The sequence below is a fragment of the Anopheles bellator genome, chromosome 1 (genome assembly GCF_943735745.2).
Source record: "Anopheles bellator chromosome 1, idAnoBellAS_SP24_06.2, whole genome shotgun sequence".
Lineage (NCBI taxonomy): Eukaryota > Metazoa > Arthropoda > Insecta > Diptera > Culicidae > Anopheles > Anopheles bellator.
The window spans coordinates 21,240,481-21,301,428 of NC_071285.1; the positions used below are offsets into that span (position 1 = coordinate 21,240,481).

Consider the following 60,948-nt stretch of genomic DNA (forward strand, 5'->3'; position numbering starts at 1 on the left):
TGGTGGCGCGGAGCTCTGCGGTTTCGAATTCGTTCCATGTTTTGTAAAATGTGCTTCAGCGTGCGCCAATGGAGAACCAGACAGTGAGCAAACACGCCCTGAGCCCCACGGGGCTGTGATACCTGCAGTAATGAAAGGTAGTGGAGAAACTACCTTGCGAAACTTTTCTTAGGCTTAGACTAATCAAAAATCTCTCTAGTCAGTAAGAAACGAAGCGGAAGAAACTGAAAATAGGATGTTTCAACTGCTCTTCCTACAAACCTCGTGTATATGGCCAGAAATCGGAGCTAGCGTCAACCAAATATTCTTTCGTTCTAGACCATGCGCTTAGCAGAGTTGGCACCGATGTTCGGGGATAAGGTTTTAGACAGTTTGTAGTAAGAATTGAACGTTTTCTCTCGTATCGTTTGATGGCTAGTTATTTGTTTTCGGTTTGTTATTCAAAGGTTTTGGCCGACGTTCGGCCAACGAAGAGAAATAACTTTAAGAAATGGAAATAAACGTGTGAAGAACGTGTTCGCCTTTATGAAGAGAGTCACGTATTGGTCTGCTTTACAGTTCGGTGATGACACTTTGTACTCGTTTTTTAATTTTAGTAATCAAACAATGGTGGTGGATATCGTTTTGGAACCTTCGACAATCAACTCAAGTTTAATTTCTTTCGAAATCTGAAGCATGTCGAATAAGTGGTCTGTTTACGTGTGCCATAAAGTGACAAAAATGTACTAGTAACAGAGATTTACGATGGAAACTATTCAAACGTATTTGTTTGAATTCCAACGGATTTGAACGGTAATTGTTGAACGTTGTGTAATTGTACACATTTAATTAAACTACGCTTGCTGGACAGAACTAGATTAAACGTCGATACATCTCAATGTTTCAAATGAAGTCAAGGGGCGGTACGCGCCCAGGCGTAGGTCGCATCTGGCCATATGGGAGCCATTCTAGGACCGCAACCAACACGAAATCACTTCAAACCGATTATAGGCACCGATCAACAAAGAAAAGAGTATGTCTCTACTGCAACGCGGTCTGACGTCACCACAATCCGTGTTGAATGGAGCAGCGGGCGCTAGGATAATGCAATTTGGGGACAATCAATTTGCGTCGATTGGTCCTTATCAGTCCCGTAGCAGACCGAGGCACTAACCGAGGCGAATGAATGCCGTCGTCGTGCGCTTCCATCCTCAATTTCGATTCCTGCCAATGTTTCGAGTTTCTCACCCACGTGGCCACCATCTTGGGTACGTAACCTTTTTTATCGCACATTTGCCATTGATGGTTTCCCAGTTTCGATTCACTGTGCGTTACAGCAGCGAGCACAAATTTTATCAATGAAACACCACGCGGGAGTCCCGACGTCCAGAGAGGACCAGATCTGCCGTGCTGCGGGTATTCTACGCCGTTAACCAGCTTACCACGGTCACAATTGCAGCTGGTGAAGTGTGAAATTGAAGTTTAAATGTAATTTTTCAAACAACGCCACTTACGGCGAATGCGGTCGTCCGCAAGAGCCGGAGGATCCGGCAGGAAGCTGCAACTATAAAATGGATGTCGTTTGCAGTGATAGGTACAGTATCACCGGAGCAGTGTCCTCGTCTGGTTACTTGCCAACCCACTGACTTGTTTCCAGCTAGTGTTGTAGTTCTGTCCTAAATTCAGTAAAGTGAAGTCGTGACCGAAGTACCGACACTTGACCGACAATGGGCACCAGCTACATGGGAATGGCAGCCAAACGCGGTACCATATTTATGGTGGTGTGCATCGGACTAGTAGCGACCGTTCGCAGTGTGGCGATGGCCAACGAGCGAGTTGGTCCGGTGGATGATAAGTGTATCGATGGGGTGTCCGAGAGACGCCATTACTCAGATCGTCGTATCGATCGCTTGGACCAGGATCAGGAGCAACGGCTGCTGCTGTTCAATCGGGAGGCAAACCTCAAACCCAGGTACGATCGTTCGGACGAGCGGCATGATGTGGAACGTCGCGAGGAACGCCGTGAAGTTCGTGACAACCGAATGCTGGTCCGGGATCGTGCTGATCGCCGTGAAGAAGAACGGCTTGATACCCGACGGGAGGATCGTATGGAGCGCCTGGACGAGCACGACAGGGTTCGTGCGGATCGCCGTGACGAACGGGAACGGCGGGAAGAGGCCCGTCGTGTTGTGGATACCGATCGGCGTGCGCGAAGAAGCGGCCTGGAACGCACGGATCGTGCATCCGTCGGACGTCGTGAAGACCAGCGACACGACGATCGTCGTGTTGATTTGGAACAGGAACGCCTTGATAAACGACGCGTAGACCGCCAAGAACGGGAACGTCGAGAGTCGGAACAGGAAGGCCGTCGGGAGGAATCCCGCCGCTCCGATAATCGACGAAATGAAAGAGCTGCTCGCCGTGAAGAGCGCCGTGAAGTGGAACGTCTGAATAGGAGTGAGGATCGTCATGAAGAGTATGAACGGCGTGAAAATGAGCATCAGGATAGGAGTGAAAATCGTCGTGAGGCGTCCGACCGCCGTGAGGATCGTCGTGAAGCGGATAGTCGTCGGGAACGAGAGGATCGCAGAGAGCAGGAAAGGCGTGAACGCGTTGTCCCCACCGAAGGACGTCGGGAGCGATTCGAAAGAGTAAACACCTGGCACGCCCGAGACGCCAAATACGAGGATAAACTGATGGTTGTCCAGCAGGAGAACGCGTTTTTCTACCAACTGCTGCAAACTGCGGCCGTGGTCGGTCTTCTCGGTTACTGGCTACTGAAAGGTGGGCAACAGGGTGACCAGATGGAGCCAAAGAAACCGTCCAAGATGTCTCAGGCTATCAACAAGCTACTGTTCCAAGTACCTGTCGTGGGCGAGAAGGAGTAAGCAGTCCCAACAGCTCGATGTGACCGGTAGATCGATATTCATGGTTGAAGTAAAACACGCGATAGTCGCATAATATTACTCTTTCCTTCCCTTTAGCCAGTCCCCTATAGCCAGTGCTTTGACCAGTTCCGTTGGGCCTTTGCAGTGATACGGCCACTAAATACCATAATAATCCGTTAATAAAGGGCAGCGGTATGCAAAACTACACAGCTTAACGAAAGTACAAACCACATCACTCTTTATCCTGTAGATTGTCCATGTAGGTCGTCTACAGCAGGCCCTGCAACCACTATTCCCAAGCCACTAAGTAATGCACTAGTTGAGACATAACCTATAACCTAACAGTAAGATTCTGTAAGACAGTACATGTGGCTGAGCGTCAAGAAAATGCGTGTGATAATAACCAGCTAGGTGATCGGCCAACGGCATACGGCATCAACCTCTCTTGAGGTTCCGAGCTACGATCAGAATGTTTAGAACTAGGAAGAGGTTAAGAATTTGTTGAACCACGAGGAATACTATAGGGACCTAAACCCAATACTGTCCTCTTATCGCTTTCAGTAGTCACTCCTTCTAGCAAGCTGACAGGTTAGGGACAGGAAGTTTATGCTGACGAATAATAATGCTCCTCCCATTAGCTCCCACTATGGGGAACTGGGACGCTTTGTCGATAGCTTTACGCAATGTCCACAAACCCGCTGGGTGCTGCTACAGGACAACATATATCTATATCGAGCACTGCTATTGCAACAATGGATGGTCCAAACCACTAGATATGCACAACACAACACGGAGGACGACGATCATCAGCAAGGAAGGACAAACTGAAGTGGAAGCAGGAGCATTACACACTCTTGATCTCTTGAAACTCCTTGAAATGCTACCAATCGCTTCTAGATCTGTCACTCCACATAATTTGCATACTGTAAAGCATTTGTAGAAGAAAATAAAACTATCCATTAAATGCAGAATCAGATCTATCGTTTCTTTTGTCCTTTGAAAAAGTAATTGTTTCTGAGAAAAATAAAAATAAATCGAATTTGTTTCCGCCCGGGTTCGAACCGGGGACCTTCTGCGTGTGAAGCAGACGTGATAACCACTACACTACGGAAACTTAATAATGAAGTCCTTCTAAAAGCTTTATTAGAATTTGACCAACATACTTAATTATATAATTTTAGTTTAGTAATCGAGATATGAGAATGAAATGAGGCACGCCGAGAACAGCTACTTTCAAATAATTAGCCAATTAACAACGAATCGCTATAATTTTCTTTATTTAATCGCCAAAGAACAAAAATACAATCAATTTACATTCCACAAATCGGCGTAACGGTTTATTTTCAACAATACTATTAGAACATGGTTTCCATTACAATCTAGCGTTGTTTGTTGGTTTATTCGTATCAAATTGTGTTATGTTTATTTGCAAGTACACTTTAGGAAGGAAACCTTCCTGCGTTTGCTGCCCCAAACCCCCATTTCAATACACCAATGAAAAGGGCCCCACCAGCAGAAGGCCATTTTGAATATACATGGAGGAGTGCCTTTGTTTTCAATATTGATTAGTTTATTATCCTGCTGGTGCACCAAGCGCCTCTCGTCATTGTTTGATTGTTTCCGGTTGCCGGTTGAGGCAACTTTTCTCCGCTCTTTCAGCCATAGCGAGTAATACCTTTATTCATTTGCCTGCCCTAGTTATGCTTTGACAACTTAGTACAATTATTAAGGAATTTGTAAAAGTTACCTGTTTTAACGTTTAGCTCAATCACCCTAATCTTTCCAAGAGCCTCAATCTTATGAGGCACTTTCCTTTTTTCTCTCTATCTCTTTTTCTCGACCAAAGCAATGTTTCGCTTTATTATTTAATTACATTTGAACACACTAGCACAATAACTTATCAATGAAATCGCTGGATGTCCTTCGTAGGGAGGCACGCGTGTTTGTGTCGTTTGTTTGCGTACTGGGAAACATGTCGTCTGCTGTCGATGGACGGATGTGCATCTTCAACTTCCGCAAGCGTCTTACGGCTGTGCGTCGCCACCGATGTGCGCGTGCTGCTGAGGCACAAAGTTCAGCACCTCCTCGAAGACAAGTTCTGTAGGAAATAAACACAATTAGCAACGGACCGGTATATTTGGATGTCGCAGAAGCATACCCTTCCACCGTTCGACGGGGAGGTCCATATCTTCGAAGCTTTGATCGTACAGCGACGATGTCGGCTCATCCGATGGGTCCGCGTACTTTTCTAGATACCTAAAACACGCCGATGCATACGGTGGGTAATTGGCAAGTAATGCGTTTCTGGTGTCAACTCAAAATACTTACTGATGGGCCAACGCTTGTTCGGCCGTTATCCGTTTGTCGGCATCGAGCTCCAACATTTTCTCCAGCAAATCGATGGCAAGAGAATTCGCTCCGCGGAACACATCAGTGAAGTTGCGCTTCTCTGTACGCGGTAGCGAACGAATGTAATGGCGGGCCTGAAAGAAAGAACATTGATTTGATGTTACTCGCCATCGAATGTATCGTCACAAGTTATGCTAATTATTATTTTGCTCATAAACTCTGCACCGCGATTCGCCTATATCCGTTGCACTACCTCTTCACTCGTGATCTTTTGCATTAGCTCATCGTTGGGTGTACCGCAGAAAAACATAACGCGGGTTAGGTGGTCAATATCTGAGGCCAGCCAATTCCAGGTTGCCGTGTCGTCGTCATTGTCGTTAGCGGCGTCAATAGTTTCCGCCAGCATTTATAGAATAATTGTGTGCCATCACAGATGATGCACGTTAAGCAAGGAGTGTTTGATTGAACAAAGATTTTAAAGTTAAGGTTTCCAACTTCAAATAGTCTTATGCTTACTACTTCGCATGCATGTAAGTTGAACAGTAAATTAGTAAAGAACGAGTTAGCAAAAAGTAGTAAGGCCCAATGATTGTAAAAATGTTTACTGGCTGCTATTACTACCTTTCATCATTGTTAATCTGTTTTTCTTCAGTTAAGATCGCCCTTTTGTAACACTCAGATGTTACAGATGAATGCAACATTAACCTATGTTACAAAACGCTAGGGAAAGAACAAGACCCGTTCAACCAGTATTGTCACAGCAGCCCCCCTTCTTGCCTGCCGAAATAGCTCAGTTGGGAGAGCGTTAGACTGAAGATCTAAAGGTCCCCGGTTCAATCCCGGGTTTCGGCAACGAAAACAATGATTTTTGCTTTTTTTCCTATCCAGATTCTACGTGTTTTCTAGTTTCAGTCCTGTTTTTAAATCGTTAAACTGTAACTTTTTGTAAACCTTGGGCACAACATTATTCAAAAAACAATTACTTTTTTAATTACTAAGGAGCAATAAACATTTTTAATAGCGACGATGTTTGGGGAAATTCGTATACCTTTTCATTAGGCCTACAAGAAAGCAGACAGCTTAGATTACCTACGTTGTAATTTCTTTCATTGAACGTCTGCTTGTTATTAGTCTCGATTGTTAACCTTCTTTTTGTTGGAGCCTCTTGTCAAAACAAGGGTGTCTTGTAAAATAAACTTATCCTTCCGTCAAAAATATGATATTTTTGTAAAAACAGTGGTCGGTTTGTTAAAACTTTGATTCTTTGATCGTAAATGCTAGTGTGAAAGCGATTGGGGCAATAATTGTCAACTCTTCGGGGTTTTGATAAAAGTACAAACTTCAAGCAAATACAAACCAAAGAAACAAGAAAACCAATGTGTTATCAAGCCGAACTGTGACTGCAGGATGTGTATGGCTGTAAACAGCTATCATTCATCCGCCGAAATAGCTCAGTTGGGAGAGCGTTAGACTGAAGATCTAAAGGTCCCCGGTTCAATCCCGGGTTTCGGCACACGACTAAGGAACTTCTTTTTTTTCCACGAGAGAGCGCCTCATTTGCCTTTTTTACACAATCGTAATCACTATGTGAATTGTGCTACATTTTATTTTAAAGTACATTTGTACATTTTAGATCAAATCACTGCTGAGAATGTTTACAAAAACGTGCAACAATACGTCAAACAATGTTTACTGATGTTATATCCATTTTTCATCTACTAGAGAGGACGGACAAAGCTGAATGTATTCAATACTACACCATCTACAAATGTACTATTAAATTATAGGAGAATGATGATAAATGTTCATATAGGCATCGATTAGTTCACAACGTGTAGCGCTGTGTCCGATTTCAAGTAGTCGACCGTCTGTAGTATTTAGCGTTATGTTATCAGTAAAGAGCTGCTATTTCCAGATGGAACCTAATTTCGAATGACAATAACAGTGTTGCTTGCCCAACCGTGTGCTATCCTTTATCTAAACAAGTAGCTGCTAACATGTGGTGTGCAGCATGCCATGAATTCACATGTAACACACGCCCCATCCCCACCCGCCGAAATAGCTCAGTTGGGAGAGCGTTAGACTGAAGATCTAAAGGTCCCCGGTTCAATCCCGGGTTTCGGCATAATTAAAACTTCTTTTTGGTATTTTGCGTTGTGGTTACAATCGATAAAATCTTATTATTGTGTTGCGATGGTTGATGGATGGAATGTATTTGAGGAAATCACCCCAAAACGCAGAATTAGACATGCGGATATGTGCAATAGCACTTGTTCATGCACTTCTATCTCAAACACGGAGGTATTAGCAGCCCTTATGAACAGATTGAACGACTGGCTGAGAGAAAAGCATCACCAGTCATTTCCCCAAACAGTATGCTCCACTGCGTAAATATAGCCACATGTCCATCCTACATTACCCGTCCCAAGATATGACGGATAATGTCTTAATCAAGAGCAAACGGCTTCTATGGGCATCAGGGGTCCCCCTAGACAGCCTCATGGTCAATGAAAACTGGTGCCGAAGGTGCCGGAATGGAATGATGATATGAGAACCCCCGTTCCGTGGTCCGTACAAAACCATGTATCTCCCAGCGCCGTTCGAGTAAAAGCAATCAAACGACATCAATCCAATAGAGAGCCTCTTTCGATTGCGGCAGCATACACGATGTCCGAAGAAAGAGAGCGTGATTGGGTGCTGAGGAAAAACCCACCAGACATTTTCGTAATTTTTCCATCCTTACGCACACGCCAGAGGATCGCCGGGAACGCTATTAAAACACCGGTCGTCGGATGACGATTATAGTAAAAACCGTTTACCGGTGGCGGCTCTGCCGGCCGGTCGGTGTGGAATGCCAAACCCGTCTCATTGAAATGTGTCTGGCCATAAAGTAGCAGGTTGCCACAAACTGGTAGAAATGAACTGGTAGCAACAGCGGCAACAATTCCAACAGCGAGAGCTGGCAGAAACATACATGCTGGAATCTGCAGAATGTAGTTCGAATTGGATATCAAGCCGTGATCGTCCTCTGTCTCATCGTCATCGTTGAGTCAATCGAACAGCGCGCGGAACACGCGCGACGGCGAACGAGAAATGTCACAATGGCACACTTGAGTAAATGCACTCGACGAGCGGGGAGGGTACATTTAACGCCCGGGGAATATTGTTGGAGCGATAGGTGATTGGCAAGATGGCCACTTATTGGAAACTGTCACATGGCATTCAAGCTTCCTCGTAATTCTGCCCAAGACAGTTAGGAACACATGTTTAGGAACAGGAAAAAGTCAAACTAATCTACTTTCGAACCGTGCCTCAGCCGCATTGTAATTTCAATGAAAAGTGCGTCTACGATGAAGACTTCCTCTTCTGTTGTACGCAAACATAATATCAGCGACTTTCCTTCACTTATCAGCAAACCGTCCTACAAAACCATGCTACCAACCAGACGCTACTGTTAGTCTGGCTAAGGGGGTTACTGTAAATGCTGGCTGTGGAAAATAAGATCTGCTCATTTGCCTGCCCCCTCGAGAGGGTGACAGATCGGCACGACCCTTCGAACTCCTCGCTGAGTCACGGAGTGGACTTGCTAATCACAAGCCTGCCACCCGACAAGCACACCAAAGTGGTGATCTGCTGCTCTCGTGACGATCATATGATGGATGCATTGCAAAAAAGCGGGCTAATCATCGTAAGTCCACCGGTCGTACTTGGTCCACTTGAGGAGGGCCCGCGAGTAATGATGTAAGTGCAGTAAGCTCAAAATGCAGACTCGTAATTGTGCAAAAAGAGGTACGTTACTTTCGATAATTATCTCTCTTTACCGAGCACCACACTCTTCGGCACGAGGGCCAAATTGAATCTTGGCGAAGGTTTTCCGAGCCACCAACATTGCTGTGACTGGAGATTGAAACGTTGGTTTCGGTGCTTTGCAGTCGCAGCCTTAGCCTAATCTTAGGTGTAAGAAACTAAACGATCAACAAACAGTTTGATAAGGGAACGCACCTACACAACGTTAGTTAGTTGATAACGGATAACCCGATATGAGAAACAAAAAAACCACAAACATACACTCTAGGGTGGGCTACTCACACTTTCCGAGGAGATTTTCGCCATAAACTCATCGTTCGGTGTGCCGAGTATCTCCATGATAAGGTTTAGCTGATGGATGTCTGTAAAAATGTGGTGGTGGGTTGGTTTGTTGCGTTGCGAAATGGTAGCGGAGCCCCGCAGTAGAATCGATTGTTTGCGAGTGAAAGAAAATTACGAAAAACCGAGAACGGAACGCGATGGGTTGTGGTGGGTTAAGTTAGCAAGATGTTAGTGAAGGGACCTCCCCCCTCCCGAAGGTGTTGGGCGCGATAATAATGGCACCTACATAAGCAACCACCGGGCCCCGCGATCGGACAAACGATATCTAAAAAGCAGTATTACGGTGTGGCACGGAAAGGGTCCGGGAAATCGTTGTTATGCCCTCACCGAAAGCAAACGAAAATGGAAGCAGCACACAGACCCACAAGGTGCGCGATAGTGAGCGTGGTACGGGGATAGATTGACCCCGCGTTCGGTCCCACCACCCTCCCCCCCAGGGGTGTATTGTTTTGCCCGAAAAGGATACGGTCCGTGCCGGGGAACAGAGTCCGGCTGGTCAGCAGCTCCGCCATGATGCAGCCGACCGACCAGATGTCCACCGTCTGGTTGTAGTGCATCCAGTTGAGCATAATTTCCGGTGCCCGGTACCAGCGGGTCGCAACGTAGCCGGTCATTTCGTTCTCGGTGGGGCGCGCCAGCCCAAAGTCCAGTATCTTCAGCTCGCAGTCCTCGTTGACGGCAATGTTGGACGGTTTCAAGTCCTAAAAGAGAGTGAGACAGTCAATGAATGAATGAATGAATGAATGAACGAGACCAAAAAACCTCGTGACTTCGCTACACTGAAATCGATTTTTTAATTTCGCCCACGGAAACAGAAATCTCCGTCGACCCCTTTACAGTGCGTGACAAAAGTAGGGCATCCTGTCTCCTTGTAACCGAAGCAATCGAAGCTACCGCAAGGAGGATGATTGAACCGAATCGTAAGTGAGAAAGAATCACTCAATGGTTAATACATTTCAAAGTTTCACAAACAATACGTCTAGAGAGCATAACGAAATCCAAAACTTTATGCTTTCTTTGTGAGGGCCGAACTGTAGTTTTCTGCTGTCGAGAAACCGCTTCTTGTCACTCTGTGGGCCATAACACAGAGCGACACAGGGCGGTGTTGTGGCCATAAACTACTCCATTTTGGGGCGCCGTCATTCGACACGCCACCCGATGATTAATGGCGCGCCATAAACCTTTGATGGCCCGGGGTGGAGGGCAGGGCACCTACCCTGTGTATGATACCGGCACTGTGGATGTACTTCAGGCCGCGCAGTATCTGGTAGACGAGGAACTGGACGTGCTCGTCCGAGAGGCGCTGGGTGCGGATGATGTTGTTTAGGTCGGCCCCCATCAGGTGTGTGACCAGGTAAACCTGCTGGAAGGACTCGAGCGTGTTGCCGCCGGGATGGAACACATCCAGCAGCCCGATGATGTTTTCGTGGTTCATGTGCTTCAGCATACGCAGCTCGCGGTAGGTTCGCTTGGCGTGGACCGCCGACTGGAACGGGCGGGCCAGTTTCTTGATGGCCACCTTCACGTTGTGCTCCGTGTCCATGGCCGAGCTGAAACGAACGGACCGATTGACGAATTAGTAGTGACAGCAGGTGTAACTATCGACCGTGCATCATGGCGGCGCTTGTGGAGGAAAACCATGCGAATAGATATTTCTTTTACCTCCTAACACCTAACCACTCAGCGTCGACCCATGCATTGCTAAGGATCTTGAAACAAGTGGTTTTTTCAATAAATTACAGAATTATAACAGAATGGAAACGAACTTTTTATCTGGTAGAGTGCGCGCTGTCTCATTGATGTGCTTAAGAGCAAGGTCTGAAAAATTGTACCACAGACCGGAATTTTTACAGTTCTACCAGGACAATACGACAAAAATTAAATGAATGAATGCTGCTTACATTTCAGGAACAAAGTGCAACCATTAGAGCTGGCAGGAAGAGATAAGATAAAAAGGCGACACTAATGATACGCACAGACACAGTCTAATTGCCCACCGAACGGACGGTGCTTCGTTAAAAGTAATTGCATCCATCCGACGGTAACCATTTGTTTTCTTAAACGACTAAATTTGCACCCAAGAGACCACACCACCGTAACCGAGACCGTAACGATCCGCGCGAAGACACATTTATCTGACGCTCATCGCGCCCGTGGCCGCGACCCGGCCTGGCATCGGTTACCGAGATCGCGGTGCTTCCGGGAAAGCGTGTCCGGCCACCGAAGGGCGGCAGCACAAGGTAGTCCCTTTCCTGCGGACGGTTTAAGAACTGCACACAATATTATTACCGGTAACCGGTGCGGCCCTGGTGGGCGCACGATATAAACAAAACGAGAAATCGCGGTCCGGTCGCGGTCGGAGAGAGATTTATTTTTAGTAACCCGAGCGCGAGCCCCGCGTGAAGATTCAGTTCGAGAAAGATAAAGTATGCTCCCCGATCGGGTCTCTCGGCGAGGTGGTCAGGGTCAGCTAGGGCGCCGGAACGTGACCATCGCAGGCAAAAACGTTTCTGCTTCGCTCGTCAAGTAAAACGAACCAGGAACGCGGTGGGCCAGCGGCTAATTATTCACACCTTGCCAAACCGCGTTCCTTCACAACAGTTGTTTATCAGAGGGATGCAGCACAAACAGAGGAAAACCAGATACTGTTTGCCTATTGACAATTGGAACAAAATGTGGTTCGAAACAATTTATTGCCTCCAATAGCGATGCAGGTGGGTTAGAATGAAAAAGTATCAGCAAACAGAAACATTAGGCAGAACCCATGCAAATGGTCTCGTGAATTCCTTAACTGATGGCGGAAAGGTTGTGTAACAAGTTTCCGTCTAGCTACCGATCGTGCTATTAGTACCGGGACAGCTTTAACCGACAACCCCTTGAAACCCACGACAAACCACAAATTCAAAGTCTTGGATTTGGGTTGGCGATTGGGACGAGCGGCGAACTCTGGCGTTTACATGAAGCTTTTGTCAATATGTCATCCGATAAGCCCTGCAGCGTATCTAAGAGTGATTTAAATCAATCAATCAAGCACAATGCACAATTCGCATAACATTGAGCGGTCACAAGAAAGATCTGATCCTGATTGTTGATCATTCGAAACTGTTAAAAGCTAGACGGGATGGTACACCGTAAACGCCACCGTGTTACAGTTTGTAACCATTTAGCAATTACGAGCTACGATGCACATCGGGGGTCCTGTCTTATCGGCGGGGCTATCAACTGACAAACATCATCATTCCCGGTCCCCGATGACATCGCTGTTTACCGTTTCCTGAACATGCAAATAAATTGCGATTAAATTATCAGCAGAGCACATCGGTGACCGCTTGGGGGGAGGATGCTTCCGCCGTACTTCAAATCTCGTTTAACACCTTCCGTGAATGGAGTAAAAGTACATTCGGAAACGGGCAAGCGGAGAGGCCTTACGTCCGGATGGCAACCGGTCGGTCGGTCGATCGGTCGGTGAATCGAATGGTAACACCATTTCATTTGGGCCAATTACTGGTTGCTTATCCTTTTGAATGTTTTCAAATTTTGTTCTGCATTGAAAGGGTCTTTTCGTATGATATGTTCCAGAGACAGAGGTGTTTTCTCCTACTGTTTGACATTCGAAATCTGTTTGATATTATTTCGAACTTCGACTATAGGCTATTTACAGTTACTTTCTACGAGCAAGGAGCAATTAGAATGCATTCAAATATGAGCCTTTGCCATGGAATTGTGGTCGAATCGAATCGATCGAATGACGGTCGAATAAGCTGCCGTATTTTTTTGAGAGGTTTTGTGAAATCCTTCAATAGGCTAGCAGGGTTCAATTCCTCTTCCACTTACATTGTGACAATAAAGTATCCGGAAATTTGTGATTTAAAAAAAGGCTTTATTAGATTTTCGATTATTTTGTGGCGTTGCTACACATGTCAGTGACTTATGGTGAAAAGTTCGGCCTAAACGAAACCCAAAAGTCGCGAAAATTGTTGAACAGACCACATGCATACGACGTTTAAGATCGTTGCTTGAGTGCGAATTTTTGTCCAAACATCTACAAACTAATGATGCCAAAGCCACCGTATTGCCCAAATCTGGCCCCCTGAGGCCTTTTCTTGTTTCTAAAATTCAAATTACCGCTTTGTGATCAATTAATTTAGGAGAAGACAAGACAAAACATAGAAGCCGATAAGACAAAACACGTTCAAGCAAAACAGCTGTAAAAAGTAAACTGAGCTTTAAAAATAGCTGAAATTTTCAACATAAGTGAGTGACATATGTAGCAACATTACGCAACAAAAAAATCAAAAATAAAAAAAGCATTTTTTTTAAATCACAAATTCCCGGTACTTATTTGATAGAATGTATTCCCATGGGGCGGCAGAAATCTTCACTAGCTGCGCAGGCCAACCAACCTTCTGTGGCGTCATCGAAGGGCGGAAGCAGCGGAAATGGGAGACATTATCATGGTCGCGTAATGCAAGGTATTCCACGAACCCGGCACTCTGCAGACCAGTCGCGAAACGTGGAACCGGTCTTGCCGGTGGCGTTCGTCGTGCACCTTATCTTATCTTATCCGGCACCCGCAAAACTGTCCGTCACATTTCTCGCTAAACACCATTTTCCTACCCCCTTTCGATTCTAAATCCGAATGAGGTGCATTTGCAACACTCTGTATGCTCTGCGGCCTACATTTCAAAACAATCACCCATTCGTCGTCGGCCCCGTTCCCGCCGGCAGTTTCAGTGCCGTATTTGTTTCGACCGACCGACCGTTCGTTGTTTTTGTTGACCATTAGAGCGCGCGGGATCAATAGGACAACCTCAGCGCAATGCGGGGGTTAATTTTTGCCCCAATCGACAATTTGCAAGGTTACGAGCAAGATGCCCCCCTCGTCAACGCCACACCGTTCGCCTCAGTCCCGCGAATTGGGTGTGTTTCGTGCGAAACGTAAGCTACTCTTGAATGCGATCGTGATCGTGACAATCGTCGTGATTGGCCTCAACGTGCATTTGTGGGATTTTTTGTGGTCAATCAACGAGCGCCTTTGCTCCTTTCAATTACGCGCTCGATAAAGAATTTGTAGGTTTTTATATCTATTGTGGAGTCATGGGCCGGGATCTGGTATAGCATCGGCCACGGAAAGGAGTGTGGTGCACACGACCTCCGTCGTGACCTGAATGTAGTTTGGGATACGTTTCCACAGGTTGTCACTATCCACTATTTTGCGTGAGACACCCTAAGGGTGGAAACAGCACCCAGCATCCAATGACGTCACAAGCGTTTGAATAAAAACATGAAAAATGGTTTCCTTTAGCAAACGACAATCTCTAATGTTTCCGATTACTGCCCATTAAACAACGAACGAGACACATGGCATTGCATTCGAAAAGTTGAAACTTTGGTGTGAAGTTGGCACTGCGTCGCATCGATCGCGCGCGGATAGGAACCGAATTATAATAGCCCCCAGCACCGTAAACCTGCGGCGCCCTCTGCTGGTACCGAAACCGGTTTGTTGTGCAAACAAAACCCGGGCGCGATTGCCGAGGGGAGTGTGGCGGCCGTGTCGTGCGGCGCGACGGGTTGGCCTGAATGGGACCCGACCGACGTCAGCACCGGGCAGCTGTGCGTGTGCGTTCATTCAATCGAAATGATCCCGGGCTATGGCAGCATCCGGTGCGGCAATCCGCGTGTGTGCTTGTGAGGGAAGATGAATGACATTTGACCTTCTCCTAGCAACGTGTTTGCCAGCGCTTCTCCGAAACCAAAACAACGCTCACGGAAGTGATGATCCGAGGCGCGCCATAGGGCGACGTGGTCCAAATTGAAGGACACAAGTTCGTTGCAACAGATTCATCGCCCCTGCCGTAGGTTTGGGGTCCTAAAAGTGTGCCATCTTCACAGTTCCCCCCAAATCATAAGCCAAGCAACCCGAATGGTGTCCGTCGGTCTGCAAGAAAAGCGGGATGATTGGCAGTCGTAGATGGAATCCCCGGACTCCCCCCGTTGAAGGTTGAGCGATAAGATACCTACCAAACCTGGCCGTACGCACCGCTACCGACGGGCGTTAGCATCTGGTACTTGGACGGCACCTCCCATTCCGTTTTGTTGATTTCGGTTTTGTAAAACTCGGGCATCCTGACGGCGGTCTCGTGGATCAGTGGGTTCTGGCTGAGCTCTCGTCGTCGGTCTTCTACTACTTTCGGATACTCGAACCGGCCGCCGAATTGTGGCCACCACCGAAGGAGATCCGATCGATGTGCACACGGGCAGAGTTCCGCCGACAGCACTATTTGCCCTGGTATTTGTCAAGCGGACACCGGTCCGTGTGGGGCGGTGGTAATTGTTGAGATAAGAGCATACAATTTGACGTTCACAATGTTCCGGACACACACGCAGCGACCACACACATGCACCCGGGCCGGACGACGTCGTCGGCGGGCTCTCGCAACTGGTTTTAATTATAGTTGTACGACGAAGAGCCCGAGCCCACGGGGCTTATCGGCGGTTCCGATCACACAATTTTCACACTGGCACACAAACACGCTGGGCGGTACGTAAATCTTCATGCCCTCGAGGCCCTTCGGTAGGTGCTGCGTATCGGCAGGGGAAGAAAAGTGGTGTCGTAGATGTTGGGATTAGATACCAGGATACGGTAATGGCCGACAACGGATTGCTACGTAATGATGCCGCCGGTCACTTGTTTAACATGTTAATTCGACGTCACCCTGGCCTCCCGTGCCAGGAGGTGCACCAGGTGGGCAGAGAAGCGCCACAGGATCGGCTAGCCAGCCGCGAGACAACAATTCACTACACACTCCGCCCGGCCTCGACCACGTCACAAGCGCCCTAAACAACGGTGGGTGGAGCAGCTAAAAAAATATTTTTAGATTCCAACGCCCGCCGCCCGCGGATGTTATTATGAGAGAGGCCGAAGAAAAGCCGGAACAGTTGACCGTCCTTCGGTAGGGTTAAAGGTCGCGCCACCCAACGTTGGAGCGTGAACAAGGGCGCGGGAAGGAAAACACTGCAAAGAAAACGCACCGGTAACAGGTGATACCCGTCGGACGGAAACTAGTGGAACGCAGATGTTGCTTCACCACCAACAATTGGCCAGCCGCACTGTGGGGAAATGGCGGTCATAAACCGACCTTAAAAACTGGGGGTTTCAGTTAATCCAAACCGGAAAACGCGTCCGAATACTTTAGCCGGAAAACGTAAACTTTACCCTTTACCGCGTGAAACGTCAAATTTACAATTTACTGGCCAACTTCAGACTTCGAACCAGACTCTCTCTCTCTCTGTTCCTCTCTCTGACTCTCACTGTGTTGTTTCTTTGCGTTCCCGGTCTCTGAACACAAGTACGATACTATGGAAAAAAGGTGTGCTATGGGTCATAGAAATATTTTAAAAACTGAGGATTTTAGTTACATTTTCCTAAAATAGATAAAAGATTTTATAGCGATCGTTCAAACAATAGTTCGGGGTTTCGGTACTTCGAATGATAATAGTTACTTGTTTTTGAATTGGGTAAAGGAAAGCACATACGCAATCGGTAAAGTTCCTCGATCATTTGATATCCTTTTCTACACTCATAAGGCATTAGATTTCAGAATCAGAAATTCCATATTTGCAGACGATTATGCACTAACACATTTTGGTTCATACAGATTGCATATCTCATAATATCTAAAAAGAGGTTTTTTATTATACTTGAAACCTGTGTGTTTTACACACAAAAATTAGAATTTAATCAAAATAGAAAACATAACGTGCTAAGAAAACAAAAGCGTTAAAAAAAGTCAACAGATTCTTCCTAAAATTAAATATGTCCGTCTGTTCAATACAAATTTACCACTGTGAACACGTGCCGTGTCGACTGTCAAACCGTGCAGGGCCGTGTTGCCAGAGCTGCTGCAATTTAGCATGGCTTTTTACTGATTAATAACGATTTGTTAGTGATCAATGATGATGCGTAGTGATGATAAACAATTTGTTTAATAATGTTTATGCTCAGCTCGTGCATTGATGGCCGTATAACGCAATGTCCCTTTAATTACGTACACAATATTTCGTCTTTTCGGGATAATAGTCATTTGTGCATACCTTGTTTTATTTTAAAGGTTATATATTTCATTACATAACATTGTTTGTTAGTGGAAACATAAAAATGTTTCCATTGAGCCAATGGCTGAAAAAATGGTAGCACCATGAAAAAAAAGAACTGATTTGCCGAAACCCGGGATTGAACCGGGGACCTTTAGATCTTCAGTCTAACGCTCTCCCAACTGAGCTATTTCGGCTACGCCCTAACCTTACGTTTATAGCCGTTTATAAGCGCAGTGCTCACCTCCGAATACATGAAACAAGAAGTATTACGAAGGCGCCAGTGTTGCCAGCAATGTACACTATGTGCTGGCTACGTACGTTTGATTTGAAATCATTCTCTTTTTCCGTTGCCAACAGAAACATAAAAACAAAATAAACAGTAACACAAAGTACACGTTTTTTATCACGAAAAACTATTTATTACAAAAATATATATTATCTTACAGCGCCAGTAAAGGACGGGCAGGGGAAAAAATAATACATCTCAACAATTGATCGCCGATCCTGACAAACTGATCACCACCCTTGCTACGATCCGCACACGGTATCACGGTGTGTGTTGCGAAGATGGAAATACCGAAAGGAGCGTTCATTTCTGAACATTTTCCTCCAACAATCCTAGGGGCGCCGGGTCGCCCATTCAGTCTTCCCGGAATGCTTCGTTGGTGTACGTCGTTGTGCCCGGCTTTTCCGGCATGGCACACGGTGGCATGTCCAGTGGATCCTTTTTGCCGCTCTCTTCCACCTCGATGGACTCGACCGGCGGGTCCGAGTAACGGTAGCGCATCGCCAGCACCATAAAGAGTCCCATGTCGAGGAACATGAGTGCGGCGAAGAGGAAAAACTCGAGTGCCTGTGATTGGACGAACTTGGCTTCGGCAATAAACACCACCAGCATGTTACCGATGGCGACCGTGAGCAGCCAGAATGCCTGAATGACCGATTTCATGCTTTCCGGTGCCTGCGAGTACGAAAACTCTAGACCGGTAATCGAGAACATCACCTCCCCGGCAGTAATGACGACGTACTGCGGCACCAGCCAGAGCATGTGGACGGAGTTAGACGGAGTGATCGTGTGTTTTTGAAGATTCTGAAACGAACGATAAGGCGCTCAAAATGAGTTCGAGCTCGATTCACTGAACATTTGTAAAGCGAATCTCAAGAAAGTACTCACGAATTCGTTCTCCAAAACTTCGTCCAGCAGCAGCGTGTAGACGCCTCCGACGCCTAGCTTCACAGTGGAGATTTGACGATTCCCGACATAGACACCGTACTCTCCATCGCTGACGGTCAGCGGGTCGTGCTGGTTGAGCGAAATGTTGTAGCTGATATCACCGATCGTGGCGTGGCGCAGTACCACATACTTGGCCGTTTTCACATTCGCCAACAGCCGAACCCGGGGCAATCCATTCCGGTCCTTCTCAGCCGTATCGGCAAACTCTAGCACCTCGATTTGGCCACCCTTCCACCCGAGGAAGTAGCTGGTCGCTTGGCCCGGTTGCAACCGGAACGCTCCGCTCACTTCGCTCGCATTTTCTCGCACACAACCTATTTCGCCCGTTTCGGCCCGAAACTGAAATGTCACGTTGGAGGCGATAGTTCCTGGCTGGAGGTGCAGCGCCTCGAAGACCCCTCGCGAAGGCACGCTGAAGCTGGTCAGATTCTGCATGTCACTGTGGAACCGATAATCGCACGGTAGTCCGTTGAAAACCCGGAGCTGAGCTTCGTGGGGCGCCGGCAACACGGCATTGGTACGATCGAGAGCGATCTCAACGAAGCCGGACAGTACGAAGGCGGCACCGGCCAACACGCCACCGAAGGACAGTTTCTGCAGTGGCCGACGGATACCAATCTTTGACAACCCCGGGTAGACGACGCTCTCGAACACCGGGATGAACGCCAGGATGAGCAACGGATTGATGACCTGCATCTGGTCGGGCTTGATGGTGAAACCGCCCAGCTCTCCGTTCATGCGCGTGGCCTGGAACGTCCACCGGGATCCTTGCTGATCGAACAGCGCCCAGAAGACGGGCAGTGGTATGTAGAGGATGAGAATTTTCAGCAGCGACTTAATGTCCCCCACGATTCCCTTGCCGTACTTCGCTTCGGCGTAGTCCAACCAGTGCTCCCGCTTGCTAGCCGAGGTCTTCTCCTCCGACCGCACCGACAGCGCATTGGCGATGCACTTGAACACCAGCACGATCATGTTACCGGACGGTTTCTTGATCGTGTACATCGCACGTCCACACACAAAGATCACGATCGACAGGATCATCAGAGCGGCCGGTACACCGAAGGCCAGCGAGAAACAGTTCGCATCCCCAAAACAGTGCACATCTTCGCGCAGGATCGGGGTCAGCGTGGTAGAGATCAGCGATCCTGCGTTGATGGCGAAGTAGAAGAGCGAGAAAAACTTGGCCAACTGCGCGGCCTGCTCGGGAAGCTTGAACTGATCGCCGCCGAATGCGGACACGCACGGTTTGATGCCACCGGAACCGACCGCTATGAACAGCAGCCCCAGCACGGTCATCGAGCTGGAGCGGAAAGGAAAGAGGAATCGATTAGCATGCCGATTAGCGGGAGGCCAGGGGTTCCGGGAGAGCTCACGTCGCGGGTAGATTCAGTGGGGGGATGGCACCGAGGGCGATCAGCGTGCTTCCGGCGCAGTACACAATCGACAGGTAGAGGATGGTCTTGAACTTGCCGAGCCAGCTGTCGGCCAGAATGGCGCCCATCATCGGGAAGAAGTACGCCAGGCTGGTGAAGATGTGGTAGATCACGGTGGCTGTGTCCGCGCTGTACGCCAGCCGCTGCGTAAGGTAAAGGGCCAACACGGCTACAACGGTAGAAAGGGGTTTGTTAGTGGCTTGGCTGCAGCACGGGCCAGGTGGCTAGGTCACTCACTTCGCATGCCATAGTAGTTGAACCGCTCGCTGAACTCGTTGCTGATGATGAAAAATATTGATCGCGGATATCGCACGGGCTGTGGAGGAATGAAGAGATAGAGAGAGAGAGTGTTTGGAAAACATGTCAACACTTCAACTTCTGATAAGCGGCGAGTAGCGTTTTACAACTTTTACAAACAAAAAGGTGTGTGCCATAACTGGGCGAAGGCAGGACAATGGACACGCAGCACGAATGTTTTCCCTATCAGCTCGGTACGTAATCGAAGCACGGTCGCGGAAGATATCTCGGCGCGAAACGCGCCCCGCATCACACTGTTTGGCGCATTTCTACATTTTTTCGTGTGCGCCTGCAGCGAAAAGGGACCTCTGGTATCGGGTTCTCGGGGCACACACGTGCCACTTTCATATGCGTGTGGGTCACGATAACGGTTGTCGGTTGGTGTTTTAGTTTTTCTTCACCCCCCCACTCCCGCGCTTGGTGTCTGATAGAATTTTGTTTCTGCACATTGCCGCATGCCGCATGAAAGGGTAAATCCGACGAGTGGAACTTCCAAACGGGGTGCAACATAATCGAGGAAGCTTCATGCAGCCGAACTAGCTAACGTTTCCGCTGTTGAGGGAACTACTGGATGGCTGGTCGGTGGCCGCATAGTGGAGGCCCTGGGCTGCGCTCCAAAAGCAAAGGCGGAACTGGCTTTTGATTACCTTGCACGTTGTGGTAGCGCCAAAAACAGCCAGAGGCCTAATTCGGTCCAGGGCCCCGCACCAAAAAGGCCAATGCCAGGGCGACCGTCTGGACAAATGTTTTTTTTTTTGGTTGGTATGTTTTCTGTATGTAACGTTAAACAAAAAAACGTAAACATAAGCACCACCATGGTCAGGAAGGTACTAATGGGCCTCGTCCAGACCTCAGACCCGGCCAGCTCCGTGAAAACCGTGAAAAAGGCTCTGCAGCCTGTGTTTTGTAGTGCGTCACGAATCTGGCCGTATTGATTTTTGCAACAGCACCTTCGCTTCAATCGTTCACCGGTTCACCGGGCTGTTTGCCGCATTATCTCGAACGAATGCCAATTTACATTCATCACTCCCAGAGAGCCGAATTGCAGTCACTCGGGGCTACTCGGTGCATGCTGCAATATGTTAGCGTGCAAATGCACCCCGGTGCCAAGCCTCCGGAAGGTCCGTCGGCTATTCATTATGCAACACTGCAACAATTATACATTTCAGCCCGGGGCCCACCGTTTCGGTATGATTTCGTTCCGTTTTTTGCGCCAAAGCGATGACCTACAAATCGCTTACGCCGATGACGTACGCAAGCGATCAACCCCATCAAATGGTGGCGGGCTAATACCAAAAAAAAAGCTTCACCTGCTGCTGATCGGGACACTAAAAGGCAATAATTGTGAGGAGTAAAAATCGGCTCCTCGGTGGCTTGTCAAAAGGTGACGCGGTGTGAAACGGCCCGTAACGAACTTTGCAGCTACGTTGCTCGATCGTCTCGCGGCGAGAGTAAAAGCGGGTCAATGTTACGCGAGTGCGTGCCCACCGTGGCTGGGGAATGGCCAGACGGCACCAGTACCGAACCCTTCGCAGCTATTAAGATGTGCAACGAAGTTGAAGATCAGCGCATCATTCCCACAGACCCAAACGTGATCGTGGTCTGCCAACGGAATGGGACGACGTTCATGGTCAGGATTGTTATGCTGCGTGGTTCGATGATTCGATTAGTCCGCTGTGCCGCTGTGGTGCAAGGAGACTCATGGCCGAATTGGATTCTTGTGACGGCAAGGTGAGTGCGTTGGTGCTGGCTAGAAAAGGAAAGAAGCGCGATCTGGTCAGGATACGTTTCGCGAAAAAAAAATGCAATATTCCATCGGACCGGACGTGGGTGCGTGGGTGAATCCATAGTTCATGACAACTCGCCCGAAGGACGACTCCATTTCTTCGCCATTTCTCACGGCCGCGGGCCGTAAACGGGCCGATATTCGTCGTGGGATTGATAAGAAGTAAATAAAAACTGGTTTACATTGGACCTCGAGGGTTAATCGGAATCGGTATTTGAATGCATGCGCGATGCATACCAATGAACGCGGAATACAATTCCGAAGATCACTAGTCCGTGATCGTTGTGGAGGCGGGAGCCTTGTTCCGTGAATGTCAGGGCTATTGGGTGGCACTTTTTATTGACATCCTCCCATTGTGGGACCTTTTTTTATTATGAAGGCGTCGAACATTTTTAGAGATTAGTTTTTACCAGTTTTTCTGTGTATGCACATCTAGTAATGGCGTTCCAAAAACACGATCACTACTAGAGAAAGAGAGAGAGAGCGATCGGAAAGCTCTTTTGTCGGCAAAGCAAAGTGGTGGCCAACAATCAAGAGTTTACAATTACCTTCTTCACTGAGCCGTGAAATAGCCGTCGCTTTGGGGGTTGCAAAAAGATGGAGATGTTCGCGCTGAAGGGCATCATAATTGGAAGCCCACCGAAAAAAAAAACACGCAAACACCGCGGTCTGTGAACCTAACCTCCACTTGATCCACTGCAAGATGCAGCGAAGTGATAAATTAGAGGTAAAAATGAGGAGCGCGCCACGTAAGCTATTCACTGCATTTGCTGGGCGGGAAAAGTGCATTTTTTTGTTTCGTTGCCCCCCACACTAATCGGTCAAACTGTTGATTAGGCTTCGGGCGGTGTCTGACTCACTCCGAAAAAGATGGTGGTCGCCGTGACGCCGCGTGACAATATTTACTGTAAACGGAACCGATTACAACTAATGCGACGGAGGCAGTAATTACCGGGGTGCTGTTAACTTCGAAGCGCGTCGAAACCATCTTGCCTGCGCCTGTGTATCTTATCGGTGGAAAATGCACTTTTTCGCAACGGATGCCGGTCGGAGCGCCAGTCTGTACTCGATCACACTCTTATCGGCCAGCCGGGATAGGTAAAGGTCGTAACCGGGTAGTAGAACGACGCACAATGTATCGCGCCTGCATGGAGCGCGCCGAGTGCAACGAACGCGGGCACGCCGCTAATTGTTCCCGTCCCGGCCAAGATTTGACTGTTCTCTCTCACTCTCACTGACTTTCTCTCACCGATACGGGGCGCGCGATGTATGCAAAAAGCTTATCTTCCGATCGAGGCTGCTATCGGGTTGCGATCGCACGACGGACAAAAGATGATCGCGCTCCGCACACAGCGATCAGCACTTCGACCACTAGTTGAGCTGGTTTTTGGGGCCACGGTCACTAACGAGCAACACCTTATCTTTATGCCCCAAAAAACCTCATTAGCGGACCTTCGCGCAGGTCACGGTTGATGAAACGCACTTTTTTCGGGGCCCGGGCCTCGAGACCGGCGATATCGAGATCGTGCGATCGGGGGAAAGATCTTCCGGGCGCAGGGCGCCTGTGTAGGGTGAAAGTAGATTCCGTTCGCGCCGTTGCCGCGGGACCAACGAATTGAGTGCGGTGTAGGGTTTTTCGGTTTGTTTCAAGCTTCCAATTTTACTACGGTCTTGCCGCCGCCATCGCGAACCTCCGGAAAGCAAACGGTTAATCGAGCTGCAGAGAGATGAGTCTTCTATCGCACACACCACCGCAAGTGCATTCGCATCGATGATCGATAGACCCCAACACTCACACCGCGATGTGTACTCGCCGTTTGAAAAACGCAACACAACGGCGCGACGAACGAACAAACGAATGGTGATCGCGGGTGATCGACGACAACAACAGCAGCGGAGGCGTCCGTCAAGCACAACGGTTGGCGGTTAACTGGAAGCTCAAGCCCGGCGGCCGCACCATAATAAAGGTGGAAAATTAATTTTCAATAACACTCGCTACACACCGCTGCGAGAGCCGGTCGGACCTTGTGTGGCTTACGCCGTGACATGCGTTTAAAGTGCCGGCCGGGGGGAGAATGGCTTACGCGCTGGTGGACACGGCCAACCGGATCGCCCCCCCCCGGATCCGGGCGAGGTGTTGGTCCAACACTCAGTCTCAACCCATTACGATGCGACGATAATGACGCGTCATACGAGGGTGATTCTAAGCCGTCGGATTATGATGATCCTAAACACAGGTTCAAAAGTTGAACAAACGCAACCACCGCAGCGCTGGGAATGTTGACGGAATTCGAACAGCGAAAGCATAACGGCGTGGCAGGAAGCGCTCGTGCTGCCTTTTCCCAATCTACGTAACTTATTTAGTGCGTACTGCGTCCATTTCATTCACTTCCTATCAGGCTGAGGTGAAGCTTTTGAATTTCAAATCTTTGTGGAGTGTGGGCAGTTTTCCGTGTTCCGTGCACTACTCCATTCGAATACGTTACGCGGTGAGCATACCGAGAAATGGAAAAGCTGCTTTGCAGTGGATTCAGTCTAATTGGTATTTTGACTAAAGCGCTCCTAATGACGCCACATCTGTAGTGCGTGAAATTTGATTCGATTCGAAGTTTTAATTGAAAACAGCCCGTTGATTGAAGTCATGCAACCACTAATGGTATGGCCTGGTGTCGTAGTCGTGTAGTTCCTGGGGAGCTGGTATAGAATCGATCCGAAAAAGTCTCCAAATATGCCGGTGCTTGGTAGTTTGAGTAAACAATCTATTTACACAACTTCTCTCGCCGTACTCGATGCGCCCTGTATCGTGGTCTGCGGATATGGTACGGGAAATGAGCGTTTGAGGCTCGCTGGTGGGAGTGCGATCTTGTATCTGTAAAATTCCCCGATGATGGGGATTTTCTAGGTATGTAAGACTGCCAGTAAAACATGAACCTGAGCTCCACGGCGGTGTTGTTCTTGGGTGGGTACGATACGATCGATCCGATCGTACCCAAAACACGATATGGTTTATCCACTGCAGAGAATTGTATTGAGTGGACAGTGAAGTCTCAAGCCTTTATTAGTAGTTTCTACCGGGTATGGATAGGTTCAACCGAAGATAACTTCAAGGTAATCCTTCAATCGCCTAATGCACAAAAATACGGCTCTCATTACTGAGGAAAAGAGGAAAGATAACCAACTTAGCTGCGAGCGGCACTGACTAAAAGCTAACAATTATCCATCCATCATCATTACCATCAGGTAATTGGCGCATCTGCTGGAGACTTAGTATTCTCACATGTTTGCCGACAGACGAGACTGTGTTTGTTTTGAGAATTCTTATCTCCAGCACCATCCGAATGATCCAACTGTTTTACATCGTAGACATTTCTAACGCCTTACACGGTCGCCCATTGTGTTAGCCGTGGTATTGTTCCTTTTGTAATAAATTTTTTATCCTTTTTATTTAAAAAAAACATTGGAGAAAGCTGTCACAAGAAAGAGGCAATGCTGGACATGAAGTAGTGAATCATTGTGATGGCCATATTCTCCATTCGGAACAGTTTGAATCTGTTTTTACACCGAGTTAAAATCGGGTTTTGGGTGATTAGAGTGGATATGTGTTTTACAATTGCTGAAATGTAAATATAGTAACGATTGAAATCCGACTAACGTTTTAGTGCCTATCATTCCAATCACAGTGAATTAGAACAGGAAAAGAAATGTTATCGAACGCGCGATCGATTTTTTACTCCAGAGGATCCATTAAATAATCACACGTTCAACAACAATTAAAACATTTCCTTCATTCTTGTGTGTGGTAAACAATAATTAACACGAACACCTGGTGTTGAATTGCCATTAATATCTGTATCAAAATAAAAATTACGACCATTTTTTGAACGTAAAAATGGATTAAAATTCTCAACAGTACTTTTTATACTCCATTCGAAAAGAGAGATCCATCAGTGGTGATATAAGAAGCACAGCAGAGTTGACCTACGATTTAAGAGCCTCACAACGCTCATAACTGATCATCTACAGTTTTCGGTGTGATGGCGCGTCATCCACGAGTCGTAGTGCTGCAACACGGACTGACATACTGACCGCGAGCCAGCCCGACTTCCAGAACCGGTTTAACCTTCCTCAACAATTCCGAGCACCACTTCGCGGCTCAGACGGGAATGTATGGTCGTTTGTCATTGAAAGCGACAACCAATAGGGGTTGTGATGGCTCGCGATGGTCTCAGGGTGAAAGCGAAAGTCTCTTCAGTCGCCGAGTGGCCGAGTTTGCAATGATCACTTTTTCCCCTGTTTTGGCCACTGTTTGCAACAGCCGCACACCGAACAATGCGACAGGATATTCGTAGTTTGTTCTTGTACTTTAGTCATTTTATGAAAAAAATCAAACACTGTAATACACTAATCGATCTGTAAGCATAAATATTTATTTATTATTTGTTTATTTGTTTATTTCATACACTTCATACTTCATACTTTCATAGCCTAGTTGACACTTAAATGTAACTTAAATATTAAAACATGAGACTAAGCCTAACATGCGTATGCTGTTTGCCCAACAGGGTCAGTTTTCCTATTTAACAATCCTACCTTCTACCGGGGGAAGTCTTTCGGAAAGGCAAAGGTTATTGCTTCCCTGGTACCCTGCGAGACAAATCAGGTAGTTGGCTTCTGTAGTTAGAAAGAGGCAAATTTAAGCTACTACTGCCAAACGCCTCTATAATTCAAAAGAAAAAAAAAGCCCGATCAATCTGCAGATACTAATCCAATAGCATCATTGTTGCAGGAAGAGAGTAAGCCACAGATCAAAGCATCACGCGTAGCCCAAATGTTAGTTCTTATCAGGAGAACCCGCCAACGTCACCGGTTCACAAGGCAATTAAGTATAGGCGCATGATGGTAGACGTAATGCGTGAGTCACATTGCCCGCTACAGTTTCACGTGCGTTGTAATTATTGATATCAGATCAATACGGTCGTCCAGCTCTTCTCCGGCGAGTCGAGCCAGGATCGAAGTTATCTTCGTCCACTAAGCACACCTCCGAAAATGTTGAGAAGGACGGAAGGAAATAAGGCACACACAGTGCCAATGACGTGTCCGGAAAACCACCAGTCACTGTGGGCCGGAATTATGCGTGTTGATCATAGGACGCAGATAATCAATATCTCATCGGGGAACGATTGGCTCATAATTGCCTTTCGATAGCTGTGGTTATCGCTAGCCGAATTCGTTGATATTACACGGTTTTTGGGGGTTTTCTATAAAAGCCGGCTAGTGAGAACGGTTCCATCTGAGTCGTTGTCGGTACTGTTCGCAGGAAGTCCACCGAGGTGCGCGTCGGTCCCATCAGGTTCAGGTCTTATTCCGGTGCAGGAGTTCACGGTAAGTAAGGTGTCGAACAAGAATGCTTGAATGGATGTCCTAGTGTTTCTAGTGTTTTCACGGTGAAAAATCAGTACCATTGAAGGTTTTTTTTGGAAAGTGATATTCATCTTTTTAAGCGACTCCAAATCAACATACGTAGCAGGTTGTAGAACTTCAAAAAAATGCTTGCCGCACGGACTACACAAAATTTTAGGTGCCAAACTCTTTAGAGTGATTCGTTAGTGAAGGGCTAACAGGGGTAGTGAGTGTGACCAATCGTGTGAAACAATCGATAATGACGCCGCACACGTTCCTATCACAATGATTGACGACCAATAAGGATCAAGGGATTATACGCAGTGCGGTCGATAAGTTCTCTACAGCTTGGAACTACAATATTGCCACAAGTCGCGCTAAGATCAGATGTTCAAAGGTGGTTACGTTTTTTGTGACGATCAGCAAACATATGTTTAAGTTATTGGCAATTTTAAGTCGTCCAGAAGAAAGCTCAACTTGGATAGTTGGGCAAAAGTGTGTGAACTGGTTTTGGACTCATTATTGGACACTTTTAAACTCACAATGTAATGCTAGCATTCAGCTATTTGCCACTTTATGCTTTGGCCTTGGTGCTTGTAGATTAGCGGTGGGAGTCGCGTCCGATTATTGGCGATTGTAGGCGAATTTATTGTCAGCTGATAACGAATGTAACGGGTCACCGGTTCGATAAACGGTTTGGCTGAATGAACGTTAGGCACTGACTAAGTCTCTCGTCGCGATTAAAATTCGCCAACTCAGTAATGGTTGTTGACGGAAGATACTCTAATTGTGCATTCAGATTCGGGCCACCAGCCATGGCCACCTCCAGCTGGGATAAGTTCCTGCTGTTGCTGTGGAAGAACTGGATTATTCAGAAGCGCCACTACGTGCAGACAGCGTTCGAGATCCTGATTCCGGCCATCGCATGTGCCGTTCTGATTGTGGTCCGCGGTCTCGTGGACGCGGATATCTACGACGAGCCAACCCAATGGAACCCACTGGAAATGAACACGGTACGGCACATGATGTAAGTTGCGCGTCCGAGATAAGCCATCGAAAGGCCGTTCTATACGACCGCGTTTCCACGTTCTTCCTCGCCAGGCCAGCAGCCAACCCCGATATCACGCCACCGATAACGTTCGTGCTGGCGTACAGTCCACAATCGCCGTTGACGGAGCGCATCATGAGCAGAGCGGTGGAGCAAATTCTTGAACCACTCGATCTGGTCGGGTTCGAGACGGGTCAACGGATGGAGGATTTCTTCCGCCTCAACCACTCGCTGGCGGGTGTCGAGTTCCCGGACAGTTACCGCACGGCAACCACTCTACCCGACAACGTCACCGTTTCGTTGCGCTTCCCGGGCGAGATGCGTACTCTGGAGGATGACTTTACGGCGTTCTGGGCGAACTGGGCGACGGAGCTGATGTTTCCGTCGTTCCAGATTGCCGGTGCCCGTGAACGAGAGCGGGACGATGGTGGCTATCCGGCGAACTACTACAACGAGTCCTTTATCGCCATCCAAAGCGCCATATCGCGGGCGATCATTCTCGAGCGGGATCCCACGATCCAGCTGCCGGACATTTATTTGAATGTAAGCCGACGGTAGTATTTCCACGACGGATCGCACAGAACTAACCTGGCGTTTCTGGCGTTTCTTTTTAGCGCTTCCCGTACCCACCGTACTATAGTGATCCCCTGTTGACGGGCTTTGAAAATCTGCTTCCACTGATCGTAGTGATCGCGTTTTTCTACACCGCCATCAACACGGTCAAGTACATCACGGTGGAGAAGGAGAAACAGTTGAAGGAAGCCATGAAGATCATGGGACTGCCGAGCTGGCTGCACTGGTCGGCGTGGTTCGTCAAGTGTCTGGTCCTGCTGATCGTATCGATCTCGCTGATCGTGGTACTGCTTTGCGTGACACTCACCACCAACACCGATCTGGCGATCTTCGAGTACGCCCAGTGGACGGTGGTGTGGTTCTATCTGTTCGTGTTCAGCATCACCACGATCTGCTTCTGCTTTATGGTGAGCACGTTCTTCTCCAAGGCCAACATTGCGGCCGGTATCGCCGGTCTGTTGTGGTTCATTTTGATCGTCCCGTACAACATCGCGTTCTCGAACTACGACGATATGGCGGTGGGGGCCAAACTGGCGCTCTGCCTTTTCTCGAACTCCGCGATGTCATTCGGTTTCATGCTGATGATGCGCCACGAGGGCACGGCCACCGGGTTGCGCTGGTCCAACCTGTTCGACCCAGTGTCCGTCGATGACGACTTTTCCGTCGGGCACACGATGGTGATGCTACTGGTGGACGCCCTCATCTATCTGGTGATCGCACTGTACGTGGAGAAGGTGTTCCCCGGGGACTTCGGAATCGCCGAACCGTGGTACTTCCCGGTGACGAAACAGTTCTGGTGCAAGGACTCGCAGCAGTCGCTCGACGTTGCCAAGGGAGGCACCGACCACAGCAGACAGGAGGAGACACCGAACGTGGAGCGCGAACCGGACAACAAGCACGCGGGTATCCAGATCCGCAAGCTGCGGAAACAGTTTACGAAGAAAAAGGTGGCCGTTCAGGGACTGGACCTCAACATGTACGAAGACCAGATCACGGTACTGCTCGGACACAATGGAGCCGGCAAAACGACAACCATGTCGATGTTAACCGGCATGTTTTCACCCTCGTCCGGTACGGCTCTGGTCAACGGGTTCGATATCCGCAACAACATTGACGCGGTGCGAGGGTCGCTTGGACTCTGCCCCCAGCACAATGTGCTGTTCAACGAGATGACTGTGGCGGAGCATATCGAGTTCTTCGCCCGGCTAAAGGGTGTGCCACGGTCGAAAATCAAGGACGAGATTCGCCACTACGTGCAGCTGCTGGAGTTGGAGGACAAGCTGAACAAACAATCGCAAACGCTGTCCGGTGGCATGAAGCGGAAGCTCTCGGTCGGCATCGCTCTGTGCGGTGGCTCGAAGGTGGTGCTCTGCGATGAGCCCACTTCCGGTATGGACCCGTCGGCCCGCCGCGCCCTGTGGGATTTGCTGATCAAAGAGAAGCAAGGCCGCACGATCCTGCTGTCGACGCACTTCATGGACGAGGCGGACATCCTGGGGGACCGTATCGCGATCATGGCCGAGGGTGAGCTGAAAGCGTGCGGTTCTTCGTTCTTCCTGAAGAAACGGTTCGGGGTGGGCTATCGGCTGATCTGCGTGAAGGGTGCCAACTGTGACCGGGGCCGACTCACCGGTATCCTGCGGAAGCACATTCCCAACATCGACATCGACACCGACATCGGCTCGGAGCTATCGTACGTGCTGAACGAGAACTATACGGCCGTGTTTCAGGACCTGCTGTGCGACCTGGAGGACAACGTGGAACAGTGCGGGCTGACCAGCTACGGCATTTCGCTGACCACGATGGAGGAAGTGTTTCTGCGTGTCGGTAGTGACTCGTACGCGTTGGACCAAAAATCGGGAACCGTGATCGATACGGAGGAGAGCCACGGGAATGGGCTGAGCGGTGCGTCGACGGTGACGGTAAACGGGTCCAGTGACACCCAGCCCCTGCTGGACGGTTCCAGTCTCGTGTGGAACCAACTGTTTGCGATGTTCCTGAAGAAGTACATCTCGAGCAAGCGGAGCTGGGTGCAGATGCTGGTGCAGGCGTTGATTCCGATCTATTTCGTGATCGTCACCGTCGTGATCGTGCGCACGTTCCCCGGGCAGACCGATTTGCCACCGATACCGATCAACGTGTACAACTATTCTGCGACAAACACCATTCTGCAGGACTCGGGACCATCGGGCGCATTCATCGACGGCTACAAGGCGATATTTGAGTCGCTTCCCGGCACCCACCAATTGGAGGTGATCAACAGGGACATTGTGCAGCACATCCTGGAGTTGGTACGTTGGTGGAAAACAAAATTGGTCATGGCTGTTGTTGTTGTGTTATTATAGAGACTTTGAGCACGGGGCTTCATTCGTCTCTTAGTTGGCTATTGTAGTCTATACTTGAAGTTGTTGCTGGTTGAAGTTTATCTGAAAGTATTCAGATTTGGGTGTATAATCCGGTTCTTCTGAGGAAGTTTAGTAGTTTACGTTCCTGGTTGGGATGGTTGGAGAGGATTTGGGATATGTCCTGGTCTATTTTACAAGTGGTTCTTTCTGTGGAGTATCCATAGCAGTCCACAAGTAAGTGGCCTACTGTAATGTCAATTCCGCAGAGCTGACATAGAGGTTTAGTGGATGGAGCTGGGCCTAATAGGTGTGCATGTGTTAGTGTGGTGTGTCCTATTCTCAGTCGAGGTAGGACTTTTTGATGTTGGCTGGAGGTGTTGTCCGTCCAGGGGAGGATGGATGTTTTAATGTATCTGAGGGATCGGGTGCTTTTGTTCCATTCACGTTGCCAGTGATTGGAAATGCTTTCAGAGGTTATTTTCGAAGCATCCCTGCTATTTGCATTGGGTCGGTTTGGACGGTTCGGTCTGGCTTGATTAGCGGGGTTGTCGGCTATTGTATTCCCTTGGATTAGGGAGAAGAGTGTTTTGTTTGTTCGTTTGAGGAGGTTGGTGGGTTTGAACCCTTTTTCTATTAGTCTGCTTGTGGAATTGGTTAGTTTTTTAAGAAGAACCAGGTGGAACGGTAGTAGTGCTATCTCACATAGGGTGGAGTCGGTGGGGCTGGTGCTGGTCCGAATTGCAGTATGGTAAATAGGTGCGAGGAGTTCAACGACTCTCTGATCAGCGAAGCTAAATATTTCAGCGCCGTAGAGAAGTTTTGGAAGGAACCAGTTTTTGAGTATTGTGATGAGGGTGCTGCGGACTGCGCGGTGTTTGCCGCATCCGAGCATGCGAAAAAGGTTGATGTGGCTTTTAGTCGCTTCTTTAAGATGACGAGTGTGGTGTTGCTGTTATTTAACTGGGAGATGAATGTGGACTTGCTGTTATATATTGGGGTTATGTGGCTGGTATCAAAGATTGGGTGCAGTATTTTTCCTTTGGAGTTGGTAATATGGTGGCTCCATGCTCTGTGGTGTGCGTTGAAGTCACCAAGCAGAATCATGGGAGGAGGAAGTTGGACAAGAAGGTCAGTGAGTTTATTGTTTAGTTCATTCTGTGTTAGTTTGTGAGGGAGGTATAGACAAACTATTGTTGACTCTATTGGGGCTAGTGCCCTGATGGCTATGGCAGGAAGTGTGGTGTTGAGTGGGATTTCGTTACGAGGACAGGTGTTATGTATGCCTAGGCTTACTGTGTGGTGTATGTTGGTGAAGTGTTTGTGGGTCCATGCAAAGTCCTTTAAGGGACTTGTTTTGAGCCCATTATCATTAATACTTAGGACTTCTTGGAGAGCGATAATTAGTGGTCGGTGTTAAAACCCCTGATGTTCCATGACATTGCTAGCTTGGGTATTGCTATATTTGAATTATTAATTGTTTGGTGGGTTGTGTCTATCACTGTGAGGCTTAGGGAGGTGAGGTGGGGGTTTAAGGGTTTGGATGAACTTATTTGTTATGGGTGGGTCTTTTAGCGGAGGGTTTTCCTTTATTGGTTTTTGGGGACTTTGTCCCTCACTTTCCGAGGAAGAATATACTGGTCTCTTGACCGTCGCAGCAGGCTCGGGATGCATCTCTACATCCGTCTGCCTGCACTCCGACTCGGCTTCGGAATCGGAGCTGGAGGGGGAGGAGGTGGGAGTAGTGGAGGATAGAGAGTGGGTTGGGGAGGAGACGGGGGTTGAAGAGGGGGTAATAAGAGGGTTTTCTGTTCGTTTTCTAGCTCGCTGTTACGTGCGCGTAACTGAGCTTTTTCTGCTTGGAGTTCGCTAATTTCTTTTCTCATTAATTCCGGGCTTTTTAAAATGGTATCAAGGGTAATTTGGAGTTGGTTAATTTTATCGTGCTCTTTGTTCGGGTTTTCGTTATTAAGCCTTTCATTTACTTTGCTGACATAAGTTTGGGCAGAGTTGGTGGTGTTAGTATTGCTTTCGACAATTTTACGAGCCTCATATGCGCTCACTCTGTTGTCGATTTTTGTTTTGATGATTAAGTTTTCCTTAATGTAAGCCTGACAAATGCTAGCATTAGGTTTATGGTTGCCCTTGGTTGCCATTTGGTTTATGGTTGCACTTTCACACCTGCACTTCGTCTTCACTTCACCGTTTATACTTTGCACCGTTGTTCACTAAAACACGTCTACACCGGGCAACTGTTAAGCAGGGAATGATTGGTCATTGCTGTACTACAACTTCCGTCGCTCCCTTCCTTTCAGTCAACCGAAAATATTGGTCTCGTGAATCGCCAGTACATGGCGGCAGCCTCGATAACGAGCACCAACCACACGGTTTGGTGGAATCCGACCGGTTACCATACGGCTCCACTGGCCGTAAACTTTATGTACAACGCGATCATCAAATCGATCAGTAAAGCGTACGAGATCACCATCATCAATAAGCCGCTGCCGTTCAAGGCAGAAACCAGGGTAAGTGTCCAGGGATGATGGTCCACAGATGCAGCTGCATTCTGATTCGCTCGGTTTCGGTTTCGTCCACAGTTCACCCAGCTACAGGCGGGCAACAATCTTGGGTTCCAGATTTCCTTCAATACCGGCTTCGCGATGTCCTTCATCGCGGCGCTCTACATCATGTTTTACATCAAGGAGCGGACGAGCCGCGCCAAGCTGCTCCAGTTCGTCAGCGGCATCAACGTTTTCACCTTCTGGATCGTATCGTTCCTGTGGGATTTCGTGACGTACATCGTGACGGCATTGATTTACATAGCCACACTGGCCGCCTTCCAGGAGGAGGGCTGGGCCACGTTCGAGGAGCTCGGCCGGGTGTTCCTGGTGCTGCTCGTGTTCGGGATCGCGTTCCTGCCCGTTACCTACCTGTTCTCGTTCTGGTTCGAAGTGCCCGCCACCGGGTTCGTGAAGATGATGATCGTAAACATTTTCAGCGGGACGATCTTCTTCACCGCCGTGTTTCTGCTCAAGTTTGACGCATTCGACCTGCAAGACGTAGCGAATGGGCTCGAGTGGGCGTTCATGATCTTCCCACTGTTTTCGCTCAGCCAGAGCCTCAGCAATATCAACGTGCTCTCGACGACGGAGTCGGTCTGCCGCGAACAGTGCACCGAGGAGACGGTGGATCTGTGCTCGCCGGAGTATATCTGCTCCCTGTTGCCGCAGTGCTGCGATACGAACATCTTCTCCTGGCAGAACACCGGCATCAATCGGCAGCTCATGTTTATGGGAATGGTCGGTCTGCTGACATTCCTCGTGCTGATGGGCGTGGAGTTCCACGTTCTCGAACGAATCTTCAAGCGTCGTCGGCGATCGCCGGGATCGGCCGGTGTCCAATCGGGCGATGGCTCTGCGTTGGACGATGACGTGTGGCATGAGAAGCAACGCGTGAAGGCTCTGACCGAGGCCGAGCTGACCAACAGCAATCTGGTGGTGAGCGATCTGACTAAGTACTATGGCAAGTTTTTGGCCGTCGACCAACTGTGCGTATCGGTGGACGGATCGGAGTGTTTCGGGTTGCTCGGAGTGAACGGAGCCGGCAAGACTTCCACCTTCAAGATGCTGACCGGCGATGAAAACATTTCGTCCGGCGAAGCCTGGGTGAAGGGCATCAGTCTCAAGAGCAACCTGAACCAGGTGCACAAAGTGATCGGCTACTGTCCACAGTTCGATGCCCTGCTGGAAGACCTGACCGGACGGGAAACGCTCCGCATCTACGCGCTGCTCCGGGGTATCCCGAAGCACGAGATCGGCTTTGAGACGTTACGCCTGGCGGAGGAGCTTAACTTTATGAAGCACATCGACAAGCGCGTCAAGGAGTACAGTGGAGGCAATAAACGGAAGCTCAGCACGGCCCTGGCGCTGCTGGCGAACCCGGCGGTCGTGTATCTGGACGAGCCGACGACCGGCATGGACCCGGGCGCGAAGCGACACCTCTGGAACGTGATCATTAACGTGAAGAAGGCGGGCAAATCGATCGTCCTGACGTCGCACAGCATGGAGGAGTGTGAGGCGCTCTGCACCCGGCTGGCCATCATGGTGAACGGGGAGTTCCGGTGTCTCGGGTCGACGCAGCACCTGAAGAACAAGTTTTCGAAGGGATACTTCCTGACGATCAAGCTGAAACGCACAGACACGGGGCTACCGGCGAACGGAGATCTCGTGAAGCAATTCGTAGCGAGCAGCTTCTCACAAGCCCTACTCAAGTAAGTGCCCCCCCGCGGGAGAGTAAAAAGGGCTCGATTCGGGTTGGGGTTTCATTGATCGATCCGGTATTGTTTTATCTGCCAGGGAGGAGTACCACGACTCTATGACGTACCACATCACCCAGTCCGAGCTGAAGTGGTCCACAATGTTCGGGCTGATGGAGGAAGCGAAGAAGACGCTCGACATCGAGGACTACGCACTCGGGCAGACTTCGCTCGAGCAGGTGTTCCTGTTCTTCACCAAATACCAACGAGTCACCGATGACAGTTAGCTCCGTGAGCTCCGTTCTGTTCCGTTTTCATTCCCCTTACTCCTATAGCTGGAGGAGAAACGTCCGGTTCCAATTCCCGTCTAACGTAGATGCGCTGATGCTCAGTAAAGGATAGTGAAGTAATAATAAAAACGACACAAATGTAAGCTAATAACCCAACCCGTGCGGCGTGCATTTTTCTCGCTCGCCTACACGTTTTACCTGGTTCCGAAAGCACGTGAATCATTGATGAGGTTCCCTATCGTTAATCGCACTTCGGAGTCGGCCGACTTCCTGTGACTCCAGTCCGCGGTGGCTACGCGGCGTTATCGGAAGGTATCGGCGGCCGGCTTATACCGTGGATCAATCGCTCGCACCTGTAGCCGACTCCAGCGATAAAGGTACACTAACCAACGAACGGGGAAGCGCTGGTCAGTCTAGTATTGGCGGTCCACTCGAGAGGTACAGGTCCAGGACGAAAACACGTAGCACCAGGTAAGTGTCGCTTGATGGGAAGAGAAGTGTTGGCGGGAATCGAGGTGGCACGCGCACATAATTATGGCCCATGGGATATCGAATCCCTTTTATTTCCGTTCCACCGTGCATCATTAGGACGCTGATTGCCAGTTCAGTGCTGTGCCTTACCACCGGTGACCGTGAACTGGACATTGAACTCCGCGGGTGTCAGAAGGACATTTGGGAAAAATGTAGGTGTCGCAGGACTTTGTGGTAAAGATTGATGCAAACCCTGACCTAGTGCTGCGCTAGGCGTGTATCGGGGAATCCATTAATGTTACGTGGCAGTGTTTTCAGTACATAAGGCGTTTTCGTCTAGCGTAGTAGTGAATCACCCTTCCCTTCGACCTATGCGTAACAGGTGGGTTGGGTGGCCGATAAAAGTGAGATACAATTTCGCAAGTGACGCCGCCAAATGTACGTTTGACGCAGAACCGCCGTAGGGCTGACCAAACTGACCCAGCGCTAAGCTGCTGTTATCGTGATTACTGCGTACGATAAGGATACTTTTCCGAGATTCACGATCGCCGGCGTAATTGGCACGCGGACCGGAAATCGGACTGTGTCTAGAAACCGAGCTGTACGATGAACGCAACAAACCCAAAACAGTGAATTCGTTTCGTAGTTTGTCATCCTTTTCGGAAAGGGAATCTGACCCTTCTGTTCTGTTCCGTTGGTGCAGGTTGGGATCCCGAAAATGAGTACCTCAAACTGGGGCAAGTTCGTCTTGCTCCTCTGGAAAAACAGGATCATCACCCAGCGTCACTACCTGCAGACGCTGTTCGAAATCCTCATTCCGATACTGGCGTGTGTTCTGCTCATAGTAATCCGCGGATTAGTGGACGCCGAGCAATTCCACCAGCCGACCGTGTTCAATCCACTCGAACTGAACACTATCTCCCACCTTCGGTAAGGACGTCCGTTTCCTCTTCAGATACGCCTTTTTATTGGCCCTCTAATCGTCTACTTTCGCCCCACCAAAAATAGTCTCAATCCTGAGATTAGCCCGCAAATCATATACACCATCGGGTACTCGCCTCAGAATCCGGTTCTCGAGAGCATCGTGCAGCATTCGGTGTCATTTTTGGACGAGAACCTCCAGGTGCTAGCGTTCACCAATGCGCAAGCCATGCAGACTTATCTGCAGGTCAACAATGTACTCGCTGGCGTCGAGTTCCCGGACGCTTACGCTGTGAGTAGCCGGCCCGCCCGGTCGTGAAGTCTTCCGATACACTATCGCTAATCGAACGCACTTGTACCTACCAGAGCTTGACACAACTGCCTGACCAAACGATACTGTCCCTGCGCTATCCGAGCGAGATGCGAACGTTCCGCGAGACGGGAAGCGAATTCTGGAACAACTGGCAGACGGAGCGAATCTTTCCCTCGTTCCAGGTGCCCGGCGCACGGCAGTACGAGCGCGACGATGCGGGCTACCCGGCCAACTACTACAACGAGACGTTCCTGCAGCTGCAGAGTGCCATCTCGCGCTCCATTGTGCTCGAGCGTGCCCCCAACTACCAGCTGCCGGATGTTTATCTGAGCGTAAGAGTCCCCATTCGGGCCGGAATTGAACGCAAATTGGGCCAGTATCGGATCACGTTCTCCTTCTCTCTCTCTCTAGCGCTACCCTTACCCACCGTTCTACAGTGACCCACTGCTGACCGGGCTGGAGAACTTGCTGCCACTGATCATAGTGATCGCGTTTTTCTACACCGCCATCAACACGGTCGAGTACATCACGGTGGAAAAGGAGAAACAGTTGAAAGAGGCCATGAAGATCATGGGTCTCTCGAGCTGGCTGCACTGGTCGGCGTGGTTCGTCAAGTGCATTACCCTTCTGCTCATCTCGATCTCGATCATAACGGTGCTACTTTGCGTGAGCATCACAACCAACACCGAATTGGCCATCTTCACGTTCGCCAATTGGTTCGCGATCTGGTTCTACCTGTTCATCTACAGCCTGGCCACGATCACGTTCTGTTTTATGATGAGCACGTTCTTCTCGAAGGCGAACACCGCGTCCGGCATTGCCGGTCTGATGTGGTTCGTGTTTGTGATGCCGTATAACATTGCGTTCTCGAACTACGACACCATGTCGCTATCGGCGAAGCTGGTTCTCTGCCTCTTCCACAACTCGGCCATGTCGTTCGGCTTCATGTTGATCATGCGTCACGAGGGCACCACCAGTGGGCTGCAGTGGTCCAACATGTTCGACCCGGTCACGGTGGACGACGATCTGAGTGTCGGGGCAACGATGATGATGCTGCTGGCCGACTCCGCCATTTACCTGCTGATCGCGCTCTACGTGGAGAAAGTGTTCCCAGGGGAGTACGGCGTGGCCGAACCTTGGTACTTCCCGGTGACGAAAAAGTTCTGGACCAACCGGGTGACCGCGGTCGACGACTCGGCTGAGGCGCCCGATGGAACGGAGAACGTGGAACCGGAACCCGTCGGCAAGCACGCCGGCATACGGATCAAGGGTCTGCGGAAGGTGTTCAACAAGACGAAGGCGGCCGTTAAGGGGCTGCACCTGAGTATGTTCGAGGATCAGATCACGGTCCTGCTGGGGCACAACGGGGCCGGCAAGACGACCACCATGTCGATGCTGACGGGCGTGTTTTCGCCGACGTCCGGCACGGCCCTCATCAACGACTGTGATATTCGCACCAACATCGAGGGGGCTCGCAAGTCACTTGGGCTCTGCCCGCAGCACAACGTATTGTTCAACGAAATGACCGTCGGGGAGCACATAAAGTTTTTCGCTCGCCTCAAAGGCATCCCGTCGAAGGCCATCGAACGGGAGATCGATCACTACGTGTCGGTGCTGCAGCTGGAGGACAAACGGCACGCCCAGAGCCACACCCTGTCCGGTGGCATGAAACGGAAGCTGGCCGTCGGTGTGGCCCTCTGCGGAGGCTCCAAGGTAGTGTTCTGCGATGAGCCCACTTCCGGCATGGACCCCACGGCTCGGCGTGCTCTCTGGGATCTGCTCATCCAGGAGAAACGGGGCCGTACGATCCTGCTGTCGACACACTTCATGGACGAGGCAGACATCCTGGGTGACCGGATCGCGATCATGGCTGATGGTGAGCTGAAAGCGGCCGGTTCTTCGTTCTTCTTGAAGAAGCGATTCGGGGTAGGCTATCGGCTGATCTGCGTGAAGGCGGACGGTTGTGATTCGGGGCGCGTTACCACACTGTTGCGCCAGCACATCGCCAACCTGGCGGTGGACACGGACATTGGAACGGAGCTGTCGTACGTGTTGGATGATAGCCACACGGGCGTATTCCAGCCGCTGCTGCAGGATCTTGAAAACCACTCGGACTCGCTCGGTATCACCAGCTACGGTATATCGCTGACCACCCTGGAGGAGGTGTTCCTCCGTGTCGGTAGCGATTCCCATACGTTGGGCAAAAAATCACCGACTGACGGTGACACCGAGGAGCGTCCCAACACGGTCTACCCAACGAATGGATCGACGGTCACGCTTGCGCTGGAGAGCGGGGACTCGGACCTGAAGCTGCTCAGTGGGTTTCCGCTGCTCAGGAACCAACTGTGGGCCATGCTGCTGAAGAAAGCGATCGCTACGAGGCGCGCCTGGATCGCCATGCTGGTGCAAATATTCATCCCGATTTTCTTCGTCATTATGACCGTGGTGATTGCGCGATCGACTCCCGACAATCTCTCGCTGCCACCACTGACGATCAGCTTCGACAGTTACACCACAACCGAAACCGTTCTGGAGGGCACGGCCACGGATGCGGCTAGTCTGGGCGTCATACAGGCTTACCAGCAGCTCTTCGAGGGTGCGGGATCCGATCGGACGCTCCGTACGATCAGCGACCCGATGGTGGATTACATCCTGCGGCGGTACGGTGAAAACTTGCCGCAGGTCAACAATCAGTTGATGATCGCGGCGTCCATCACCCCCACCAACCACACGGTCTGGTTCAACGCGCAAGCGTACCACACGGCCCCGCTCGCGCTGAACACGTTCTACAACGCGATGCTGCGATCGGTCTGTGCCCAGTGCTCACTGCTGCTGACCAATCATCCGCTGCCGTTCCGACCAGAAACGAGAGTATGTTCCGTGAAGTCCGTGCAGTCTAGAGGGGTGTTGATGTAACGGTTTTAATTTCGCCACACAGTTCACCCAACTGCAGGCGGGCAACAACATGGGCTTCCAGTTGGCGTTCAATACGGGTTTCGCGATGGCGTTCGTTGCAGCGCTCTACATTATGTTCTACATCAAGGAACGCGTCACCCGCTCCAAGCTACTGCAGTTTGTCAGCGGCGCCAATGTGCTGGGCTTCTGGGCGGTCTCATTCCTGTGGGACTTCTGCACGTTCCTGGTAACGGTCATGTTTTACGTGGCCGTGCTGGCCGCGTTCCAGGAGGATGGCTGGTCGACTGGGGAAGAAATTGGTGAGTTAGGGGGCCGGTGGTGTGTTGTGAGCAGCACTTACTGTTCTGGTCTGATCGCTTCGCTCCGCCATTCCAGGACGGGTGATCCTCGTGATGGTGGTGTTCGGTTTTGCGTTCCTACCGCTCACCTACCTGTTCTCGTTCGCCTTCGACATACCGGCCAGCGGTTTCGTGAAGATGATGATCCTCAACATCTTCACCGGAACGATCTTCTTCATGACCGTGTTTCTGCTGCTGTTCGACGGCTTCGACCTAATGGACGTGGCCGAGGGCATGGAGTGGGCCTTCCTGATATTCCCCCTGTTTGCGCTCAGTCACTCGCTGAGCAATATGAACATCGCCGTGGCCACGGCAGAGGTTTGCGACTCGCAGTGCGAACTGATACCGGACTGTACGCCGGAGCTCCTCTGCCAGGAATTCCCGCAGTGCTGCAGTAAGTCGCGCTGCACAGCGCAACGTGCACACTTGTCTCCTACTCTAATGTCCCCTGTCGACATCCGTTTCAGACACGGCCGTGTTTACCTTCGAACGCACCGGCATCAGCCGCAATCTTATGTACCTGTTCGTGGTGGGCTTGGTTTCGTTCCTGCTGCTGATGTTCGTGGAGTACCGGGTACTGGACAGGTTGTTCGGGCGTAAGGCGAGCCGGACCGTACCGCCCACCGAAGGGGATGATACCGACTCGGACGTGCTGGCCGAGAAGAGGCGCGTGCGTGAGCTGACGGGGGCCGAAATAGTGGCCAACAATTTGGTGCTGCGCGATGTGACCAAGTACTACAAGAAGTTCCTGGCCGTCAACCAGCTGTCGCTGGCCGTCGAGCACTCGCAGTGCTTCGGTTTGCTCGGCGTGAACGGGGCCGGCAAGACTTCCACGTTCAAGATGATGACGGGCGACGAGAGTATCTCGCACGGCGAGGCGTGGATCAACGGGGTCAGCCTGAAGAGCAGCATGAACGAGGTGCACCGCCGGATCGGGTACTGCCCACAGTTCGACGCCCTGATCGACGACCTGACGGGGCGCGAAACTTTGAAGATCTTCGCCCTGCTGCGCGGGGTTCCAACGGCGGACGTTGCGGCCCTTTCGCTGCGACTGGCGGAGGAGCTCAACTTCGGAAAGCACATCGACAAGCAGACGAAGGCGTACAGTGGGGGAAACAAACGGAAGCTTAGCACGGCGCTGGCGCTGATGGGTAACCCGGCGGTGGTGTATCTGGACGAACCAACAACGGGCATGGACCCGGGCGCACGGAGGCAACTGTGGGACGTGGTGTGCAAGGAACGGGCCGCGGGCAAATCGATCGTCCTGACGTCACACAGCATGGAGGAGTGTGAGGCGCTCTGCACCCGGCTGGCCATCATGGTGAACGGGGAGTTTAAGTGTCTCGGGTCGACGCAGCACCTGAAGAACAAGTTCTCGAATGGCTACTTTCTGACGATTAAGCTGAAACGGGTGGAAACGGCCGATGACGGGCGGCTCGACAACGTTAAGCGGTACGTCGTGGAACGATTCCCGTTGGCCCAGCTCAAGTAAGTCCTCTCGAGTGCTTGGTTTTGTTTGTCTTAGCCGCAGTGGTCATCCGTTTCCTTCGGCGTTATAGGGAGGAGTACCTGGAGTCCGTTACGTATCAGATCCCGTCCGCCAACACACGCTGGTCGACGATGTTCGGACTGATGGAGGAAGCCAAGCGTGTGCTCGATATCGAGGATTACGCGCTCGGGCAGACCTCACTGGAGCAGGTGTTCTTGTTCTTCACCAAACTGCAGCGGGAAACTAGCTGAAGATGCGGGAGAAGCCCGCATCCAGCTCTATTTATTACACCGTGACGCGTTCGACGCAGGATTGATGGACGTTAAACAGGAATAACCTAAGTCAAACACGAGCGCCAACCGGAATATACAACGATCAATTTACTTTATTCATCAATTTGAGAAGGAAGTGAATTCTATCCACACAATGCAAGGCATTGCTTCAATTGTTTCTCTAATTTTCTCCCTCTCCGTGTGTATGTGTGTTTATGCATTTTAATTTGTAGAAAAACTAACGTTACACTAAAGATATCCTGATACACACCGGTGTGTTGAGATGTCGAGGACTTGGGCGTTTTTTTCTTTTGCGTGTGCTGACAATGACGAGACAGAAAGGTTCTGCTCCGGTATTTTTGAAATGTAAAAGTCCATCCCAAGTGTTGCTAACCGTTGGCAACATCCCTTGGACACGTGACGCCATGGATCCAGAGGCAATCAAATTCAACCGAAAACAAGGTGACGCTGACAAGGCCAAGACACCACAACCTATCCAACTGCTTCGAATTGTTTTCCGCAAGCTACAACGTTACAACCGCATAACCGAGAGGAAGATGATTTTTTTTATATTTCGGTAAAACACATGGCGATGGAAAACAGAAAAAATCACGCCCGCATCCAAGGTTGAACGCAAGAAGTTGAACGCTGCACGCAGCACCCTTTGCGGCTGCTTTGCGCACCCCGCTTCCGCAGGAATAAATAGTGCCGCTGCTGATCACGCACCGTCCCCCGGTGGTGGGGCAGTGTATTCGTTCGTTTCGAGTGCCGTTTCTAATGATGTACTCTCCGGCGACACGGCGACGTAGCGGCGGTTTTATGGTGGAGATGGGATTAAATGGGGAAAGAAATACTTTTCGCGCAGCATCGCCACGATCGCCTTCACATGCTGTGGGGGGTATAATATAAAAGTATGATTGCTCTTGTCAGCTTCGTTCGCGGAACGAACTTCAGAAAACGAAACTCATTCGGTGGCGCGCTTCACGGGGACAAGGAACACGGGCGTGGGGGAAAAAGAGGGTAGAAAAGCGAGGGAAGCAATTTACTTGCGTTGCGCCGGTGGCACGTACATGGGCCGCTGCTCCCGGAACTTGGTGCCGCCACGTTGCTGCTGCTGCTGCTGCGGTTGGCATCCGTGCCCGCCCATTTGGGATTGATGGTGCTGGTGCTGGGACATATGAGCCTGTGGCTGTTGCGGTTGTTGTTGCTGCGGCTGGTGATGCATGTGCTGCTGATGCTGTTGCTGTGGCTGCTGCTGGTGTGCTAGCTGTTGCGTGTGGTGAAGATGGTGCGGTGCCGGTTGATACTGATTCATTGCCGCCGTCGGTTGCAGCGACTGCGGGACTGGCGCTGGCACCGGCGAAGCGATCGGTGCTGGATGCGGTACGGGTTTGTAGGACACATAGTGAGAGGGCTGATGCGGTTGCTGCACCACACCATCATCCTGCATCGGAGCAGGGAACGCACCCGGTACGGCGGCCGCCATCGGTGGCGGTGCATGATGCGGTGGAGCGTGACCATGATGGTGCGAATGGGGCGGATGATGCGGATGATGGGGAGCGTACTGCACCGGTGGACCTGGCACGGGTGCCGGTTGCAGTGGCGGTGCAAGGTGTGGCGTCGTCGCGGCATGGTAGCCAAGGCCCATCGGTGCCTGCGCGACCGGGGTAGTCGCCTGAGTCAGCGGAATACAGTCTGTTTTCAGTACCTCTTCAAAGTTACCGTACTCCAGAAAGTGCACCACAAACGTGTTTTTCGTCGTGTTGGTGATTTCCGCCGTGTAAAACTGTGAACGAGTACAGGAAACGGTGAAAGATCGCGTATCAGGTCAATGCCATGCGAGGGTTAGACCGGTAAAATACTTACACCACCATCCTCCCAGTACTTGGCCATGCAGCGATCGCCAATTTTCCAGTTCGGATACATGGGCGCCATGCTGGCTGCTGGCACCGGGGCGATCGCCATGCCGGCTGTTGCCACCGGACTGGCTGCCGGTGCGGCCGATATCATTGGAGGCGCCAGGACGTTGTTCGGGGTAGTGGCACCCAATGGCACACCGGGCGATACCGTGGCAGGGGCCGCTGCTACCTGTGAAGCCCCCAGGTGTGACGCTTGCATCTGTTCGAACTGTTGATGGTTCTTCAGCACGCTCAGGGCGAACTCGTTCGATTGTTTGTTCTGGAAACCCATGATCTGGTACGGGTTGTAGCTGTACCCATTCGGAAGCTGGATGAAACTTTTCGGCACACCACCAGCGATCGGACCACCGGCAGCGGCACTGCCACTACCCGTACCAGGACCGGCAACCGGAATACCGGGCGGTGTCACACGCGGCCCCGGCACTGCCATAGTGGAGGCCGGGGATACCGCCATCGGTGGCGGTCCATGCTGGACGATGGTCCCCGGCGGGTGGGTAGACATCGTTTTCAACGGCCCCATATTGGTCGGGCCAGAAGACGCGGCCGACACGTTCGATGTAGTAGCGGCACTATTGTTGGAGGTGGCGAATCCGGTCGGTTTTCCGGATGAAATTTGCATGGTCGCCACATCGTCGGCCAGATGATTGATTTTGATGCTGTTGTTGTTGGCGTTTTGAGATGCTGGTTTGTGGTTGGCGTTGTTGTTGCTGCTGGCAAAGGGTGCAGTGGATTGTCCCGAATGTCCTTGGGATTGGACTGATTGGCTTCCCTTCCCTTTCTTCGGAGGATGCTGTGCTCCGGTCGCGGACGCGTTCGACGGTGCAGAGCCAGCAGAGTATTTGTTAGATTCATCCTTTCCTCCGTAACGCCCCGATTTATTGGAACTCTGAAAGCGGAATGTAACATCGTAAATTAGAGCGAATGAATCAGATGCGCCTCAATCGATGTAGTGTTACCTTCGCCGTGCTATTGTTGGTGCCACCGGCATAATTGTTGTTGGCGTTGCTACTACTGCCTTGCTGACCGTAGTGAGCATTTGCTCCTCCTTGCTGCTGTTGCTGATTGCCGTAGCTACCGGATTGCTTCGGGCCATTTCCATAGCTTGACGCCGCTGGTTGCAACGCGCCCGATGACGAATGGTGTTGATGAGAGTTTGATGTGGTCGATGCACCACCTGCTCCCCCTTTGCCCCCACCCGTGCGATTCTCGTGATTTCGTCCCTCAGAAGACCCGTAATTGGGATTGTGGGACTGTCCTTTACCATACTTTCCACCCGATCCGGTGTTTCCGGAAGCACTGTTGCTGTTGCTACTGTTATTATTATACCCATCTTGGCGCTGCTGCTGAGCGTTGTACCCGGCGCCCGAGGAGGAAGATTGATGTTGTTGATTGTACTTGGCGTCATTCCGGCGCGACGGTCCACCTTCACGTGAGTTGGAGCTAGGGTTGTTGGATGTTCCTGCCGATGCTTGATGGTTGTGGTTCGCGGAAGAGTGGGTCTCGTTACCACCTCCCCGGTACCGTCCACTGCCAGAACCGGAATAATCCGACTGTTTAAAGTTTCCCTGACCATCGCGCTGGCCCCCACCTTGGTGGTGCCCTTGATGTTGCTGCTGCTGGTGATGATTCTGACCTCGACTGTTGCCAGACGAATTATTTCCCGGGGCGGTCGATGTGTTGCGATTGGCAAAACTGCTCGAAATGTTGTTTTCAAACCGTTGCTGATTGTGCTGCTTGCCACCTCCAACGGCACCGGCGCCGCCCGGACCACCACCACCGTGGTTGGCGTTGGCATCCGAGTTGGTGTTGCGATTTCCTCCCGCAGTGGACTGAATGCCATTGCGATTTTGAGACGATTCCTGGCGACTGTTTCTAGTACCCCCTCGATTACCACCCGGTTCGGGTCGGCCATTGCTTTCGCCTCGGCCACCACCTTTGTGATGATTATCGTTCGGTGTCGATTCTTTGCTTGCCTTCTTGCTGCCCCCAGAAGGAGCACTGCCAACCTGTGGTTCGCTGTCCTGAAGAATATCGCCAAGGTAATCGGATAGTGAAACCTTTCCCGACGGTTTCGATTGCAGCTCGAGCTCGGCCGCTTCTCGCTTCCCGGCGCCACGTCGCCCACCGGATTTACCGAAACCGCCCGACTCCAACTTTCCACCACCACCCGATTGACCACCGCCTTCCTGTGCCTGCGCAGCGTGATGCTGCTTGCGATCCTCGATCCGTTGTAGGTTGCTCAACGCTCGCTGAACGTTGTTTCGCGTCAGTTTGAGCGCATGGGTGGCCTGGTCTTCGGTGAAACCCTTGTCCATGATTTTCTGCACATTCGCGTCCACCATCTGCTTGCTACCACCACCGAAGGTTTTTTTCGTGCCCAGCTTGGTCGCTTCCGCAATTGCATCGTTGCGCTGCGCATTGAACTCGCTGTTTTCCTTCGACTCTTCCTTCTCCTTCGATTGCAGACTTTTAAAGTCCTTGTCGTTCACGGCGGTCGGTTGCTGAATCTTCTGGCCGAAAGCTATCCATGGCGGGGGGCCCGACGAGCTGAACTGCAGTCGACCGCCTTTCGCGTACTTTGCCATCGTACGGCTCAGTTCCCACTTTTCCACCAGCGCAGTCACCTGGCCACCGAGGACGGTGAGATTTTTGTCGCTCAGCAGCATTACACCCTGCACGATTCGGATAGGCCCGTTCCTAAGTAGCAGCTTTGTGCCGGGCGGCGTGTTGAGGCTGAGGGCGGGTATGTGCTCGTGCTCGAGCGCCACATACTGCGTCTGCCCGTCGGTGATAGTGAGCTTCAGTAAACGCGGCGCCACCTTCGATTCTTCGTTCACCTTCGGTGCACCCAAATTGCGGAGCTTGACGAGTTGCACTACACCGTGGCCAGTGAAACTGTCCGTCTTTGAGCTACTACGGCTCGACAGAGAACCGAGCATACCGCCACCGAACTCCCGCAAATCCGCCTGCGAGAACGGGCGGAATGTAAAATAAAAAAAATCCATACTTTACTGTCACGAAACGAAAAGTGATTTGAAGAAACTGTGTGCATGTGTGTACGTGTGTGCTACGTATGAAAAATGAAACGAAAGCGCCTGAACAAACAACAACGATGACTAATACGTACATTCAGAGCCAATTTCACAACTTGCTTCACATCGGGATTAACTAGCCGCCCATTCTTGTCACCACCGCCTTCCAGCAACTTTTCCAGCCCCGGCTCCGTCACGTACCTGTCGGTCGGTATGGAGGAAAAGAAAATCAACCAAACAAACGATCGCAGACTTCGTAGTGGTGTTGCCGGTTTTCTTCCGCGGTCCAAGGTTTGCTACGCTTTGGCGGACCGAAATACTGACCATCCTTGCTCCTGCAGTTGTTCTATTAGGCCCATCCTGCACGCCTAGCCTTCGGCTGATCGATATCCAGCGAGCGGAACGCACAGCGCTGGCCGCACACAAAGCCAACTTCGTTTTCAGCGAGACCGTGCAAGGCTACGGGAAACGAAATGGGAATCAACGGCAACGGTTCGGCTCCCGATTCACTTTTCCTCTGGGACGTTTCTAAAGCCAAGAAAATGCACTCCACTTCCGCTAGAATTCCGCGAGCAGGAAAAATTGCAAGCACTTCTTATTCTGTTCTTTCTCTATACAAATCGCTCAGCCCGTTTGACAGCTTCGCTGTCGCCGCCGATGAAATGTGACGGCAGGGTTGACTCCAGTTGGCAGCACTGCCCCCGGAACCCATCGAAAGGCTGAGACGACTTGATATACCAACTAAGGTGAAATTCCACAAATTACGCTGGTTTAGAAAAAGTTTTACACACATTTTCTTCCATCTTTATGCTGAGGCGTATCGAGGATACAAAACAGTTACTAAACGCGGCTGCACAACAAGCAAGGAAGCAGTTCACCCGGACGGTTCACCGGCATGAATCGAAAGCGAACGAAACGTAAACACGAGCCACTGTTATTGTTTACCGGAAGCATCACACGCTTATCAATTAACAAACGTTTTCGATCATGTGCGTAGCCGACACACCGTCTACGGACGAAACCAGCTGGATGGTGGATTGATAATCACCGATTCCGGCGTTTCATAGATGGGAACGCTGGAGCTGCAGAAAAAAGGTCGACGATGACAGGGCACGACGATATCATCATGTGATCACAACGGGAAATGTTTATTCCCTCGTCCCTATCACTATATCAGTACGTTTTTGTAGCTTGCCCCAATCGGCGCCTTTGCACGGGGCTTGTAAATGGCGAATTTCAACTGGATGCCAAATGAGGTAGGGATACTGCCCACGGTGTTCATTCCGTTTCCAGCTGCAACCGTCCTTTTTGGCTTTCGTCGTTAGATTCTGGAGCTTATATTCGAAAATCTAGATTTTCGAACGCGTCGAAACCTGTCGCTAGTCTGTCGCCGGTGGAACAGCGTGTTGCTCTCGGAACGATTCATCGAACGGCGTGTGCTACTGGCGATCGACGGAAATCGTCCACTCAATGTGAAACATCTGGTGCTGGAACGACGTTATCCCAACGTGAAGCTACAGTTCGACAGTCGGTGTAGCAATGAGACGTTTAAAGCATTGCGAGTCTTTCTTCCAGTGTGCGTTCCAGCACCGACCTTCCTGTGCCTGCACATCCAATGGAACGACCCGCGGTGGACGGCTCTGTGTGAAGATCAGTTGCTGAATCTTCGAACGGTGACGACGCTCCATCTGATCGGCAGCTGCAAAGCGGATCCCCGGGGACCGATGCCCCTACAGATGGATGAGTTGCGTACGCTCAAACTGGAAGTGATCGCCGTCGATGGATTGTCGTTGTTGATGGCACCGAAACTATCCAACCTTTCTGTGTGGGTACAGTCGGAGCGACACGTTGAACTATTGCGGCAATTTATCACCCAACTTCACACGCTGCGCATCGTGTTCGATGCAAAAGAAAGCTTCTCCTTCTATCGCCTCGACTTATCCAACCTGCGTCGTCTGGCGATTGATCGTCGCTTTAAAGGGATGACCAAGAGCGAGCAGAACGCCAGCATAGCATTCTTCCGCCGGTTAGTTCATCTACGCGAACTCGACCTGATCGTAAAGTTTATCGACAGCTACGTGTTGCATTCGATGTTCGATAAGCTGACGCAGCTGGAACAATTATCACTCCAGGTGTCCGAAGGTACGATCGAGCTGGTGCACATCGCCAAACTAACGCATCTTAAACGCTTGCGGGTCGGTGCCTCGAGAATCAATCTGCAGCAGGCAGCGTTGCCGGCCCTGCGAACTCTGGTTCTCGGTTCGCCCGTGTTGGAAACAGGCACGTACCTCGAGGGAATCGAGTGCTTAATGGCCTTTACCAGGCTACACTCCTTGTCGTTGGTCAATGTTAAAATCTATCCAGAAGTACTACAACTCACACCAACGTACGCAGTTGAACGGATGCTGCTTTCCAACTATCGCAGGGTAACAGTTGCTTGAGGACTATGGTTTGTAGGTCAAGTAGCGTCCCATTCAGTATGTTTGCATTTTTAGCTGGAGGAAACGCACTTGCTGATCTTCGTAAAACGGTTTCCTGCCCTCCGCTGGCTCAGGATCAGCCACTGCCATGGTGTACACCACCGAGAGATAGATAAGTTGAAGCGAACCCTACCGAGGCTAGCTGTCGCCTACGACGAGGCAAAAAGTGATCGAGTTTAAAAGGCCGCACAGAAGGATGTATTTGCTCGTTACCAGATTTCATGTAGACAGAAAAGAATGCATTAATTTATTCTTACCTACAAATACAAAGAGCAGCTATGCATATACTTAGATGTCCAATATTGAGGATAAACTGTGAAACAAATAGAAAGCGGACTTGAATCGGATCATCGCTTTGACCCCCGCTGTTGAGGTGAAACATCATCCAGACTCAACTCCCGGCAGACGGCCTTCGTGACGGTCGTTACGAGACCAAACTCTTCCAGGTCTTGAATTTGCTCCTTCAGGTTGGGAACTGCATTGTTGGCGATCAACTAAAATATGTTTTTTCACAAAAAATCATTGATGGAGCAATACAAAAGAATGTAATCGTAATCGCAAATACCTTTTTCAGGGCTTCCTTTTGATCGTGTTCGGCAAAACCAATCAATACCGCGGCCATGTTGACTCGATTCACGTTCACACACACATCCGCAATCTCCAGCAGGTTCAAACGAGACGATATCGGACACTTTTGCATCATCACGAGTGAGCGGGCCAACATTGCGTCCTCTGCAAGGGACTGTTCGCGGCTGGCGCTACGGAATGGTTCCTTGATCAGCAGCTCCCACGCCATTCGGAAGCCGTCGATAGCGAACAGCTGTCGTTTCGCAGTAACGATGTCGATAAGGCCGCTCAGATGTCCCACCATCCCGAGCCGTGCCATCTGCTTGAGAATGCCGTTCCAAATCTGCGGTATGTAGATATTGTACCCGATGCAAATCAGAGCCAGCACCTCAAGACCTTTCGGATTGGTGGCGTGCGATTGCCACAGCATTTTGAGCAGCGCCATTTTGTCTGTTTCCTCAAATTTCTGAATCGAAAGATTGTTGAGCCCGAGCGACTTCAACAGATGGACGCATTTGAGTGCCGTGTAGCGCTGCTGCGTAAAGAACGTCTGATACGGGTTGCAATTCGCATCCACGAGCTTACTGAAGCACTGGTAAATCTGCAGCTGTTTGCCAATGTCCGACGAACTATCGGCGCCAGAATTAAGCTGGGCTACCAGAAACTCGATACTCTTCGTCCGCTCCCAGCTGCTGAGAATGTAGTACGCTCGCTTCATGTAGTCCTGCACGGAGGCGTCATCGTTCTGGCTTCCTTGCGACACGTTGTGATCGTCGTACAGCGTTTCCTCGAGCATTCCATTGAAATCGTCGGCGGATTCAGCGCCACCATGGCTACCGCCGAAAATGGTTATCCATTTCTGCAGCAACATCGTTTGGATCGCTTCCACGTCGAGGTCGTACAGTTTACCGACAACTTTGACCAGCTCGTTCACCTTCACCTTCTGGAAGCAGGACTCGCTGTACAGGGCTTGGATTAGTTCCTGTGGGTTGCGCACGAGCTGGAACTGTTTCTCTTCCGTGACACCGCTTTGTTGGAGTAGTTGTTGCGTCTTCAACACTGGATACTTGCGCAATATTTTGTCCAACTTTTCCTTTGCCTCCGGAACGGTGACAAGTTCGGTTTCGTGCTTCCGGGCGAACTGATAGCAAGCGTGAGCGGCATTAACCTGATCCTCTCCGTCCGACGCGTTGCAAGTTATGTAGTACAGGATTATCAGCTTAGAAGAGCGATCCCTTACACTGTCCACGATGCGCAGTATCTGAAACGTGTCGGTGATGGTTCAAATTAGAGAAAAGTCGATTGGACGCAAGCAAGACTATCACTTACCGATTGCAGGAAAGCTTTATTTTTACGCTGATAACACTCGCTGTGTTGGCTTTTTTCCTTGTTCTGTATCTTGTACTCATTGATCGAGTTTACTACCGCCGATTTGCAGAAGTAATCGTTCATTTCGTCGCAATCTAAACCTTCGAGCGCTGACTTCATCTTTACCAGCACCAGCAGCTTCTGGTAGTTGTCAATCGCGATGTCCTCCTTCAGCAGCACCTTCAGCGGTTGGCGTACGATCAGCATGAACGGGTAGCGATACTTGGCAATGTCTGGAAGCATTTCGCCATCTGGGTGCATCCGCATCCACGCCTCCTGCTCTAGATGGCCTGGCCGATGACGTCGCCGGCCGGTGAGATTTTCCTTCATAAACATCAGTATATTGCGCCACATACCGATCTCGTCGGTGAGCTCACTGAATTGGGCCAGTATGTCGAAGATGCAGAAAAATTGCTCGTAAAAGTAACCGTTTGCCTCTTCCATGAACTTGGTGAGCTTGGAACATAGCAGCACTGCGTTTTCGATTTCGGCCAGGTGCGCTGCTAGGCGCTCTAGCATTCCTTCGGGCTTATCCTGTACGAGAACCTGCTCGCGACCATACTCATCGGCGCAAACGGTGAATGAGGGTTCCTGCTGGCTGAAGAAGGTCAGTATCTGCGAGACCAGCATCTGCTGGTAGTCCCAGCTAAATGCGTCGCTCATCTTGCGCAGTAACTCCACGCCGATCACCTTGTGCTTCAGCTCTTTCATAAGATCAGCCTGCGAGTGGAAGATAAAGGATTTCTTCAACTTCAGGGATGGATCGAGCTTGCACAGCTCGTGGAAGAGCGTGTATCGCTGGAGCTGGTTGCGCTCCTCAACTGCCCTCGCTTCCTGACCGATGGTGACGTAATAGAACTCCAGTAGAGTGTGTAGGGAAACTCTCTGCGATTCGTTCGTCAAATTCGTGCGCAAGTACTCGACGCAAGCATCCCGATTTTGACATGTGAACAGCGTCATGATGGCGCCTAGGAAGTTGCGACAAAATAGAAGAACGTTGAAGAATGAATGAAGAGTGAGGTTGCATGATGAGATGAAAGATAATCGTAATTACTCACTGTCGTAGATCGGCTCCTTCTGTGAGAGCAGATACTTGATTCCTTTTCGATAAATGTTCTCCGCGTATGGTACTGGTATCGTCAACCCAATGGCCGGTTGGTAGGACATTAACAGATGGACCAGAGCCAGCACCGGTGGATACTGTTTGGAACGGATCAGATGATCGAGCGTGTTTTGGAATGCAGTTGCCACCGTTGCTTCATCCTGCAGAGGACCCATTATCAAGTGCAGCAAGTGCCCAAAAGTGGTACGTGCCTCTCGCGAACGTTCGTTAGCGGTCTCCGGCTTCAGCCGACAGAGCATAAGTTGTAATGCAAACCCGATGCACTTGATGATCGTTTCCTGCTCCTGTACCTGCTGGATCTGTGGAACAGTGACGTAGTCAAAGTCTTCGTTGACCACATCGAACGCGGACAGAGATTCACGTTTCATTTTGTCTTTCGCGCACAAATCGTTTCCGTTGATGCCATTCGAGTCGCCTGTTTCTTGGAAAAGCTTTTCGTACACTGAATTGAATACCGTTTCCGGCACGCCGATCCGCTTCTGTCGTTTATTTTCCAGCGCACCGATTGGGTAGCAGCGAACACCAATTTGAATCCAGCGTAAGAGCTCCAGTTGAATGGACGCTTCTGTCCCCGACACGTTTCGGCTCTCGTAAAGCAGCTCACGGCAAACGGGAAACGTGAGAGGATCTTCAACGCATCTCGAGTATTCATGTAGCATGCGTATCTGTTGCGCTAGAAGCAGCGAAACGATCCGGTGCACTGATCGGAAGCTGCCGGCTTGTTGTAAATCCGTCACATCTGGAAGCTGTATCGCTAGGAGGCAACTCATGTGAACATTATCAAGTAGAACCATTAACTCGTACATGCTGTCCAGTAGATTATAATCGAGGTAGGAAGAAAGCCGACGTACGGCTCCAAGAAGCAGATCGAGGAACTGATCACGATTCGATCTGATTTTCGAAAGAATAAACCTAATGCCCGAAACAAGCAATTTGGCGCGGTCTGCGGCATTGTTTAGACTTTGGAGATCCACGGCCAGCTCGAACTCGATGCGAAGCTGCATGATGTGACCAATTTGTTGAATGTCTTGCTGCTGCTCCTCGTCCGCTCGATGCTTGAGCATCTGCAGCGTTTCCAGGTAGGCCATCGCAAGGTTTGTAGAGATTCTCCCCCCATCCACCATGCGCTGTGAAAGACAAGCTTATTAGATTTCACGCTCACCATGATGCCACTGAATCAAGCTTCTTACAATCATCATGCCAATGGACCCTCGGCAACAGCGAACTTTTCGCTTCTCGTCCAGCCCATCCAGATATTCGGCGGCCACGATCGCTTCACCCGCTTCGGCCAGCTTTGCAATTACGTTCAGATCAGTTGTAAACGTCAGTCCCGGGTTGATCCGCACGATCGTTGCGATATCGACCAGCATATCGGGTAGATGCAGTTTTAATACACGTAGCACAAGCAGTCTCGGATCGTACGGTGCCTTAACGCTCCAGCCGTACTTTATCTGCAAACACTTCATGGTTTGCATGTTTTTGGCCATTACAATTTCCTCCGCGACCGGATGATCGCAGATAGCGTACTTCATAAGTGAGGCGATGGTGGCTGGCCATGGGACGGGTGCGGCCTTCAGAATCGCCAGCACCGTTTCCATTTGCTGCTGCTCGTCGTACAGCAGTTCAACCAGCGTGATGCACCGTTGATCCCAGAAGCTGCTGTACTGGTTGTTGAGAAGAAACCGGATGTAGGAGACGATCTGCTGATAAAGGTTCGACTCTTTGCCGACGAAGAATTTGCACAGAAACTCGGTGACGATGCGGCTCAGCAGATTGAGTGGAGTGATTTGCAGCAAACGAAAAGCGGTACTTTCGATGTCCTCGTCGATGTAGCAATCGAGATTCGCCAGAAGGTTGAACTTTTGCTTAAGTGTGACGAGATCTCTGAGGGCGCTCGCTATTCTGTGCAGTTCGTCCATGTTGCTGTTATACTGCAGTCGCAGATCATCGATCAAGGGGAAATGCACGTCTGCCAATATCTTGATTACATCCTCGACGAACGTTAAGCCCACCATCGGCCAGCTGGGTAGCTTTTGAAACGATTTCGCTTTCTCGATGATGTACTCCACGAGAAGCTGCATCATTTGCGGATGATGGTGCAAAATGGGACCGACAAAGTGCAGCAACCACTGGACGATGTGCAGCGGTGATGTTTCTTTCGGAATTCGGGCCAGCAGTGCGGCCACTTTGACTTCGTCCAGCTGCGGCAGGATGCAAGCAATGTGCCGGGACCAGATCAGGCAGGCAGCGTCCATATCCTTCTGGAAGAGTTCGGTGCAGAGTTGCGGAAGGTTGTCGTGGTACACAAACTGCTGCCAGTCCTGATCAATACCCAGTGGGTCGATCAGTTTGAGCGTTTCGATACGCAGCACCTGCTCGTTGATCTCAATGACCGATTCCATTGTTAGGTCCTGTGAAAGTCGTTTCAAAGAATGAATTGTCAATCATTTTCCCGGATCTTCGAAGTAGTAAAGCTGTTGTAAAATCAAACATTGCATTACAAACCTCGGCTGGGGTCACTTTCGTGAGCAAAAATTGCAGGAACCGTTTCTTCAGGTTCCTGTCGTTGATCGGAGCATCACGTATGCTATTGAGAAACGCCACATCGTTTACGTGCGCCAATGCCGCCATCAGCTTGTGGAATTTGTCTTCAACATTCCCTGATGCGAGGTTTAACAACAGCAACTTAGCGCGCGCTTGGTGCACGAGCTGAACGTCGAGTTCAAACTGTCGAGCAAATACTTCGGCCTCGTCTAACCGCCCTATCTTGATAAGCTTCACCAGTCGTTGCGACGGATCGGTTTCCGACAGAATCTTCAGCTCGAACTCTTGCACCACGGGCTCACGGTGCGTTTGCCCGACGATATAATAGATGTTGGCCGAATTTTTTGGCTGCTGCACAAGCCACGTATGCTCAGGCATTTCCATTTCCTGCTTCAGCTCCATCGCTACGGAATAGAAAGTCACAGTTGCGTTGAAAGACAAAAGTTGAAACAAAGATGAGTTGTTGTCCCAAAGTTGTCCGTTACTTACAAGGAAAGTTAACAATCTTCATCAATTTTCGACCATTTGCGTCCGCCTTTGTAATGATGAGCATTTCGATTACATTCGCCGAAGCCTCCAGAATCACCAGATCGTCGATTCGGAACGTGTACGGGAGCTCGGAGAAGAACTTGGACATTGGGCATATCTCAATAATTTGGCCACTGTGCGTGAGGGCAAAGCTAACAACGGTAATATGAATTAGTAATCCACGGTATGCTTCGATGTTCGCTGCGTTCACTTACTTGAAGTTCATCAAAGTATACATCTTCTTTACGCCATCGTACTCCGGTTTCAGCTGCACCTTTTCGACGTTATCCCCGCGGTAAAAGCACAACATTTCCGTGTTTGCCGCGACAATCAACGGATTCGGTGACGATTCTTCGCGACGCACAAGAATGAAACAGTTAATCGGATCCAGAAACTGCTTGCCCAGAAGTCGGTCACAGCTGGTACAGTTGGGGAAGGCGCCGCTCCATGACTCCTGCTCAAGGTTGATTTTTGCGATGTGCTCCTCAATCTTCGCCTCTTTGACCACCACACGATACAGCGAACCGCGCGCCGTTTGAATAACGTAGTTCCCGTTGCCTTCATCGGAAATTCCAGCAAAGCATCGACCATCTGCGTTCCCTGCATCGCTCGGATCGATTTGGCTGTTGAAAGTCAGTGTTTGCGTTATTCTCATCAAACTCATTCCGATGGCTACGATACGTACAACGAGAATAAGTTGATGCCGTTTATGTGCAGCCCAATGATCGTGCCATCGCACAAGCCACATACGATGATGTTGCCACTCGCGGACACGGCGATCGCCTCCACCGGGTGAGTAACGTCGACAAAGTTTCCATCATTGCACCGCTTCTCGTCCGGGTACAGGATCAGTGCGTTGTCGATCGATATGATAAGCCGCCCGTTCTGAAGAATCCCGTTGATGTTTGGAGTTTTCACCACCTGCAATTGCGAGCGGAAAGCACTGGTTGAGCAATGTTATTCGGTTGCAAAACGTGTCCGTGGCGTCGCACCGTTTTCTCGCTTTTGATTCGCAGCAAACCGTTCGTACAAAATTCACCAACGATGGATTCATCGATGGTTGAAACAGGTTCAAGACAAGACCACATAGTTTACCGGCGAACAAAATAAGTTAAATGTTTGAATCAGTTGAACGAAAATCGGAACTCGGAACAAACGCTGTGAACTTTGGGGAACCGCTAACTGCTGTTGACTGTTGCGCCTTTTTGAGCTTGAATGTTTTGACAGCTTAACGTTTTACTGCGCAAGACGTAAGGATGAATTGCTGAATGACTGAGCACACAGTCGCGCGGATGACAGACAAACGTCAGTTTCGCAATACGTTGCTGAATTCGTCGAAATTGAATTTGATGGTTTTCTTCGCATTTTGAATGAAAGCAAAGAAAGGGAGGATTCGATTCGTTGTCGCTGCTTTAATGCATTATTTGAAGTAAGATAGGCGTATTTCTAAATACTATCAACACCGGCATTCACACCGACCGGCTTCTGCCTTACCAACCAACGCCCAAACAGTGAACCCGCCTTAACTGCCATTGTTGATATGCATTGTTCATGAATTTACTATTGCGCCAGCATCTGAGCGAACGATTTTTTCTCATTTCCGTCCACGTCGTCCTCGTCTGCAGTGGGTGACTATTTTTACCAACCCGCAGTCACTGACCTAGGACGGTACGAAACGGTTTTCCGAACGGATGGGTTTTCAGCGCGCAAACAACCTTCGGGTAGCGCGAAGCTGAATGAAACCCGACGACGCACGTGCTGGTTTGCTCGTGTACTACTAGCAAGTTCGCGGTTGGCTCGGCGTTCCAGTTACTCGCAAACTTTTGTCCGGAACGGATGTCGTAGTGGAACGACGCTCACGGTTCACGGTTCGTGCAGTGCATAACCCACTCTCGGTGCAAGTGCAAGCGTGCAACCGAAGAAAGTTGATCTGCGTGCGTCGTGAGTAGGGAGAACTGTTTTATTCGACGTTGTCGCATTGGTTGGCTTTAGGTCGTCAATGGCGTCGTAGTAGACGGGACTTTATGGTTCGCTACACGCCGAACGGGTTTGTGGTTTTTCGTTGGTTAGCGCAGCGATGATGGCCGTAGTAGTGCCGAAGTGATGTGATGACAGTTTTCTTTCACCTTCACGGCTACCGGTTTACACTAAGGGGTGCTCAGTGTTTGTACTACCTTTCGGAGACACACTCAGCACCGGTTTGAGGCCGGCCGGATGTTGCGGATCCGATCAGCAGCGGGTATTTAATAGCCGGCCATTCTGGAGTTCGAAGAATGGTTGGACTGTTTGTTTTTATTGTAAAACACAACCAGCTCAAACCAGCTGAGGGGGACAAGGAAGATAGACAGAAAAAGGCCGTAGTAAATACAAAATGTCGCACAAGTCGCTGAAATGTCATAGAACGAGTCCCGGTCCGGTCGTGTGTGGTGCGTGCGTTTGGCTGTTTTGTGATGATATTTATAAATAAAATACCTTGCTATTAGCGGCGATGGTGTGCACGGAGGGACGCGTAGGTTATTGACGCCAACGGGGTGATTTCCTTTTTTCCTCGTCCACCGTTTCTAAGCCACATGGCCAATGGGTCGGCGTCCGGTGCGTGATTTTCCTCGGCACTCGTTTCGGTTTAGTTTTCCATCCGTCGCCAGAGCTGATCTCGATGTCGACGATCATGGCGTTTACTTTCGTTTTTGCGTGTGCGGCGTGTTCTAGTTTTGTAATTCTCAGCGCCGGGAGCGATCGCGTTTGATCGCGATTGTGCTTACGTTTGATTTTTTTCTTTCTTGTTTCCGGCAGTTTCTTCAGAGTAGAAGATCGCGCCTGAATTCCGTTAGTCCTGTAGCGTGGTGGCGTGTCGAGTATTGAAACGTCATCGGTGGACGGCGATAGGAGCTGAGTAGTGACAAATAGTAAGTGCAATGCAATGTGTCACGAAGAACAGGAAACAGCTTCAAATACCCTTTCTCGCTCAAGTGTAGTGGACACTGTGCAGTGTCAATAGATGAAGTCTGTATAATTTGTTACACAGTGAAGAAAAATATGTGATGTGAAAAGGGAATCGTGTGATAGTGTCCTGAAATGTTTGGCTGCTTACAAATGGCAGAATAGAAAATGAGATGCTGTGAAGAGAAGTGTGAAGCAGAATAATTCGATTTGAGCAACTAGCCTGGGCTGATTCTCCGGAAAGTTTTCCTGTCAAGTAAGCTCTAAAGAATCAAATAAGGACAATTGCGCTTATGGGTTTTTGATGCCTTCGCTTCTAAGAGCGATCGATTAAAATTTTATAACGCTTCTCAACAAAACCACAGCGCTTCTGACGATGAAAGAAATGAAAGTTTACAAAGTTTGCCTCAGATAGGAGCCTCCGACAGTGGCACTGATGGAACCGCAAGCCGTCTATTAGGCCACCACTTTAGGCCCTCCGATGGCCCGTCCGATCCGTTATCTACGACCGGTCATCGGCGGCGCAACATAGCGCCGGGTGACCGACAGTCTGTCCTGCCGATATGGTTGCCTCTTTTATTGCATGAATAACCGATAATGCCGGAATGCGTGGCGTCGTCGTCGTAAAAATCCAGCCGGTTGCAAATCATTAGTAACAGCTGTCGAAACGAGCGGGGTCAATCCGGGTGGCAAAAAATCGCCACTCGCAGGCCTCAGCGGCACGGTAATTAGTAAGTTTCTGGCTGGTAGCAATTCAAACCCGCCGTGGCCACCATTTTATTGGCGTTGGGGTTGGCGTGTTGCAACCGATAGCGAAATTGTGAATAATTTCGGAAGAAAACGCAGGAGTTTTATGGTGTCTTAGCGAATGCGCCAAATTGATGGCTATTGATGGCTTGATGGCAGTTTTATTGACCCTCACGCTGATTCTCGATTTGTGATTTTATTAGGGACGCTCTTTTTATTTCCGCTAGTTCCTCTTGCTGTTGATTCAACGTAACTATTTTTTAACAATTTTTTAAAGATTCTTTTAAAATGCATTCCAAATTAAATTGTCCTTATTCAAAGCCTTATTTTTATAACTAACCGCTTAGTAACGTCTGTGTGGTCGAGTGTCTTTCGATTTGCGGTTTCTTTCTGCCGCCTCGCAGATTGTTGCCCAATTCGGCTATCACCGCGAACACTGAAATTACATGATAAATGTGGTCACTCGAGGAGATTTTGCTTTCGCTCACTCACCCAACCGGGTTGTGGGGCTGCGAAGCTGGTCCAGCGGGGTCCTTAGGTTCCCGTGTGCCGTACTAACGAGCAAGTATGCGAAACCGCCCAAAAGAAAACCTCGATCAAATATCAGGACGTTAAACAACAAAAACCAGTAACCGGCCGAAGTGCCCCGAAACAGTCGGTCGCGTGCGAAACTGCTCGAAATCGTATATGTTCGTTTTGTTTTTCGTTCTGTTTCGTATTGAATTTTCGTTTTGCCATACCGGTTTTCGGGCATGAATGAATCAGCCGACCGGCCAGATTCGGGCGAACGGTTTTTGGCGTGATGTAACGCACCCCTCGGATTGATAATGCTCTGGGATGGGATGCTTCGAAAGCATTGA

At 50.0% G+C, this 60,948-nt stretch overlaps 8 protein-coding genes and 5 non-coding genes across 18 annotated transcripts in view; 7 read left to right on the forward strand and 6 right to left on the reverse strand.

Annotated features, from left to right (window-relative positions):
* LOC131209566 (phosphatidylserine synthase) overlaps positions 1 to 510 on the forward strand; it is a 6,455-nt gene extending 5,945 nt beyond the window's left edge. Inside the window, exon 7 of the mRNA XM_058202665.1 lies at positions 1 to 510. This exon is cut by the window's left edge and continues 867 nt beyond it. The gene's annotated coding sequence lies outside the window, so the exon portion shown is untranslated.
* Positions 511 to 3,908: 3,398 nt separating this feature from the next.
* Positions 3,909 to 3,981, reverse strand: Trnav-cac (transfer RNA valine (anticodon CAC)). The gene has a single exon. It is a non-coding gene; the product is annotated as a tRNA-Val (tRNA).
* A 206-nt stretch (positions 3,982 to 4,187) lies between these two features.
* Positions 4,188 to 16,654, reverse strand: LOC131216826 (mitogen-activated protein kinase p38b-like). 5 transcript variants are annotated; one of them, XM_058211407.1, is made up of 8 exons: positions 16,582 to 16,654; positions 15,387 to 15,946; positions 10,582 to 10,915; positions 9,832 to 10,066; positions 9,306 to 9,385; positions 5,196 to 5,350; positions 5,026 to 5,123; positions 4,188 to 4,965 (listed from the first exon to the last, which is right to left on the reverse strand). In XM_058211407.1, the coding sequence occupies exons 2-8, from the start codon at positions 15,488 to 15,490 to the stop codon at positions 4,892 to 4,894; spliced, it is 1,080 nt and encodes a 359-aa protein (XP_058067390.1). In that variant the 5' UTR covers positions 15,491 to 15,946; positions 16,582 to 16,654; the 3' UTR covers positions 4,188 to 4,891. The 5 variants fall into 5 exon arrangements, with proteins under 5 accessions (XP_058067390.1, XP_058067391.1, XP_058067389.1 ...); XM_058211408.1 differs by lacking the exon at positions 16,582 to 16,654 and adding an exon at positions 16,505 to 16,573; XM_058211406.1 differs by lacking the exons at positions 9,306 to 9,385; positions 16,582 to 16,654 and adding exons at positions 5,470 to 5,549; positions 16,398 to 16,568.
* Positions 5,996 to 6,068, forward strand: Trnaf-gaa (transfer RNA phenylalanine (anticodon GAA)). The gene has a single exon. It is a non-coding gene; the product is annotated as a tRNA-Phe (tRNA).
* Trnaf-gaa (transfer RNA phenylalanine (anticodon GAA)) lies at positions 6,657 to 6,729 on the forward strand. The gene has a single exon. It is a non-coding gene; the product is annotated as a tRNA-Phe (tRNA).
* Trnaf-gaa (transfer RNA phenylalanine (anticodon GAA)) lies at positions 7,269 to 7,341 on the forward strand. Its single transcript has one exon. It is a non-coding gene; the product is annotated as a tRNA-Phe (tRNA).
* A 929-nt stretch (positions 16,655 to 17,583) lies between the features above and the next one.
* Positions 17,584 to 17,656, reverse strand: Trnaf-gaa (transfer RNA phenylalanine (anticodon GAA)). Its single transcript has one exon. It is a non-coding gene; the product is annotated as a tRNA-Phe (tRNA).
* A 371-nt stretch (positions 17,657 to 18,027) lies between these two features.
* On the reverse strand, positions 18,028 to 23,200 carry LOC131211395 (peptide transporter family 1-like). The gene is made up of 5 exons (XM_058204840.1): positions 23,165 to 23,200; positions 20,367 to 20,445; positions 20,070 to 20,298; positions 18,637 to 19,996; positions 18,028 to 18,552 (listed from the first exon to the last, which is right to left on the reverse strand). The coding sequence occupies exons 1-5, from the start codon at positions 23,198 to 23,200 to the stop codon at positions 18,103 to 18,105; spliced, it is 2,154 nt and encodes a 717-aa protein (XP_058060823.1). The 3' UTR covers positions 18,028 to 18,102.
* Positions 23,201 to 28,427: 5,227 nt separating this feature from the next.
* On the forward strand, positions 28,428 to 36,117 carry LOC131216103 (phospholipid-transporting ATPase ABCA3-like). The gene is made up of 6 exons (XM_058210514.1): positions 28,428 to 28,639; positions 28,714 to 29,203; positions 29,275 to 31,524; positions 33,891 to 34,100; positions 34,173 to 35,845; positions 35,931 to 36,117. Exons 1-6 carry the CDS (start codon positions 28,428 to 28,430, stop codon positions 36,115 to 36,117), a joined length of 5,022 nt encoding a protein of 1,673 aa, XP_058066497.1.
* Positions 36,118 to 37,309: 1,192 nt separating this feature from the next.
* On the forward strand, positions 37,310 to 42,819 carry LOC131215198 (phospholipid-transporting ATPase ABCA3-like). Its single transcript, XM_058209586.1, has 8 exons — positions 37,310 to 37,521; positions 37,600 to 37,804; positions 37,879 to 38,157; positions 38,237 to 40,696; positions 40,764 to 41,040; positions 41,117 to 41,473; positions 41,547 to 42,567; positions 42,639 to 42,819. The coding sequence occupies exons 1-8, from the start codon at positions 37,310 to 37,312 to the stop codon at positions 42,817 to 42,819; spliced, it is 4,992 nt and encodes a 1,663-aa protein (XP_058065569.1).
* Positions 42,820 to 42,958: 139 nt separating this feature from the next.
* LOC131215199 (AT-rich interactive domain-containing protein 1B-like) lies at positions 42,959 to 48,296 on the reverse strand. Its single transcript, XM_058209587.1, has 6 exons — positions 48,116 to 48,296; positions 47,887 to 47,992; positions 45,716 to 47,725; positions 44,707 to 45,645; positions 43,887 to 44,626; positions 42,959 to 43,729 (listed from the first exon to the last, which is right to left on the reverse strand). Exons 1-6 carry the CDS (start codon positions 48,148 to 48,150, stop codon positions 43,723 to 43,725), a joined length of 3,837 nt encoding a protein of 1,278 aa, XP_058065570.1. The 5' UTR covers positions 48,151 to 48,296; the 3' UTR covers positions 42,959 to 43,722.
* Positions 48,297 to 48,538: 242 nt separating this feature from the next.
* LOC131214868 (uncharacterized) lies at positions 48,539 to 50,725 on the forward strand. Of its 2 annotated transcripts, XM_058209196.1 has the most exons (4): positions 48,539 to 48,708; positions 48,789 to 49,047; positions 49,117 to 50,217; positions 50,287 to 50,725. In XM_058209196.1, exons 2-4 carry the CDS (start codon positions 49,018 to 49,020, stop codon positions 50,449 to 50,451), a joined length of 1,296 nt encoding a protein of 431 aa, XP_058065179.1. In that variant the 5' UTR covers positions 48,539 to 48,708; positions 48,789 to 49,017; the 3' UTR covers positions 50,452 to 50,725. The 2 variants fall into 2 exon arrangements, with proteins under 2 accessions (XP_058065179.1, XP_058065180.1); XM_058209197.1 differs by having other exon boundaries at positions 48,539 to 49,047; positions 50,270 to 50,447.
* LOC131215200 (kinetochore-associated protein 1) lies at positions 50,619 to 57,489 on the reverse strand. The gene is made up of 10 exons (XM_058209588.1): positions 57,394 to 57,489; positions 57,087 to 57,322; positions 56,617 to 57,024; positions 56,363 to 56,553; positions 55,835 to 56,277; positions 54,520 to 55,740; positions 53,265 to 54,456; positions 52,168 to 53,174; positions 50,837 to 52,099; positions 50,619 to 50,765 (listed from the first exon to the last, which is right to left on the reverse strand). Exons 1-10 carry the CDS (start codon positions 57,487 to 57,489, stop codon positions 50,619 to 50,621), a joined length of 6,204 nt encoding a protein of 2,067 aa, XP_058065571.1.
* Between the last annotated feature and the right edge of the window lie 3,459 nt (positions 57,490 to 60,948).

Bases quoted from the DNA above. Each gene is read 5' to 3' on its own strand.
- LOC131216826 (XM_058211407.1), bottom strand. From the start codon at position 15,490: ATGCCCGAGTTTTACAAAACCGAAATCAACAAAACGGAATGGGAGGTG. The intron at 10,916-15,386 runs GTAGGTATCTTA...CGTTCGTTTCAG, and splicing joins GGTGCGTACGGCCAGGTTTG to CTCGGCCATGGACACGGAGC. The intron at 5,124-5,195 runs GTAAGTATTTTG...GGCGTGTTTTAG, and splicing joins GAACAAGCGTTGGCCCATCA to GTATCTAGAAAAGTACGCGG.
- LOC131211395 (XM_058204840.1), bottom strand. From the start codon at position 23,200: ATGGTTTCGACGCGCTTCGAAGTTAACAGCACCCCG. The intron at 20,299-20,366 runs GTGAGTGACCTA...CTACCGTTGTAG, and splicing joins CAACTACTATGGCATGCGAA to CCGTGTTGGCCCTTTACCTT. The intron at 19,997-20,069 runs GTGAGCTCTCCC...TTTCCGCTCCAG, and splicing joins CCACTGAATCTACCCGCGAC to CTCGATGACCGTGCTGGGGC.
- LOC131216103 (XM_058210514.1), top strand. From the start codon at position 28,428: ATGGCCACCTCCAGCTGGGATAAGTTCCTGCTGTTGCTGTGGAAGAAC. The intron at 28,640-28,713 runs GTAAGTTGCGCG...CTTCCTCGCCAG, and splicing joins AACACGGTACGGCACATGAT to GCCAGCAGCCAACCCCGATA. The intron at 34,101-34,172 runs GTAAGTGTCCAG...TTTCGTCCACAG, and splicing joins CGTTCAAGGCAGAAACCAGG to TTCACCCAGCTACAGGCGGG.
- LOC131215198 (XM_058209586.1), top strand. From the start codon at position 37,310: ATGAGTACCTCAAACTGGGGCAAGTTCGTCTTGCTCCTCTGGAAAAAC. The intron at 37,522-37,599 runs GTAAGGACGTCC...CACCAAAAATAG, and splicing joins AACACTATCTCCCACCTTCG to TCTCAATCCTGAGATTAGCC. The intron at 38,158-38,236 runs GTAAGAGTCCCC...CTCTCTCTCTAG, and splicing joins TGCCGGATGTTTATCTGAGC to CGCTACCCTTACCCACCGTT.
- LOC131215199 (XM_058209587.1), bottom strand. From the start codon at position 48,150: ATGGGCCTAATAGAACAACTGCAGGAGCAAGGATG. The intron at 47,993-48,115 runs GTCAGTATTTCG...ACCGACCGACAG, and splicing joins CAACTGCAGGAGCAAGGATG to GTACGTGACGGAGCCGGGGC. The intron at 47,726-47,886 runs GTACGTATTAGT...CCGTTCTCGCAG, and splicing joins TTGTGAAATTGGCTCTGAAT to GCGGATTTGCGGGAGTTCGG.
- LOC131214868 (XM_058209196.1), top strand. From the start codon at position 49,018: ATGGCGAATTTCAACTGGATGCCAAATGAG. The intron at 49,048-49,116 runs GTAGGGATACTG...TTTCGTCGTTAG, and splicing joins TCAACTGGATGCCAAATGAG to ATTCTGGAGCTTATATTCGA. The intron at 50,218-50,286 runs GTAACAGTTGCT...TTGCATTTTTAG, and splicing joins TGCTTTCCAACTATCGCAGG to CTGGAGGAAACGCACTTGCT.
- LOC131215200 (XM_058209588.1), bottom strand. From the start codon at position 57,489: ATGTGGTCTTGTCTTGAACCTGTTTCAACCATCGATGAATCCATCGTT. The intron at 54,457-54,519 runs GTAAGAAGCTTG...TGTCTTTCACAG, and splicing joins GGTCCATTGGCATGATGATT to CGCATGGTGGATGGGGGGAG. The intron at 53,175-53,264 runs GTGAGTAATTAC...GCAACTTCCTAG, and splicing joins GAAGGAGCCGATCTACGACA to GCGCCATCATGACGCTGTTC.